We start from the raw sequence: 71,057 nt of genomic DNA, 5'->3' as shown, positions 1-71,057 counted from the left end.
ATTTGTATGATGTTCGTATGACAATGTTCTTTATTATGGAAAAAGGAAAGATTTATTTTTGTTACTGGTTTGTTTCATAATTCTTTTTAAATTGGTATTGTAATATCTCTATGCAAGAACTGTTGAGTGAATCATTTGTATTTAAGAATGTAATATGTGTATTAAATAGTAGAATGACACTGGCCAGTGGTCTCTCTTTTCTTGGCCAGTCCCTGTAAATATATTGGGGATTTCTTTTTTCATAGAAGAAAGGTTGCACCCTGTTGGAGTCATGTCTAACCGGGACATCAGGAGGGATCAGCCAATCGAGAAGAAGAAAATGTACTGTCATAGACGTCATAATGGCACAGATACAAAGATGAATCTTCTCTCTATGCTCACACCTTGGCGGCCATTTTGGTTCCTCTTCATAATCAAGTTCTCTCACCTGCTTACAGTGACAGGTTCATTATTTGACCAATCAACCATCAATATGGGAGTAGGCCTACATGCACTCTCATCAGTTAATTTCCTTTCACATTCAATGTGGAAACGTTGCAGTCGATTGTCTTGTTGAGGCAATGGAAATTAATTTTGTTCTACTTTCAACCCAAGACCCATGATGGATGAATTACAACGGTTAGTAACCAAGGTGATGACATACCTGCCATTTCTTCTCCTTTTGACTGTGACTAAATGATAAAAGGGTACTCAAATAACTAAATGGTTAATTAGGGTGCAATTAACATGCTAGTTAATGAGCCTGTGCAGTGTATTAATTCTGCTTATGTCTGGCAGGGAGCTACTCTATAAGGTTCTCATTTAATGTCCTTAATTGAAATGGGCACCCTCATCAAGCAGCCTCCATGTATCTGTCAGACTTAATGTGCCTCTGTGTGTAATTACAGACAATCACCACACACACCCCTCGTACCTGCTGCCCATTGCACCTACACGAGATCAATCTATCGGACAGGTTATGAAATTAGAAATAAGAGTAATTTTTCTCCCACCGTACCTTATATCCCATGAGTAGTTTTTAATATTGAGGGATACCCCGATCACGTCATAAGATTCCTAGTGATGAAATGGGAATGACAATGAGTGTGTTTATGTTTAAAAAGAGGGGAAAAGATGCGTACAGTCGCTGGTGAAAGTCTACACACCCCTTTCACATTCTGCTGCCTTAAAATGACATCGAAAAAGGGATTCAAATGTACATTTTCCCTACAGATCTGCACAACCTACTCCACATTTCCAAGGTGAAAGAAACTTATAGAACATTTTCCTAAATTAATACACATTAAAATAACATTTATATTTATTTAACTAGGAAAGTCAGTTAATAACAAATTGTTATTTACAATGACGGCCTACCCCGGCCAACCCCTCCCCTACCCCGGCCAACCCCTAATGATGCTGGGCCAATTGTGCGCTTCCCTTTGGGACTCCCAATCACAGCCATTTGTGATACAGCCTGGAATCGAACCAGGGTCTGTAGTGATGCCTCTAGCACTGAGATGCAGTGCCTTAGACTGCTGCGTCACTCGTCTCTGGTCTCGGATTGCATACGTCTTCATACTCCAGACGTAATACTTGGTGGAAGCACCTTTAGCAGCCATTACAGCTGTGGATCATTCTGAATAAGATTCTACCAACCTTGTACAACTCTTATGTCAACACACATGTATCCAAGAGGTGTTGAGTGTTCCTGAGGGGTCCAGTCTCAATCCGGACTTAAATTTGCTTGAAAATCTGAGACAAAATTTGAATATTGCTTCAATCAATGACTCCCAACCAAATGTAATGAGCTTGAGCAATTTTGACAAAAACAATGGATGTATGTTGCCATAAGAGTTGGGTAGAATCTTATTCAGAATGATTTCCCAGCTGTAATGGCTGCCTAAAAGACTTTCAACAAGAAGTAACTCTGGGCTGTGAAGACATACGTAATCAAGAGTGGGGCCTCCCGAGTGACGCAGTGGTAGAGGTATCACTACCGATCCGGGTTCGATCCCGGGCTGTGTCGCAGCTGACTGCACTGCACAATTGGCCCAGCATTGTCCAGGTTAGGGAGGGTTTGTCCGGCTGGGATGTCCTTGTTCCAGCGTGCTCTAGCGACTCCTCATGGTGGCCGGGGGCATGCACTCTGACTTCGGTCGCCAGCTGTACGGTGTTTCCTTTGACTGGTGCGGCTGGCTTCCGGGTTAAGCGATCAGTGTGTCAAGAAGCAGTGCGGTTCGGCTGGGTCGTGTTTCGGAGGAGGCATGGCTTTCGACCTTCGCCTCTCCCGAGTCCGTGCAGGAGTTGCAGCGATGGGACAAGACTAACTAACAATTGTATATCCCGAAATTGGGGAGAAAAAGGGCTAAAAAAAAATAATAATAATTTCTAAATAAAATCTGGAGTAGGTTGTGTAGATATCAAATCCCCAAAAATGTGAAGACGAGGTGCAAGGGGTGTGTAGACTTTCACTAGGCCCTGTAGATGTGTGAGATATCCCAAGATGTAACAAACATTCCCCGGGCTGGACAAGACAAGACAGTTTGTTCCAGTTGAGAATGCATCAATGTCATTTTCCCACCAACATACATATTCCCTCCCTGCCTCACAGAACAGTCAGATCCTCAATAACAAACACAGAAGCTCCAAATAAGTGTTTTTCACCCCCCAGTTTACCCTGCAGTCCTTCTGCAGTTCTCTAATGGTGTCTGGCAGCTTGGAGAAACAAGCTAATGCATTGAGGCGGATGGAGGTGGAATCCATCTTCAGCTTATTGAATTCGAAGCTGGGGATTCCTAATTGGCAGAAATGCATTATCTATATGTACACTACCGTTCAAAAGTTTGGGGTCACATAGAAATGTCCATGTTTTTGAAAGAAAAGCACATTTGTGTCCATTAAAACAACATCAAATTGATCAGAGATACAGTGTAGACATTGTTCATGTTGTAAATGACTATTGTAGCTGGAAACGGCAGATTTTTCTATGGAATATCTACATAGGCGTATAGAGGCCCATTATCAGCAACCATCACTCCTGTGTTCCAATGGCACGTTGTGTTAGTTAATCCAAGTTTATCATTTTAAAAGGCTAATTGATCATTAAAAAGCCTTTTGCAATTATGTTAGCAAAGCTGAAAACTGTTGTCCTGATTGATTAAAGAAGCAATAAAACTGGCCTTCTTTAGACTAGTTGAGTATCTGGAGCATCAGCATTTGTTGTTTCGAATACAGGCTCAAAATGGCCAGAAACAAAGAACTTTCTTCTGAAACTCATCAGTCTATTCTTGTTCTGAGAAATTAAGGCTATTCCACACGAGAAATTGCCAAGAAACTGAAGATCTCGTACAACGCTGTGTACAACTCCCTTCACAGAACAGCGCAAATTGGCCCTAACCAGAATAGAAAGAGGAGTGGGAGGCCCCGGTGCACAACTGAGCAAGAGGACAAGTACATTAGAGTGTCTAGTTTGAGAAACAGATGCCTCACAAGTCCTCAACTGGCAGCTTCATTAAATAGTACCCGCAAAACACCAGTCTCAAAGTCAACAGTGAAGAGGCAACTCAGGGATGCTGGCCTTCTAGGCAGAGTTGCATTGAAAAAGCCATATCTCAGACTGGCCAATAAAATAAAAAAATGAAGATGGGCAAAAGAACACAGAAAGACTGGAAAAAAGTGTTATGGACAGACAAATCTAACTTTGAGGTGTTCAGATCACACAGAAGACCATTCGTGAGATGCAGAAAAAAAATGAAAAGATGCTGGAGGAGTGCTTGACGCCATCTGTCAAGCATGGTGGAGGCAATGGGATGGTGGTAAAAGTGGGAGATTTGTACAGGGTAAAAGGGATCTTGAAGAAGGAAGGCATCATTCCATTTTGCAACGCCATGCCATACCCTGTGGATGGCACTTCATTAGAACCAATTTCTTCCTACAACTGGACAATGACCCAAAGCACAGCTCCAAACTATGCAATAACTATTTAGGGAAGAAGCAGTCAGCTGGTATTCTTTCTGTAATGGAGTGGCCAGCACAGTCACCGGATCTCAACCCTATTGAGCTGTTGTGGGAGCAGCTTGACCGTATGGTACGTAAGAAGTGCCCATCAAGCCAATCCAACTTGTGGGAGATGCTTCAGGAAGCATGGGTTGAAATCTTGATTTCTAGAATGCCAAAAGGTCTGCAGGGCTGTAATTGCTGCAAATGGAGGATTCTTTGACAAAAGCAAAGTTTGAAGGACACAATTATTATTTCAATTAAAAAAATCATTATTTATAAGATTGTCAACATCTTGACTATATCTCCTATTCATTTTGCAACTCATTTCATATATGTTTTCATGGAAAACAAGGACATTTCTAAGTGACCCTAAAATTGTGTAGCTACATTACATTGTGTCCCTAATGCTTTGGTGTTCTTGTAAAGAAGATGGCTGTAGCATAACATTAACATTGATGTCAGAGCTGTACATCAGGTAATGCCCACCTTTAACCCACAACACCAGACCAGGGACGTTATTCAGATTGGTCAATAGGCTACATTATGAATATTTCCTAGTTTGATCGATGTGAAGAGTCGATTGAAGAAGTGTTTAATTGATTAAGTGTTTTTCACATGGACCCAGGTGTGTGTTCTTCCTTTTCACTTGTCTCTCTGCCAGGCTGTATAAAATGTGACAGGGAAAAAAAGCTAGCTAGCTAGTGTTTACCTCTCCCAGTCGTTCCTTACCTGCGGGCATGTTGGCTCGTGTGTGACTCATCCTCTGTCTAGACCAGACTATTCAACACACCAACACCCCAGGACTGTATTGGAAATGTTGACATCGATTCAAAACCAGGCTGCCTAATCACAGTTCTCAGCCACTGAGAAAAGGCAGCTTAAACATCTACGTGACAAATGAAACTATTCTCTACATAGTGCACTACTTTGGGTGAAAAGGATGCCATTTGTGATGCAGATATAGAAGTCTGCAATGTGCATTGTGGGAAATTGTGAATGATCAGAATGAGTAGTGTGACCGTGCTAGAGACAAGCTACAGAAAGAGTCAAATAATACCCTACAAATCTACAAAGACATCCCTGGTAAAAACAGCAACAACTGCCCTGATACAAACCCTATTGGCTGTGCAACAGAACAATCATTGAGCGGTGCCAGGTGTCTGCAGGATGTTGGCAGCGCCAGCGGTTTAGGGGACATTATTGTCACATCTGGCAGTGTTGATCAGCCAACCAAGTGGGAGGTGGAGTTGAGATTTCCCCTCCCTGTAGCTCCTTCCAGGTTACAGCTTCATTGTGTCCTGACACTGGTGTCTGGTGTTCATTATGCTCTGACACTGGTGTCTGGTGTTCATTATGCTCTGACACTGGTGTCTGGTGTTCATTATGCTCTGACACTGGTGTCTGGTGTTCATTATGCTCTGACACTGGTGTCTGGTGTTCATTATGCTCTGACACTGGTGTCTGGTGTTCATTATGCTCTGACACTGGTGTCTGGTGTTCATTATGCTCTGACACTGGTGTCTGGTGTTCATTATGCTCTGACACTGGTGTAGGTGTTCATTATGCTCTGACACTGGTGTCTGGTGTTCATTATGCTCTGACACTGGTGTCTGGTGTTCATTATGCTCTGACACTGGTGTCTGGTGTTCATTATGCTCTGACACTGGTGTCTGGTGTTCATTATGATCTGACACTGGTGTCTGGTGTTCATTATGCTCTGACACTGGTGTCTGGTGTTCATTATGCTCTGACACTGGTGTCTGGTGTTCATTATGCTCTGACACTGGTGTCAAGATGATTCACTGGTGAAAAGTACCATTAGGCCTGTAGGGAACAATAAAGATAGCATTATTGAAAAGGATGATGTGCATGAGCTGTCTAATAAATGTATTGCATTAAAAACATGCAACAAACATACGTACAAGAATAAACTTCTTGGCATTCGCATTGTATTGAGTATCGATAGTCTATTCAGTGGTTGCTTTGCTAGAAGGGTGGATTTTGCCTGTCTGTGACCCCCGCTTAGGAAGTCTGTGAGACGGTCATCCTCCTCACCTCACCGCTTTGGATTTCATCACCGACTCCAATGGATTATTTTGTGCCCCGCTCGGGGCAATGGGAGCTCTTAGACATATCCAGTTATTGGGAATATGTCTGCGTGGCCCTCTGTAATTAAAGCCTAATCATCCCGGTGAATTCTGAGCGTGATCCTCATCAACGTTTGCTTAGTCTCCACCTGGCTCTCTGACGCCCCTCGCCAGCCCTCCTCATTCTGCTGCTTTAAACCTGCAATATGTCACTTTCTGGGCGATCTGACTAAATTCACATAGAAATGTGAGTTCTAGATCTATCATTCTCATTGACAGTAAGCCTAATAAGCGATGGGTCTGTTCTATCTGCACTAATTCTATGCTTCCCTTTCATAAAATTTGGTTTGACTTTTGGTTTTGTACACCAGGTTTAAACAGCTGAAAATACAATATTGTTGGTTATTGAACATTTATTTCACAGCGGTTTATCAATCAAATGTATTTATAAAGCCCTTTTTACAACAGCCGATGTCACAAAGTGCTGTACAGAAGCCCAGCCTAAAACCCCAAACAGCAAGCAATGCAGATGTAGAAGCACGTTGCCTAGGAAAAACTCCCTAGAAAGGCAGTAACCTAGGAATAAACCTAGAGAGGAACTAGGCTCTGAAGGGTAGCCAGTCCTCTTCTGGCTATGCCGGGTGGAGATTATAACAGTACATGGCCAAGATGTTCAAATGTTCATAGATGACCAGCAGGGTCAAATAATAATCACAGTAGTTGTAGAGGGTGCAACAGGTCAGCACCTAAGGAGTAAATGTCAGTTGGCTTTTCATAGCCGATCATTCAGACTTAGTGACAGCAGGTGCGGTAGAGAAAGAGCGTCAGAAACAGCAGGTCTGGGACAGGTAGCACAACCGGTGAACAGGTCAGGGTTCCATAGCCGCAGACAGAACAGTTGAAACTGGAGCAGCAGCACAACCAGGTGGACTGAGGACAGCAAGGAGTCATCGGGCCAGGTTGTCCTGAGGCATGGTCCTAGGGCTCAGGTCCTCGGGGAGGGAAGGGAGAGAGAATTAGAGGGAGCATACTTACAGTGCCTTGCGAAAGTATTCGGCCCCCTTGAACTTTGCGACCTTTTGCCACATTTCAGGCTTCAAACATAAAGATATAAAACTGTATTTTTTTGTGAAGAATCAACAACAAGTGGGACACAATCATGAAGTGGAACGACATTTAACTTTTTTAACAAATCAAAAACTGTCAAATTGGGCGTGCAAAATTATTCAGCCCCCTTACTTTCAGTGCAGCAAACTCTCTCCAGAAGTTCAGTGAGGATCTCTGAATGATCCAATGTTGACCTAAATGACTAATGATGATAAATACAATCCACCTGTGTGTAATCAAGTCTCCGTATAAATGCACCTGCACTGTGATAGTCTCAGAGGTCCGTTAAAAGCGCAGAGAGCATCATGAAGAACAAGGAACACACCAGGCAGGTCCGAGATACTGTTGTGAAGAAGTTTAAAGCCCGATTTGGATACAAAAAGATTTCCCAAGCTTTAAACATCCCAAGGAGCACTGTGCAAGCGATAATATTGAAATGGAAGGAGTATCAGACCACTGCAAATCTACCAAGACCTGGCCGTCCCTCTGAACTTTCAGCTCATACAAGGAGAAGACTGATCAGAGATGCAGCCAAGAGGCTGAGGTGGGTGACTCTGTCCATAGGACAACAAACAGTCATATATTGCACAAATCTGGCCTTTATGGAAGAGTGGCAAGAAGAAAGCCATTTCTTAAAGATATCCATAAAAAGTGTTGTTTAAAGTTTGCCACAAGCCACCTGGGAGACACACCAAACATGTGGAAGAAGGTGCTCTGGTCAGATGAAACCAAAATTGAACTTTTTGGCAACAATGCAAAACGTTATGTTTGGCGTAAAAGCAACACAGCTCATCACCCTGAACACACTATCCCCACTGTCAAACATGGTGGTGGCAGCATCATGGTTTGGGCCTGCTTTTCTTCAGCAGGGACAGGGAAGATGGTTAAAATTGATGGGAAGATGGATGGAGCCAAATACAGGACCATTCTGGAAGAAAACCTGATGGAGTCTGCAAAAGACCTGAGACTGGGACGGAGATTTGTCTTCCAACAAGACAATGATCCAAAACATAAAGCAAAATCTACAATGGAATGGTTCAACAATAAACATATCCAGGTGTTAGAATGGCCAAGTCAAAATCCAGACCTGAATCCAATCGAGAATCTGTGGAAAGAACTGAAAACTGCTGTTCACAAATGCTCTCCATCCAACCTCACTGAGCCCGAGCTGTTTTGCAAGGAGGAATGGGAAAAAATGTCGGTCTCTCGATGTGCAAAACTGATAGAGACATACCCCAAGCGACTTACAGCTGTAATTGCAGCAAAAGGTGGCGCTACAAAGTATTAACTTAAACTACATCACGCCACACGTACCTCTAGGGGTACCATCCCCCCCTGCTCAACTGACACAGTGGCGCACAGAACGCAAAAATATTCTTAGAAATATTTTACCTCCACACATTAACAAGTCCAATAGCTCAAATGAAAGATAAACACCTTGTTCATCTAGCCAGCAAGTCAGATTTCTAAAATGTTTTACGGCGAAAAAATAGCACATATTTATGTCAAACCACCACCAAAAGATAGGCTAATTTACATAGCCATATTTGTGGAACAATAGATGCAATCACAAAAGCAGGATTAAAAGAAAAATAATTCACTAACCTTTTGAAAATCTTCATCAGATGACAGGAATAGGACATGTTATACAGTACATTTGTTTTTTTTCAATAATATGCAATTTATATCCATAAATCACTGTTTACATTGAACGTCATGTTCAAAAAATGCTACTACAATGTCCGGAGAAATTATTTTAACTCTGCCAGATAACAGAAATACACATCATAAACGTTGACTAAATATACATGTTCTACATATAGTTAGAAAGATACACTTCTTCTTAATAAAACAGCTGTGTTACATTTATTTTTAACGTTACAGAATTCGTTCACTTGTCAATAATATGAGACGGCGCTCATAGATTAGCAATATGGCTCCGCTATTTCGGAGTCCACAGAAACACATAATAACCACATAAATATTCCCTTACCTTTGCCGTTGTTCGATCAGAAGTCGTGGAAGAAGTCATACTTACCAAAACCAGTGTTTGCCTTTCAAATGTGTGTCTTGGGGTTATCAAACGCGACTAATTTCGGCTGAAATGCACCCAAAATTCTATGGGTTGCGCATCAAAACTTCAAAATTACATATTATATGTCGACTAAACTGGTCAAACTAAGTTCAGAATCGAGCTAAAACATGTTATAAACATACATAAAAATCCTTAGCCCGAAAGGACAAGCCTATATCGTTTGGTGGATCTTGGAACGGAGAGAGAAAAACAGAGGCGCGCACGTATTATTGCGTGACCCGAGGGTTTCTTCCCGCCAAAGGGTGAGGGAGCGCGCGATCTTCACAATGAAGCGCCCCATTGAAAGAGGACATCGCGCTGAAGAGATAGGAACTGTTCTCAGATCTGTAGCTGGTTGGGAAGGGTGGGGGCGATGACGTCAAAGTTGGGCCAACTTTTCTGCTGACAGAAAGAGTTTGGAAGAATGGCTGCCCTGTGAGTTCTGCTTTACATAGAGACATAATTTGAACGGTTTTAGAAGCTTTAGAGTGTTTTCCATTCAATAATATTTATTATATGCATATATTAGCCATTTTTGACAGATTTTTTGTCAGTTTACTATGGGCACGCATTCCTCCAAAGGGGGCAGTATTCTGCCATAGCCTTAACAGGCTTTAGGAGGCTGAATAATTTTGCACGCCCAATTTTTCAGTTTTTGTTTGTTAAAAAAGTTTGAAATATCCAATAAATGTCGTTCCACTTTATGATTGTGTCCCACTTGTTGTTGATTCTTCACAAAAAAAAAACAGTTTTATATCTTTATGTTTGAAGCCTGAAATGTGGCAAAAGGTCGCAAAGTTCAAGGGGGCCGAATACTTTCGCAAGGCACTGTAAATTCACACAGGACACCGGATAAGACAGGAGAAATACTCCAGATATAACAGACTGACCCTAGCCCCCTGACACAAACTATTGGAGCATAGATACTGGAGGCTGAGACAGGAGGGCTAGGGAGACACTGGACGTGCAGTAGGATGTGGTAGCCGCCTGCATGTGCAGTAGGAGATGGTATCCAGTTGGATGTGCAGTATGAGATGGTATCCTGGATGTGCAGTAGGAGATGGTATCCAGCTGGATGTACAGCAGGAGATGGTAGCGACCTGGCTCTGCAGTAGGAGATTGTAGCCACCTGGATATGCAGTAGGAGATAGTAGCCAGATTAATGTGCAGTAGGAGATGTTAGCCAGCTGGATGTGCAGTAGGAGATGGTAGCCACCTGGATGTGCAGTAGGGGTTGGTATCCTGGATGTGCAGTAGGAGATGTTATCCTGGATGTGCAGTAGAAGATGGTAGCCATCTGGCTCTGCAGTAGGAGAATGTAGCCACATGGATGTGCAGTAGGAAATGGTAGCCGGCAGGATGTGCAGTAGGAGATGGTAGCCACCTGGCTCTGCAGTAGGAGATAGTAGCCAGCTGGATGTGCAGTAGGAAATGGTAGCCATATGAATGAGAAGTAGGAGATGGTAGCCACCTGGATGTGCAGTAGGAGAAGGTAGCCACCTGGATGTGCAGTAGGAGATGGTAGCCACCTGGATGTGCAGTAGGAGATGGTAGCCAGATGAATGTGCAGTAGGAGATGGTAGCCGGCTGACTCTGCAGTAGGAGATTGTAGTCAGATGAATGTGCAGTAGGAGGTGGTAGCCAGCTGGATGTGCAGTAGGAGGGTGGTAGCCAGCTGGATGTGCAGTGGGAGGTGGTAGCCAGCTGGATGTGCAGTAGGAGGTGGTAGCCAGCTGGATGTGCAGTAGGAGGTGGTAGCCAGCTGGATGTGCAGTAGGAGATGGTAGCCAGCTGGATGTGCAGTAGGAGGGTGGTAGCCAGCTGGATGTGCAGTAGGAGGTGGTAGCCAGCTGGATGTGCAGTAGGAGGTGGTAGCCAGCTGGATGTGCAGTAGGAGGTGGTAGCCAGCTGGATGTGCAGTAGAGGATGGTAGCCAGCTGAGTGTGCAGTAGGAGATGGTAGCCAGCTGAGTGTGCAGTAGGAGGTGGTAGTCAGATTGATGTGCAGTAGGAGATGATAGCCAGATGGATATGCAGTAGGTAGTAGCCAGATGGGTGTGCAGTAGGAGGTGGTAGCCAGCTGGGTGTGCAGTAGGAGGTGGTAGCCAGCTGGATGTGCAGTAGGAGGTGATAGCCAGATGAATGTGCAATATGAGGTGGTAGCCAGATGGATGTGCAGTAGGAGGTGGTAGCCAGATTAATGTGCAGTAGGAGATGGTAGCCAGATGGATGTGCAGTAGGAGGTGGTAGCCAGATGGATGTGCAGTAGGAGGTGGTAACCAGATGGATGTGCAGTAGGAGGTGGTAGCCAGATGGGTGTGCAGTAGGAGATGGTAGCCAGATGGGTGTGCAGTAGGAGGTGGTAGCCAGATGGGTGTGCAGTAGGAGGTGGTAGCCAGATGGATGTGCAGTAGGAGAGGGTAGCCAGATGGGTGTGCAGTAGGAGATGGTAGCCAGATGGATGTGCAGTAGGATGTGGTAGCCAGATGGGTGTGCAGTAGGAGATGGTAGCCAGATGGATGTGCAGTAGGAGATGGTAGCCAGATGGATGTGCAGTAGGAGATGGTAGCCAGATGGATGTGCAGTAGGAGATGGTAGCCAGATGGATGTGCAGTAGGTGGTAGCCAGATGGATGTGCAGTATGAGGTGGTAGCCAGATGGATGTGCAGTAGGAGGTGGTAGCCAGATGGGTGTGCAGTAGGAGATGGTAGCCAGATGGATGTGCAGTAGGTGGTAGCCAGATGGGTGTGCAGTAGGAGGTAGCCAGATGGGTGTGCAGTAGGAGTTGGTAGCCAGATGGATGTTCAGTAGGAGAGCTGGTGGGTTGGTGGATAAAGACAAGGCAGTGCTGCTGCACTGTGGGGCCGCCTGGCCTTCATGCATTATGTAGGACCCTGTCACCATCTCACCACCTCTGTCTCTGTCTCTCTGCAGTAAATATAGATCAGCGACTGTCTTTTTCTCCCACCACCTCTGTGTTGACTCTTTCCAAGGTGTAGCAGTCTATGGTTATTAGGCCTACCTCAAGAGCTAGGTGATTATGGTCATTTCTCCTCTGCATTCTTGTAGCGTTATTAGGTAAAGCATGCACACGTTTGTGTGTGAGTGTGTTCCAAATGCAGCGGATGTGGAAAATTTGACAACATTTTCTGGATTTAAGATTTCAAGCATCATCCAAACAATGAAGTTATTTTTTAAGGTAAACGTTTAATTTCCTGTAGGCTCCTCTTTTTACAATGAGTGGACTGTGTGCAATAGGCAAAGTCTATAACAGCACAGTTTAGAAGAGCAGACTGGCTTCATGCTGAAGGATACAGTATTGCTGAGTGTTGGAGTGAAGGCTAGAGGGAGTTCACACACGAACACAAACACGCCCTCCTGGAGGAGTTGCACAGTGGGGGGCTCGTCAGAGAAACACTCCAGTCTTCCACTCACTGACAGCTCAAGGTCAGTCACTGTTTGCTGAATGCGTGTGGGGGTGTATAGACTAAATGGTTTGATCAATAAAAATATATATATATTTTTTAAAGCTAATAAAGATGATTGTCATAAATTGGTTTGAAGTGTAAGTTTCCCTTAGGATTTGCAACAGCTGCCAAAGCCGAGGGTTAATTTCTTTTAAAACACAGCTAATTTTGTGTCTGCAATAAAGGGATGTTTTTTTATGGCTTGTGTAAGATGGAGAGGAATACCAGACAGATTAAGCAAATGAAATGGGCATCCTGAGCATTATAAAACGAACAGAAACTCAATAACACCAACACAGCATTTCCCACAATACAAGATCAGGGTTTTCTCTGTTAGAATAACAAAACATGCCTCCTTTCTCCCTCAACGTGATCACTAATCAGAGATTAAATAAGTGAAAGTACCTAGCCAATAATCACAATAACACTATATTGGGTATTGCTTTAGTGGAGACCTTAATCAAAAACCTATCCCTGTTTTTCAAAAGGGAACATGGAAGTATGTATTTCAACAGGACCCAGATTGTAGAAGCTTCCTATTGCTGATTTGCAGCTGGAGTGTGGCAGCAGATCTATACAGCATGCCCACAGACAGTGTTCTACTGCCCCCACCTGGGACTCCCTAAAAACACGCCCCTTCGATACAGCTACGACCGGAAGTGACTTCTTGTAGCAGATTAGGATGAAAAGTCCTAACCTTAACCTAATTCTCCTAACCTGCTGTGTACGTTCTCTTAATCTGCAATAGCACCCTCATAGATATCATCCTAACCAACCTGCCCTCCAAATACACCTCTGCTGTCTTCAACCAGGATCTCAGCGATCACTGCCACATTGCCTGCGTCCGTAACGGGTCTTCGGTCAAACGACCACTCCTCATCACTGTCAAACGCTCCATAAAGCACTTCAGCGAGCAGGCCTTTCGAATCGACCTGGCCCGGGTATCCTGTAAAGATATTGACCTCATTCCGTTGGTAGAGGATGCCTGGTTATTCTATAAAAGTGCTTTCCTCACCATCTTAAATGAGCATGCCCCATTCAAAAAATGTAGAACCAGGAACAGACTGCCCTTGACCAGCACAAAAACATCCTGTGGCGTACAGCATTAGCATCGAATAGCCACCGCGATATGCAACTTTTCAGGGAAGTTAGGAACCAATATACACAGGCAGTTAGGAAAGGAAAGGTTAGCTTTTTCAAACAGAAATTTGCATCCTGTAGCAAAAACTCCAAAAAGTTCTGGGACACTAAAGTCCATGGAGGATAAAAGCACCTCCTCCCAGCTGCCCACTGCACTGAAGCTAGGAAACACTGTCACCACCAAAAATCCACGATAATTGAGAATTTCAATAACAATTTTTCTACAGCTGGCCATGCTTTCCACCTGGCTACCCCTACCCCGGTCAACAGCCCTGCACCCCCCACAGCACCTTGCCCAAACCTCCCCCATTTCTCCTTCACCAAAATCCAGATAGCCAATGTTCATCTGGACCCCTACAAATCATCCGGGCTAGACAATCTGGACCCTTTCTTTCTAGAATTATCTGCCAAAATTGTTGCAACCCCTATTACTAGCCTGTTCAACCTCTCTTTCGTATCGTCTGAGATCCCCAAAGAGAGATCCCCTCTTCAAAAGGGGGAGACCCAAATTGCTACAGACCTATATCTATCATACCCTGCCTTTCTAAGGTCTTCGAAAGCCAAGTTAACAAACAGATCACCGACCATTTCGAATCCCACCGTACCTTCTCCACTATGCAATCTGGTTTCCGAGCTGGTCATGGGTGCACCTCAGCCACGCTCAAGGTCCTAAACGATATCAGAACCGCCATCGATAAGAGGCGCTGGTGATTCTCTGATCCACCTATAAGCAGATGACACCATTCTGTATACCCCTGGCCCTTCTTTGGACACTGTTAACTAACCTCCACACGAGCTTCAATGCCATACAACTCTCCTTCTGTGGCCTCCAACTGCTCTTAAATGCAAGTAAAACTAAATGCATGCTCTTCAACCGATCGCTGCCTACACCTGCCCGCCCGTCCAGCATCAATACTCTGGATGGTTCTGACTTAGAATATGTGGACAACTACAAATACCTAGCTGTCTAATTAGACTGTAAACTCTCCTTCCAGACTCACATTAAGCATCTCCAATCCAAAATTGAATCTAGAATCGGCTTCCTATTTTGCAACAAAGCATCCTTCACTCATGCTGCAAAACATACCCTCGTAAAACTGACTATCCCACCGATCCTTGACTTCGGCGAAATAATTTACAAAATAGCCTCCAACACTCTACTCAGCAATTGGATGCAGTCTGTCACAGTGCCATCCGTTTTGTCACCAAAGCCCAATATACTACCCACCACTGCGACCGGTATGCTCTCGTTGGCTGGCCCTCACTTCATATCCGTCGCCAAACCCACTGGCTCCAGGTCATCTATAAGTCTTTGATAGGTAAAGCCCCACCTTATCTCAGCTCACTGGTCACCATAGCCGCACCCACCCGTAGCACGCGCTCCAGCAGGTATATTTCACTGGTCACCTCCAAAGCCAATTCCTCGTTTGGTTGCCTTTCCTTCCCGTTCTCTGCTGCCACTGACTGGAATGAACTGCAAAATTCACTGAAGCTGGAGACTCATATCTCCCTCACTACCTTTAAGCACCAGCTGTCAGAGCAGCTCACAGATCACTGCACCTGTACATAGACCATCTGTAAATAGCCCATCCAACTACCTCATCCCCATACTGTTATTTATTTTGCTCCTTTGCACCGCAGTATCTCTACTTGCACATTCATCTTCTGCACATCTATCACCCCAGCTTTTAATTGCTATATTGTAATTATTTCGCCACTATGGCCTATTTATTGCCTTACCTCCATTATCCTACCTGATTTGCACACACTGCATATAGACTTTTTCTATTGTATTATTGACTGTATTTTTGTTTACTCCATGTGTAACTCTGTTGTTGTTTGTGTCGTACTGCTTTGCTTTATCTTGGCCAGGTCGCAGTTGTAAATGAGAACTTGTTCTCAACTGGCCTACCTGGTTAAATAAAAAAATATAAAGAAATAAAAAGAAGTGGTACGTTTTTAGGGAAATCTCGCACCCATCTGGGCTAAGAAGCTGGTTCCCCTTCCTTTGGAATCATATGGCAAAGCACAGTCTTTGGTTTCATTTAATAATTTCCAACAGCCTCACAAAAATATATCCCTCACAATGATATTAAAATATATCTAGCCCATGAGCAAATTGGTTTGGGAACATTTGGAATATACCTCTTGATTTATCACTAGTGACAATTATGTACAAAATAGTCTATTTAAGATTCTAGAATCAGTTCTACTGGCAATACAATACTGTTTTTAGCATACTGCTCATGCTTCCTAATATATAACAAAGATGTTCTAGTTTCTGTTTTATAAGACGTCTTTGATTGACAGCTGTTCATGTTCTCGACTAACACATGTTGCACATGCGCAATTTTATTTAGGCCTACATTTCGTACACTTCCGCCAATGTTCGTCATTGTCGGTATTCTTCGTGTGGATTTCGTCATTTTCCGTTCGAATTCGAGCCCTGTCGATAGAACTGATTTTCGTCGTCTCCCTCGTTCTCCGTGTTGTTGTTCATCTCGGTGACGCGACAGAGGTGTAGCCTGACGCGGTCTCTTACGTGTCGGTCTGAATAAAAGTGGAGCTCGGAGGACCCGGGAGTGACGAAGCGAGTCTGTGTCGGGTAAGCATCCGATGCGGAGAGGGGGATAGAAGAAAGCCCTGGTGTGTTGGAGAAATCGCTCCAAATCTAACAAAGAGATCATGGCGGCGGTGTTGCAGAGCCACACGATGTTGAGTCAGTCTACAAAGCTAGCCAGCCAGCTATGTGAGAATGGTACTGGAAAAATGGGAGTGAGGCTTGAGTCCTCGAGTAAAGATTGCAACCACAGTAATTAATAGCATCAGCATGTTGGCTAACAGACCTAGTTTGGCCATCTAGCTACATAGCCAGCTGGCAATCACAAAAAAAACATGTAGGTTCGAATGCCTAACTTGCTAAGCTAACTAGCGGTATATGATAGCCCAGCCCAATAATATTTGGCTTAGCTACAGACATTTCCCTCCCAAAGAACTAGCTAACGTTAGCTTGCAAGATAGTCCGTCTGCAAACACAGCGTGGTTGTCTTGGATAAGCATACTACATTAGCAAACTTAGATAAAGACAAATTAAAGTGTCATAGCTAGCCAACGTTAAATGAACCATATGCAAATGAATTGATTAAGCTAAAACTCTTGATTTTTACCGCATGGGACACATTTGTATATTTACGTTAGTTAGCTAGCAGCTATAGCTAGTTAGCCAGGTTGTCGATATTAGCTAGCTACCACATATTTAATATAACGAGCAACAATATGAACATGGATACATTTCGTACCATTTGGTTGAATTTTTCTTTTTTTGTCTTATATTAGTATAGCTAGGCAAGTGTCAGCTAGCTACTGTTTTCTTTGTAGCTAACAATGCTATATACTTTGCTAGCTAACTACTTGGAAAAGGGCGGCAATAACAGGGTATCGTGTTAGGAAATGATGTACTGCATATTATACTGTAAATTGAAAATACACTTAACTAGTGTTGTCATAAAATCATTACGTTCATGCAATGTTGGAACTTATTAGATAAACATTGAGCAACACATTTTTACCTTAGGAACGTTACTTATGATTTGGAATAGTATCTCCCATACTTTCAGATAGTCACACGTAATACTGCATGTCTGGTGTAGCCTACAATCACTTAAACAAACCTGGTCTGGTATGAATAGACAGAGGCACAAAGGCCACGACCTGAAACATCACAGTCAGCGCATACCATCACTTAATCAGTGCTCTCCAACCATGTTCCTGGGGAGCTACCATCCTGTAGGGTTTCACACCAACCTTCTTCCTGGAGAGCTACCGTTCTGTAGGGTTTCACACCACCCTTCCTGGAGAGCTACCATCCTGTAGGGTTTCACACCAACCTTCTTCCTGGAGAGCTACCATCCTGTAGGGTTTCACACCAACCTTCTTCCTGGAGAGCTACCATCCTGTAGGGTTTCACACCAACCTTCTTCCTGGGGAGCTACCATCCTGTAGGTTTTTAGCTCCAACTGTAATCCAATGCACCTGATTCTAATAGTTAGCTGGTTGATAAGCTGAATCAGGTTAGTTACAACTGGGGTTGGAGCGAAACCCTACAGGATGGGATCTCCAGGAACAGGATTGGCGTGAACCTACACAACTTTATCTCTCCAGAAACAGGGTTGGAGAGCCTTGAATTAAATCCACCCCCATACCAATATTTTACATTTTGTGGCTCAGGCTCTCCAGAGTTCTCCACCCGCCATTCCAGCCAACTAAATGACCATGGAAGCGGGAGCCGATACACAGCAGGGTGGTGACACAGCTGTTTCTGAGTCTGAGGCCCAGCAGATCACACTGGCCCAGGTACAGTATCCTCATCAACATTGCCAGACACTTGAATCAAATTCAAATCAAATCAAATCAAATTTATTTATATAGCCCTTCGTACATCAGCTGATATCTCAAAGTGCTGTACAGAAACCCAGCCTAAAACCCCAAACAGCAAGCAATGCAGGTGGAGAAGCACAGTGGCTAGGAAAAACTCCCTAGAAAGGCCAATACCTAGGAAGAAACCTAGAGAGGAACCAGGCTATGTGGGGTGGCCAGTCCTCTTCTGGCTGTGCCGGGTGGAGATTATAACAGAACATGGTCAAGATGTTCAATGTTCATAAATGACCAGCATGGTCGAATAATAATAAGGCAGAACAGTTGAAACTAGAGCAGCAGCACAGTCAGGTGGAAGTTGAAACTGGAGCAGCAGCATGGCCAGGTAGACTGGGGACAGCAAGGAGTCATCATGTCAGGTAGTCCTGGGGCATGGTCCTAGGGCTCAGGTCAGTTGAAACTGGAACAGCAGCATGGCCAGGTGGACTGGGGACAGCAAGGAGTCATCATGTCAGGTAGTCCTGGGGCATGGTCCTAGGGCTCAGGTCCTCCGAGAGAGAGAAAGAAAGAGAGAAGGAGAGAATTAGAGAACGCACACTTAGATTCACACAGGACACCGAATAGGACAGGAGAAGTACTCCAGATATAACAAACTGACCCCAGCCCCCCGACACATAAACTACTGCAGCATAAATACTGGAGGCTGAGACAAATTCAACTTTATTGATCCTCTGGTGGAAATTCTTTACGAGGCCCTACTTTTGGTGTACATGTATGAGTCTGTATGGTTGCGTTTACACTGGCAGCCCAATTCTGATGTTTTCCCCACCAATTTGTCTTGACCAATCACGTCATATCTTTTTAGAGCTGATATAATTGGTCAAAAGAAAGCTCAGAATTGGGCTGCCTGCGTAGATGCAGCCTATGCGTGTAGGGAGCCTCCATATGTGGGCTGCATTCAGCAGGGCACAACATTGTAGAATGTTCATAAATAAATATGTTTTGTAGAAGAGCAGAACTGTTCACTGACATGAAGAATAATCAATCACTTCTATTCATGGTCTTTGTAACCATTATGTGGATTTTGGGCTCCCGAGTGGCGCAGTGGTCTAAGGCATTGCATCTCAGTGCTAGAGGCGTCGCTACAGACCCAGATTCGATTCCAGGCTGTATCACAACCGGACATGATTGGGAGTACCATAGGGCGGCGCACAATTGGCCCAGCGTCGTCCGGGTTAGGGTTTGGCTGGGGTAGGCCGTCATTGTAAATAAGAATTTGTTCTTAATGACTTGCCTAGTTAAATAAAGGTTAAAATGATGGACCAGTTTCCCAGAAGCATCTTAAGGTTAAGTCCATCGTTAGAGCCATAGGATCCTGTTGTGCTCAAATGGACTTGGCCATAAGATGCTTTTGGGAAACCGGGCCCTGGAACGAGCATGTATAGCCCACACTCATAAGCCGTTTCTAAATCTGCGTCTCTGCTGCAGGTGTCTATGGCAGCAGGACAGGTCTCCTCCAGCGGCCCCACAGTCACCCTGGTGCAGCTACCCAACGGTCAGACGGTTCAGGTCCACGGGGTCATCCAGGCCGCCCAGCCCTCGGTCATCCAGTCGCCTCAAGTACAGACTGTTCAGGTGAGCCCCATTCCTCCCTCCATTACAGTAGTCTATTGTGATATACATAGTAAGGTACATGCAATAGGCCTTGGTAGTAGGCAGCAACAGGTCTATATTTGACCTGTACTGTTGGAGCTTTAAGAATTTCACTGTAACCTTCAATTACATGTGTGACCCTGTGCATGTGACTAATGAACTGATCTAATCTATAGCAGAGAATCTCTCAGATGGCAGCTATTTGAGGGTTGGTGTGGGTCACATACAGTAATATAACAGATCAATGGAACATTATTGGATGTTGTGTAGGTATTACTGCATTTCCAATAAACTGCAGGGTGTCAATGTGCTTTGGTGATGAAATTTCACTTAATGTTATATCCCTGTAAAATGAATTACTGGGAGTTTCTTATATATATATATATATATATATTAGTGTCTGACTCTCTATTTACATAGCTTATAGTTTATTTGCCGTTAGTCAGCAACTCCACACAAAATCATTTTCTCTGGGTGTGTGCCAGCTATGCTTTTTATTAGACTGTTATAAAACCCATTTTACCAAGACAAGTATGATTCTTCATGTTCTGAATGGTTCAGTTGGGTCTTTCTCATTAACATATCTAAAAGGTTGGATTTCATACCCTAATACATCTGATAATAAGCAGCAGTGCAAGTTTCCTGTGATGACTTTTGAGAATTTTACGTTTTTGTGGTCAAAGTTGTTTCCATGGGTCGCAAAAAAACTAAATTAGCATGAGACGAGCTGAAATAAATGTAAAAGGCTTTGGTTAAAATAAACACATTGGGGTATATGCTTATTGCTCTGACATTTCAGAGCTATGCTTGTTTTTGTGAGGTATCTTGGGGAAATGACAGGAATTTTGAATGAATATGAAAAGTGGATATCCATCTTACCTCTGATTCATGTCCTTTGGATTCTAGAAGAAAGATCAGTTCAACGGCAAAGTGATTTTCCAGATTTTTTGCCACTTTTTTTCTCTCTGGCCTCGATTGATTTAATCACCCTAATTCTGACCATCCTACAAGGGTCAAATCTTTCCAATGGATTATATTATTTTACCCATTGGTCAAAAAAAGTGTTTTTGATTGGACGCCCTATAAACTGCAACTCTTGTGTTTGACCCTGTCAGATTTCAACAGTTGCAGAGGATTCCCAGGACTCCCAGGAGTCGGTGGACAGTGTGACAGACTCTCAGAAGAGGAGGGAGATTCTGTCCAGACGTCCTTCCTACAGGTACCGCTCCTCCACAGGGCCACTGTCTCAGCCTCAGGGTGGCAGGAAAAAATCCCAATCTGGCAACATGACTGTCATGTTGACTCAGTGTTGCCAAATTGGGATTATAAAAAAAAAAATTAAATGCAGATTGGGTGCCATTTTGGATCTGATTGGGCTGTGAATGAAATCTGATGACACATTGTTGACTGAGAGTCCGAGACATTGATTGGGATTGTTTGTTATCCCTTGCAGGAAGATCCTGAACGACCTGTCGTCTGACGTGTCAGCGGTCCCGCCGATCGAGGAGGAGAAATCGGAGGACGACTCGACCCCAGCCATCACCACCGTTGCCATGCCCACATCATGCCCCATCTATCAGACGGCCAGCGGCCAGTACAGTACGTAACCCCTACCTATTCAATCCTCAGTTTTATCGCTCTGGGGGGGTCCTGTAGGTACAGATCTAGGATCAGCTTTCCCTCCACCAATCCCCTCTACATGGGAAAATGCTTAACTGACCCAAGATCAGCATCTAGAGACAACTTCACCCATACTCCAGTTTCATCATGGCCATATGTGAAGAGTGCCTGCTTGTTCTGGTTTGGACAAGCTTAGTTGGCTTTCTTACTTTATATTTGATGAGTAGTGTATGGTCAATGACTATGGTGGAAATAGGGTCATGTTCAGTAGGGAGAAATGTTTGAATGAAACGGGAAGGTTCTACCTGAACATGTCCAATAATGACAATGTTAATTTTCCGTTTCGCTATGGTTTGCCTTGCTGAACATGACCGAGCAGACCGTAGTAATGTTCCTAACCTGACGATCATCCATTAACCCCTCCCCCCTCTGCAGTTGCCATCACCCAGGGCGGCGCCATCCAACTGGCCAATAACGGTACAGATGGCATGCAGGGGATGCAGACCCTGACCATGACCAACGCGGCGGGCGCCCAGCAGGGCACCACCATCCTGCAGTATGCCCAGACCTCCGATGGACAGCAAATCCTGGTGCCCAGCAACCAGGTGGTAATGCAAGGTGAGAACCTCTTGGACCATGGGAGGCCCCAGCCTCAATCAAGTTTTAGTTCTTACTGGGTGCCCGTCAGTTGTTCTAAACAGAACCGTTTTCCTGCATATGCAGTCACACAACAACACAAACAGCTCCTGTATGCCCACAATTTCTTGACGTAAACACCAACACGTAATGCTACGATCCCTTCTGTTTCCCAGCTGCCTCTGGAGAAGTGCAGACCTACCAGATCCGTACGGCCAACTCCAGCAGCATGACTCCTGGGATGGTGATGGCCTCCTCTCCCGCCTTGTCTGGCCAGGAAGGCCCAGAGGTTGTCGTCACCCGTAAGAGGGAGGTCAGACTGATGAAGAACAGGTAGGTGGAGTAGAGGGTATAGATACTGTTAACTAGGGTTGTGTTAATCACTTTCATGAAGGCTGTTGGGTGAAATGGTAGACTACATCCTATAATGTAGGTGTACATTTAGCATGTTGTTGATATGGAACTCCTATTTCCTACACAATGAAGCTGAGGTAATGTTAAGTGAAAACATGACGATCGTGTTAAGATTTGCTGAGGTGGACATACTGTACTGACTGTCCATACGTGTGTGTGTGTGTGTGTGTGTGTGTGTGTGTGTGTGTGAGACAGGGAGGCGGCCCGGGAGTGTCGCCGGAAGAAGAAGGAGTACGTCAAGTGTCTGGAGAACCGTGTGGCCGTTCTGGAGAACCAAAACAAAACCCTCATCGAGGAACTGAAGTCACTTAAAGACTTGTACTGCCACAAATCAGAGTAGTGTCCCCCCTCCCCCATGTACAGAGACTCACCACAGAGCCATGCATCTGGCACCACCCTCCCCCATTTACAGAGACTCACCACAGAGCCATGCATCTGGCACCACCCTCCCCCATTTATCCTGTTCTTTTTAAAAAGCTCTACCAGTCTAGAAGACCTACAGAAAGAGAAAAAAGAACAAGAACACAATTTCTCCACTTTTTCACAAGTATCCCTTTAAAAGGATGACATGAGTACCCCTAAAAAGGATGACCTGAGTACCCCTAAAAAGGATGACCTCATGAGTACCCCTAAAAAGGATGGCCTCATGAGTACCCCTAAAAAGGATGGCCTCATGAGTACCCCTAAAAAGGATGGCCTCATGAGTACCCCTAAAAAGGATGGCCTCATAGGTACCCCTAAAAAGGATGGCCTCATAGGTACCCCTAAAAGGATGGCCTCATAAGTACCCCTTAAAAGGATGAGTACTTTCCATCATGAGTACCCCTAAAAGGATGAGGTGGAGCACACTGTTTCTCCACCAATAGAATGGAGCCCCTAGTGGAATCTTACAGTGGTAGGTATCGTGTCTATCCACGACACCACTGCTGCTAACTAACCAGTAGTCCCCAGTCTCAAGATGTCAGATACCAGGAAAACACCAGCCGTGGAGGACTAGGACCCCTCTGCCCACCATGAACTACCCTATACAACTATTGAGTTTGGACCGTCACCTGGCAACACACGTTGAAAATGATTTTGGAAAAATTGTCATCTTTTTGAGTGCTACACTATTCAGTATTTAGGCTGATGATTGCTTTAACTCTTCTGTTACTTACTAACACTTTATGTGGACTGTAGATCCCAACCACTGTCAGATGAAATGTATTATCTTTGAGCTTGAGTTGGGTTATCATGTATTGAATTTTTCTGCTTGCCAACTTTTGTTATTCAGCATTGCTAAGTCGGGTGTTTTGGGGTAGGAGATGGATTGTCTGCAACAACTAACAGGCATTAAAAGGTAACCTCAGCGAGATGACGTAGATGCAGAATGTAAACAGCATAGTGGGTCAATTTCCACAACTAAGAGTGTTGAAGCGTGAGGCTCAACTTCTCCGCTGTTTTGGTGCCGTGGCTACCACTACAACGTGAAGCGATACTGTGTGATGGCAAAGTGTTGCATCTCACTCATCTCAATATCTCCGGTGCTGCTCGGGGGGGGAAATTCATTTCGCTGAGTACCTTTTTAAAGAGTTGTGCTAATGTAAACTGAGCTACCACACAGCTGACAGGAGGAGTTGTGAAATATGACTGAAGGGTAGACTATGGGTGTTGTATAGTGTGCTTTTAGGCATTCATGTAATGTATACGATGTCTGAGGCAGTGTTGTGTGTTTGAGTCTCCTTGTTTGTTACTCCATGGCCTGAACAAGCATAAGGCATAATCATATTGGAGGATATCCTAACTTCCACTTAACTTAATCATGCATTGACATCAATGGGATTGTAGAGTGAAAGTTAGGATTAGCCCCACAATCTCACTTTTTCATCTGTTGTGCCTCAAACACTTCTGATAGAACAAGGGAAGAAGCATTTTCTATCATGTAGTTAGTTAAAAGGGATAGTTTGCTTGGATCTGCAGTGATGACGTAGACCTCGATTTTGGGATCCATCGCTGACATTTAGACTGACAACTCATCAACAAACGTGGGATTACACCAGGGGTGCGTTCAGCAGCTCACAACAATGTGGAACAGATAAAAATGTTCAGCTAGAACTGTTTTGTTGAACAGACATGCCTTTCTGACATGTAAAATAAGGATTCGTGTCAACTATATTTCTATCGGCAATGTTCCATAACATTTGCTTCCTGAACCCGGTCTTCTGTTTGATTGGATAACGGAATGCCATATTGTATTATTTTGTTTTTACGTAGCCATCTGTCATAAATAACATATGCATCTTATTTTTAAAACACTTGCCATTTCTGTTCATATTTTGTAAACGTTGTATTTCTTAATGTCAGCATTCACTTGTATGAAAAAAGCTAAACAATTATATTACAGATTCTACTATTTGTTTTTGGCAGCTGTTAATAAATGTGTTTCTGGTATTATTTTTCAGATGTCTTAATTTGTTTTCAAATCCATTTTTATCAAAAAGGGATGAATGAAATGAAGGCAATTTACAATCCCCCACAGTAGCTGGGTTGTAGCTCCATATTTTCTCCCTACTGGACACAACCCTGCATGAAACAAAACCATCCTCCATGAACCCATCTCACTGACTGTCCATTCATGAGTAGTAGCTCCCTGAACCATCAATGATTGACAGCACATTGATCCATCCACTGTGATTCACATCCCCCATCAGTCACTGGTTCCTACAGATCTCTCCTTGCTGGAAGCTTCACAGCCTTGTAGATGTGAATGTCTCTTTCCTTGTCATAGTGCACCTCGTGTACTGTGAAGCGCTGCTTCAGCATGCTCAGGAAGTTAGTGTCACGCTCGTAGCGGATCTTGCAGGCCAGTAGCACTACACTAATCTCTGAGCTGAGGTGCTCCATCGTTTGCAGTAATGATGGAAATGTGTCTTCCAGGTAAACAATGTCTGCTCCCAGCACTATGTCAAAGCCTCCTTTGGGATAGCGCTCCAATCCCTGGCCCCAGGTCAGTTCTGAGACCTCCACTGCTCCTAGCTGATCCGGGGGAATGTTCTCTTTCACATTGGCTGCAAGGAAGCCCAAGGCAGGCTCACGGTCTGTGATGGTCACTTTTTTGGCACCTTTGGACAGAAGGCTTGCACGGTTAGCACATGTAAAAATGTGACTAACAATTAGTAGTTCTAACAGTTGAGCCTGATCCACACTATAGGGCCAACCCAAACAGTTCTGGCTCTGATGGTTTATTTTCACATTGTCCTTTCCAGAATGGTTTCAGCTCAACTGTATAGTAGTCAGGTCAGGCCAGCCCACATCAGCTCAACTATATAGTAGTCAGGCCAGCCCACATCAGCTCAACTATATAGTAGTCAGGCCAGCCTACATCAGCTCAACTATATAGTAGTCAGGCCAGCCCACATCAGCTCAACTATATAGCAATCAGACCAGCCCACATCAGCTCAACTATATAGTAGTCAGGCCAGCCCACATCAGCTCAACTATATAGTAGTCAGGCCAGCCCACATCAGCTCAACTATATAGTAGTCAGGCCAGCCCACATCAGCTCAACTATATAGTAGTCAGGCCAGCCCACATCAGCTCAACTATATAGTAGTCAGGCCAGCCCACATCAGCTCAACTATATAGTAGTCAGGCCAGCCCACATCAGCTCAACTATATAGTAGTCAGGCCAGCCCACATCAGCGCAACTATATAGTAATCAGGCCAGCCCACATCAGCTCAACTATATAGTAGTCAGGCCAGCCCACATCAGCTCAACTATATAGTAGTCAGGCCAGCCCACATCAGCTCAACTATATAGCAATCAGGCCAACCCACTTCAGCTTGGTTTGGCCCTGTAGTGCAAGTCTCCCCTGTGAGTTCTTACCTAGAAGAGCTGCCACGATGCCCACCAGTCCAGTGCCTGCCCCCAGCTCGATGGCAACCTTCCCTGTCAGCTCGACCTGCCCCAGCTCCAGGTACATACACATCACTACCGCCTGACAGAGAAAGGAAAACATAGATGTAAGGAGAGAACAGTATCGTTAAATTGTGGCAGAATCAATCGTACCATAGTTGGCAACATCTTTGTCACACTCAAGAAGACGAACCGTAATTCAACAGATGATTGAATAGTTCATATTGGAATTAAAAAAAAGATTTAAAAAATGCTGCAAAGTATGTACAGTCGTACACCAACGATGGTCACTCACTGCATCCCAGACAACAGCAGCTACTCCGAGTTTATTCCAGTCCTGGGTTAGTCTGACATTGTGGTCAGCAAAATGGAACTCTGCAGACGAATTATGTAATTTTGAGAGCACGGGCAAATAATTCCCATCATATGGTACAAGCGCCATAGTCAAAAGACGACCATGGAAATGTAATATATGTAATTTTTAGTAAGCTTTAAATTCATACCTCGCTGAACGATTTCTTATGAGGAAGTGGACAAATCTATATTCTCGCGATAATAAAATCGTAGAGCTGACACTTGTCAAATGACAATGTTCACCAATCTCTGTCAAATAACAATTATTAATCTTGGTAAACAGCCAATGGTAATTGACGTGCGTCAAAATGGGCCGTTCTTGAGGGCGTTCCTTCCTAGTTGGCTTTGGCTGGAGTGGGAATCAGCTGTTAGCAGGCTAGCTAGTCGTCTCAAATCTGAGCATTATACATTTCTGTGTACGGTGAACGACCATACCTAGAACATTTGCTGAGACGAAGGAATTCGGAATATTCTCTGACTGTAATGCATCGCAAGAATAGCTAGATCAAGTGGACCGGCATAAATAGCCAGTTAGCTGACGCCTGGATTAGCGTTAGCCGGGTCTAGGGCTAGCTAGCAAACTACGTCTGGTTTATGAAGACCAGATTTATGTTTTTTAACGTATCAGCTGTCTAGCAGCTTCAGCTAGGCTTTTTAAAACCGAGTATAACGTGTTGCCATTAACGGTTAAACCGGTGTCCTAGCGTTGCCAGCCTTTGGATTAGTTTAGTGGTCAAGCCTGTATCTGGCCGACGTATCAATGCGCTACTCGCCATGCCTTTGCGCACACGCCCTGAAAAATATAGGGATTCAACTGTTCAGTTTGAATTGTGTGTTGTAGATATGAACCCCGATATGTGGCTGCTACTCATGTATTTAAAATTGAATGTGTCATTTTGAGACCAGACATCACTGACAGTGGTTCTGTCTGATGTTATAGACGAGTGGACGGTTCTTTCAGATATCTGGGGTGTAGTCAGTAGTAGGACTTTAGCAAATTGTTTAATCATGGGGGCTACAGTGTCATGCTGCATGTCCCCCGGCGGGAGTCCAAAACTTGCAAGGAGAGCAGTCGAGCTCGACGACTACCCAATAACCACCACTGGCGACGACGTAAGCGAGGACACGGGCACCTATCTGCAGCACATCAGCGATAGAGAGGTCCCGGATGGTAGGTGTACTTTTCGGATAAGCTGGAGTGGAGGGTATACGTCATGGTCACGCCTCTCTGAACAGCCAAGACATGCATGAAAGGGGAAAGGAAGATATTGTTTGCTGTTAACGCACACATCACACCAGTTTATGACCTGTTGCACTATTGATTGTTCAGTCATATTGGTTCAGCTATTCCAAGATATCCTGCAGAGTATCTAGCATTGATTTTGCTTCAGCTATAGCCTGCAGAGTATCTAGCATTGATTTTGCTTCAGCTATAGCCTGCAGAGTATCTAGCATTGCTTTTGCTTCAGCTATAGCCTGCAGAGTATCTAGCATTGCTTTTGCTTCAGCTATAGCCAGGTAGTTTAGTGGTTAGAGCGTTGGGCCAGTAACCAAATGGTTGCTGGATCGAATCCCCGAGCTGACAAGGTAAAAATCTGTCATATGGCCCCCCCCCCCCCCCCCCCCCCCCCCCTTTTGCTTCAGCTATAGCCTGCAGAGTATCTAGCATTGCTTTTGCTTCAGCTATAGCCTGCAGAGTATCTAGCATTGCTTTTGCTTCAGCTATAGCCTGCAGAGTATCTAGCATTGCTTTTGCTTCAGCTATAGCCAGGTAGTTTAGTGGTTAACCCCCCCCCCCCGCACCTCTCTGATTCAGATGGGCTGAGTGAAATGCGGAAGACACATTTCAGTTGAATACATACAGTTGGAAAAAAGACTAGGTATCCCCCTTTCCCAGAGTATAGTGAGTGTCATGTCAAGTCACAAGGTGCACCCCCAGGAGTAATGATCTGTAATCAGTCAGTAGTATACTGTATCTCACTCTGTTTTCAGATACACATGTTGCATATAGTTGGGATACGTGTGCATTTCTTGTGGTGTTGGTGATAAAATAGGTGTGTATTTCTTGTGGTGTTGGTGATAAAATAGGTGTGTATTTCTTGTGGTGTTGGTGATAAAATAGGTGTGTATTTCTTGTGGTGTTGGTGATAAAATAGGTGTGTATTTCTTGTGGTGTTGGTGATAAAATAGGTGTGCATTTCTTGTTTCTTCCAGAATTGGCGCAGGAGTCCAACCCATCCGATAATGCCAGAGCCAGCACAATCTTCCTCAACAAGTCTCAGACTGATGGTAAGTGTGTAGCGGTATTGTTAAATGGGTAAATAAAATCATTTTAGTTCTGGTGCCAGGCAGGCAGGTATTAACCCTGCTGAAAGGCAAATAATAGGATAGATGGTTCTGCTACCAGAAACGCACATCAGCAGAAGAGACTGTCTAGACTGAAGACTGTTGGTCAGATGGCAAGTAGAAAGGATAAGACACCCTATAAAACACATGTCACTGCACAGCGGTGACCCAACCAAAAATACCACCTACAATAATAATGGCAGAGCAATTTAAAAGGCAACTTCATAGAAACAATTGACAAGAAAGAACCCACTCATAACCCTTAGAGAATTTGCAATATTCGGTATTACCTCCCAGTGAGGGGGGGGGGGGGTGTTCTACTCTTCTCGGCCAAATGTCAATAGTTCCACACCAAATCAATACAGTTCAAACAACAACCTCCCTTTAACTACAATGTCAACCCAAACATGTCTGGCAGGTCAGTAGTAGTCCAGCGCCACTGAACATCAAAGGGACTGCATTGGGGAGAAGAGGAGTGCTGCAGTGTAGAGCACAGAGAGGAGGGGGTCTTGGCTGTTGCACAGATTGTCCGTCGGATACACCTGATGGTTGGTTTGTTTGTCAAAGCTTCGCAACAATGTTGCTACCACTCCATGTGATCAGTGACAGGAGCGCTCCCAAAAGATACACCCCCCACTTAGAGAGCTCACACCGGCGTTCCACCCCCCACCTAGAGAGCTCACACCGGCGTTCCACCCCCCACCTAGAGAGCTCACACCGGCGTTCCACCCCCCACCTAGAGAGCCCACGCCGGCGTTCCACCCCCCACCTAGAGAGCCCACACCGGCGTTCCACCCCCCACCTAGAGCGCCCACACCGGCGTTCCACCCCCCACCTAGAGCGCCCACACCGGCGTTCCACCCCCCACCTAGAGAGCCCACACCGGCGTTCCACCCCCCACCTAGAGAGCTCACACCGGTGTTCCACCCCCCACCTAGAGAGCTCACACTGGCGTTCCACCCCCCACCTAGAGAGCCCACACCGGTGTTCCACTTCAACACTTTACAAAGTAAAGCTGAAAAATGAACAAGACTTCTGCAGAGTTGCACACAGTGTCAAACTGCCGCGCCAACCGAGAGCTCTCCACAGAGCGCCGGAAGAGCTATCTTTATCTCCCCCTTCCTGACTGTTGATGCGCTCTTAAAGTGGCAGTGCACAGTAAAGGCTCCGTGCAGCATGTTGCCACAAGTGGCATGAGGATCTTCTACTTCTCATGGCTGTATCCTCTGGTTATCATGGAATGGTGCAGATAGAAATGTCATGAATAGAGTTGACATGATTTCTTAATCTACATGTCAGATGGGCACGCTTGTTCTACGTAATATATTTCTTTATCTGAACGTCCCACAACGTTGTGCCATGCAGATCACGTCCCAGATCTGGTCTGGACAACAGGAGAGTCTAATGGTCACAGTCAGATAGTTATTCAACACGTTCAGGGAACTACCTGACCTAAGATTTGTCTGACTTGTTTCCCCTCCAGTGCGGGAGAAAAGGAGAAGTAACTACTTGAGTAATCATCACGTGAGTAAATCTGTCCAGTCGAGTGTTACTATGGCTACCCATGGACATCCACTGATACTAATGCAGAGATGTCAGGAAGTGATGCTATGTTTTTCCCTGTTCCATGGACTAACAACTACTCCCTTTTCCTAGACGTCTCCTGGGTTATCTAAAAAGTACAGCTCCTGCTCCACAATATTCCTTGACGATAGCACGGTCAGCCTGCCCAACCTGAAGAGTACAGTCAAATGGTGAGACCTCCTTACCTCCACACACACGGCAGAGCAGAAAAGAGGCGGTCATTGTAAGGACTCACTGTCTTGTCTCTCTCTGTTCCAGTGTCACGTTGGCGATATACTATCACATAAAAAACAGGTAGGTTCTATCGGTCGTTCATCTCATGAGGAAAACGGTGAGGAAAATGATATAGAGACGTGGTGAGGTAAATGGAGGGGTTTTGTGGTGATGATTTGTCATGACATGGTATCATGGTAATGAAGGTGTGTTGATTTGTCATGACATGGTATCATGGTAATGAAGGTGTGTTGATTTGTCATGACATGGTATCATGGTAATGAAGGTGTGTTGATTTGTGTGACATGGTAACATGGTAATGAAGGTGTGGTGACATAGTAACATATTATGGGAGTGGACTTTCTCTGTGTGTGTGTGGGCTTGTAGCAGTAGTTTTCAGTCTTTTTCTTTTCCCTCAGGGATTCAAACCGTTCTCTGGACATTTTCGATGAGAAGATCCATCCATTAACGGTGAGTAGGTGGAAGAAGATACTGTACGTCTGTGTGTGTGTGAACACCAAACCTCCTGTCAGACTGACTGGCCAGGCCTCCTCTTCCTCAGAGAGAGAAGGTTCCAGAAGACTACTACAGCGTGGACCCTGAACACAAGCTCATCTACCGTTTTGTCCGCACGCTCTTCAGCTCGGCCCAGCTGACTGCTGAGTGTGCCATCGTCACCCTGGTACGTATGCCACCAGTCTGTTGCCCTACCAGTCTGTTGCCCTATCACAGGGAGTTTCACTTTGGACATGTTTAGTAGTTAAATGTTGTGGCGTGTTGAGAGCTGACGTGAGTAAAAGAGATGCTTGTTCTGCATAATAATCTATTGTCTCCTGCTGAACACCTGGCCCTGGTAACGGTGTTACTGTGTGTCCAGCAGTGTCCTGCTGACTGTCTCATTTACTGTGTCCATTCTTCCCCAAGGTGTACCTGGAGCGTCTGCTGACCTACGCTGAGATGGACATCTGTCCCTGCAACTGGAAGCGTATCGTACTGGGAGCCATCCTGCTGGCGTCCAAGGTGTGGGACGACCAGGCCGTGTGGAACGTAGACTACTGCCAGATCCTCAAGGACATCACCGTGGAGGACATGTCAGTGTCCCTCTGTCCTGTCCACTCACCTGTCCCCCTGACTGCTCACCTTCACAAGTCACCCCAACCTTTAGGCATTAGATCTGAGGGTTGGATAGGTGTAAGCAAGAGGGACAACTACCATCATCCTTACAGCTCTCCAATCCTCTCATATCTAAGTGCTTAGGGCAGGGTTATTCAACTCTGACCCCACGAGGTCTCGGAGCCTGCTGATATTCTGTTCTATCTGATCATTAATTGCACCCATCTGGTGTCCCAGGTGTCTCAGTCCCTGATTTAGAGAGAATCATCTAAAAAAGCAGTGTGAAGTGGCTTGGAGGTCCAGTTGAATTTGAGGGGTGTCAGGGTTGTTTTAGGATTCAGGCTGTGGGTCTCCTGAGCCCCTGGAGTGGCATAAGGCCCCCCCTTCTTACCACTGGGCTTCGTGTGGCACATCCTTGTTCAAAGGACTATATTAATACAATATAATAGATTGATGCCGCTGACAAAGGTCTCCATAGAAGTGTGCAGGAATTTATTGTTTTGGCTCACCCAAGAGTGAACTGTGAATAAAAATATATATCTCAATATTATGAGGCGCATTGTTAAATTGGAATGTTGCCATGTGGGTCAAAACTCATCTTATGTAAATCAATAAAATTAGATTTTGATTTTGACTTGCTGGCCAGGTACATCTCAAAAGTCTTCCCTCGATTCCTTGCGTTCTCAGTCCTCTCCCCGAGAACTCACTTCCCTCTGACGTTTTGAAAAGGAGGCTGGGAGAGTATGGAGGATAAGACTGCTGAGATTTACGCTCTACCCCTCTCTCTACCTGTACCCCTCTCTCTCTCTACCTGTACCCCTCTCTCTCTCTACCTGTACCCCTCTCTCTCTACCTGTACCCCTCTCTCTCTACCTGTACCCCTCTCTCTCTCTACCTGTACCCCTCTCTCTCTCTACCTGTACCCCTCTCTCTCTCTACCTGTACCCCTCTCTCTCTCTACCTGTACCCCTCTCTCTCTCTACCTGTACCCCTCTCTCTCTCTACCTGTACCCCTCTCTCTCTCTACCTGTACCCCTCTCTCTCTCTACCTGTACCCCTCTCTCTCTCTACCTGTACCCCTCTCTCTCTCTACCTGTACCCCTCTCTCTCTCTACCTGTACCCCTCTCTCTCTCTACCTGTACCCCTCTCTCTCTCTACCTGTACCCCTCTCTCTCTCTACCTGTACCCCTCTCTCTCTCTACCTGTACCTCCCTCTCTCTACCTGTACCCCTCTCTCTACCTCTCTCTACCTCTCTCTCTACCTCTCACAGGAATGAGATGGAGAGGCACTTCCTGGAGCTGCTTCAGTTCAACATCAACGTGCCGGCCAGCGTCTACGCCAAGTACTACTTTGACCTGCGCTCCCTGGCCGACGACAACAACCTCAACTTCCCCCTGGAGCCACTTGACAACCAGCGAGCCACTAAACTGGAGGTAAGGAGAGCTTCTAGAACAGCAGGAATGAAAACACTGCTACTTGGCAAGAGGAGTTTAATGGTTGTCCTGGTTGACTTGGTCCTGTTCAGAAACAACCCCAGCCCCTACTCCCCTACTATCATGTAGTTACTAAGTGTTGTGTTCCCAGGCTATTTCCAGACTGTGTGAGGACAGATACAAGGATCTGGGCAAGGTGACCATAAGGAGGTCCCTCAGCGCAGACAATCTGGTGGGTGTCCGAACCACCCACGCCGTGCTGTCCTAAAGCTGGACCTGATACACACACACACACAGGACAGGCTGAGGATGCACCGAAGGTCTTCCTAAACTAGACACTCACTGGCACCATCGACACACACAGCTGGTCCCAGATCTGTATGGTGGCAGCTCCACCACTGATACTTACTCATACACTCCAGATCTGCAAGAAGGGTTGGAGTGACTGACACCACACACTGACCATGGTGACGAAGCCTCTAACTACCCTGTGGTGTAGTTTGGCGCACGGACAGACAGATGGTGACGTAGGACGGTTTTCTTTGCTTACTGTGTAGGCCCTTTAGCTGGGAAATGTATCGGTTTTTAATTTAACATATTTTCAGTTGCTGTTTATTTCAAATAAACCGTAATAAACTATCAAATCTGTGTATGGTGTCCATTTCTAGATAAGGTGTTATGGTGTCAGTTCTGGGTTTACTTTAGCCTGTCTGGGGTGTCAGCTGGGTGGGGTTGGCAGTTCTGGGTTTACTTTAGCCTGTCTGGAGTGTCAGCTGGGTGGGGTTGGCAGTTCTGCAGCTGTTCTATTGGTTTCATGTGTCAGGTTCAGCTCAATCAAGCCCTGTATTTGAAATGACTTCAAATAAATTGGTCTGATTTATATTTTCCCATCGGTTTTTCATAGATCTGACAGGACTAGACTGGAGAAGCGTAGGCTCCATAAGCGGTCTGATGGGTGTTTAGAATCAGACCAACCCACAACAGAACATACTCCAGATTCACACGTTTATTATTCTCTACCTGGGTTACAGGCTACATGCCAGAATTGGACAAGGCAATAAAAATAAATAAAGAGAATTGCATGTACACTGATCCATTCAGTTGATTTATTAGGTATTTAAGACAAAGGCCATTCGATAAATGGGATGCTACAGGTAGATTATGGTTAACACATTTGCAGAGAAAAAAACAAGATTGTCATTTCACAATGTGCTGCTGTAATTACTAGAACCCACCACATGGAGGTAGAAGAGGCTACAACAGTGGTCTCTAAAGTGGCAAGTTGCACCTTTTAAAGAGGCACTTCAGTCTCAATAGGTGGTCCAGGTAAGTAATCACAGCACAAGTGGTGGTGGGAGGGGGGGCTGTATTGCTCCTCAAGCAAGGGGGAGAACGATAATTATGGATTCCAATCAGACCAACTCAGTTAACACTATTTTCCTCATTCTCACCCTTTGTATACTTGATCTCAATTTAACAGGGGAAGTAAAACATTGAGTGGTGACACCTCTCAATTCATCTGGACTTTTTTAAAACTGACTTCATATTAAAATCTGCACATAAATGGGTAGTGAAATTCCTTCATCCTAACAAGGCGTTACCGTGTCCATAAAAATTTAAAGAGTGAAATGTCCTTTTTAGGAAGGCCACTTTAAATAAAATGACAAATAGCAATTCTCCATCTTTATTACGTATAGAAGAATACCATGCCACTTATCTCCAGGTTAATGACATGACTGATTGGATTCCTAACCATTACGTTTCAGGTTATGAACACCTTTTAAAAAGTTCCAACTTCAGGGGAAATCTGCAATGAGTCTAGAATGAGAACTAGGAAATAATACAAAATACTCATATTGCCACAATTTGTTTAAACATGTCCTTATGTGAAGACAATAGTTTACATAATTTACAATCTGTTCAATAAGTTAATTTAACATCCATCTAGTTTCCGTCAGCCACTGTGGAGCACCATGAGTCTGACAAACATCCATCCAGTCACTCTCTGTGGAGCACCATGTGTCTGACAAACATCCATCCAGTCACTCTCTGTGGAGCACCATGAGTCTGACAAGCATCCATCCAGTCACTCTCTGTGGAGCACCATGAGTCTGACAAGCATCCATCCAGTCACTCTCTGTGGAGTACCATGAGTCTGACAAGCGTCCATCCAGTCTGGTCACACAGATGGGTGCGACAGGGACTTGTGCTCAGACTGCGAGGGGAGCAGCCCGGTGCGTGTCGTGAGGGATGTGCTGGCCTCGCTGTATACTGACGCGCTGGACGGTTTGTTGCCCCAGCAGGGACATGAACAACAGCACCTCCCCAGGAACCTCCTCCACGACTCCAGAGTCTTCCCCGACCACACCCACACCCCCGAGGTGATCCCCACCACCAGGCTCATAAAGTACTTCAGCATGAAGATGGCGTGGTCTGGCCCTAGGCTTAGCCTCTCTCTCTCAGCCTGGCAGGAGCAGGAAAGACCCCTGTCCCACTGCGGCCTGAGGTGCTGCTCGTACACCAGACAGGCCACCACCACCGCGGCAGGGACCGTGTAGAGGACGGTAAAGAGGCCCAGCCTTAACATCAGCTTCTCCAGCTTGTCCGTCTTGGTCCCCCCCTGCTTGATGACGCTGCGGATGCGGAACAACGACACAAACCCCGCTAGGAGGAAGAGGGAGCCTGTGAAGAGGTAGACCACCAGGGGAGCAAGCACGAAGCCCCGCAGGCTCTCCACACTCTGGTTGCCCACGTAGCATATCCCTGCCACAGGGTCTCCGTCAGCAGCGCTCAGGGCCAGCACGGCGATGGTCTTGACGCTGGGCACCAGCCAGGCGGCCAGGTGGAAGTACTGCGAGTACCCGGCGATGGCCTCGTTGCCCCACTTCATACCCGCCGCCAGGAACCAGGTGAGCGAGAGCACCACCCACCAGATTGCGCCGGCCATTCCAAAGAAGTAGACCAGCAGGAACACCAAGGTGCACAGGCCGGCAGGGCCCGAAGCGTCGTACAGCACGTGCCCGCCGTCCTCGGAGCACGCCACGCGCTCGTGGCCCGCCGCCAGCCGCACCATGTATCCCAGGGAGATGAAGAGGTAGCAGGCAGCCAGGTAGACGATAGGCAGCTCGGGGTAGGAGAAGCGTTCGCGGTCAATCAGGAACGTGACCACCGTAGTTAAGGTTGAGACGAAGCAGAGGACCGACCACAGGCCGATCCAGAGGGAGGTGAAGGCGTGTTCGTCCGGGGTGAAGTAGGGCTGACGGCAGGGCTGGGCGCAGTTCTCCACGGGGCCTGTGTGGACGCCGCGGCCGTACAGTGAGCGGGCCTCATGCTTGACGGACACCAGGGGGTGGCGACAGCGGCAGCCGCGTTGTTCACAGTCCTGGTGGTGGTGACTGTGGTGGGGTTTGGGCAGGAGATGCGGCCTGCGGCGGGCTGGGTTGCGGTAGGGGGCCTTGGGGGTAGGCTTCGGGGGGAAGGCCGGGCCTGGGGACAGAGTAGTGGCGTCACTGCTGTTCCGGTCCATACAGAGGAGGTCAGCATCACCCAGCTCTGGCAACCCCTCGCAGCTCATCCTCTCGGGCCATTCAAACCCATACTGGCTCATCAGGGGGGAGCAGCCGCGCTTGGCCCGCTCGCACACGGAGCGGCACGGGGGCAGAGGCTTGCGATAGTCCGGGATGCAGATTGGGGTGTACATGCTGCAGAGGAAGAAGAGCAGGTCAGGGGAACAGTGGATGCGCACCAGCGGCCAGAACTGGTGCACCTCCAGCCCCACCTCGTCCTGAGTGTCGTGGTTAAACTGGTTGGGCGTGTAGGTCAGGTTGTAGCCGATGCCTTTGCACATGGGGACCGTGATGGGTTCACACACGATGGCCTTGGAGGCAGCGCGCACCGGTAGTGCGCGCATCAGCAGGAGCAGGCACAGAACGCTGATGTAAATTGGGCAGATGTACGTCATGGTCGCCATGGAAGCTCCTCCAACACTGTGGATTCCCACAAAAAAGATACTTGAGGTTATTGGGCAGGAAATGCGCTCTGACCGTTTGAAACATTGTATTACTGTTTCTATGTTCTATCAATAATACACCCAATGCACTTTGGGTGTGAGTCTTATTCACTCACACGTAAAGGCTAAGAAATACAGTGATGAAACAAGTTGATCAAATGTATAACTCACCAAGTCGATCACACGGGAAAATGTAAGCTACCTCATCAATATGCAATGCCAATCAAAGAGAGAAGCGCCATCTGATAAATATTGCCAACACTAAATTCACTCCCAATGTACCTTTAGGAAACGCGCCTCCGGTGCAATCAAATAAAGTCCATTTCGACTCGACAATGCAAACGGAATTTCAGACAGCAACGCCTAATCCTTGCGCCACACTTTTTCTTTAAACAATATTTAGTGAAACAGCCTCCTGTTCTCAGAAAAAAAAATCTACACTCCACGACTGTCTTCCCTCGTGCGTCTTCTTGCTCCGGCTCCTAACCATACCGAATAACAACACCTTGGCCGCTTACTATGGACAGCCACGCCCACATGGCTGCGTCCTCTCCAATAGGAATCTGCTTACACCCTGAACGACTCAATCAGTACATTCTTTACCCATAACCTACTTATCACATAAAGTAATATCATTCCTTATTTTTATAGGCCTACAATCTAGGTAACATCACCAGTAAAGTTAGACAGTGTTTAAAGTAGTGTTGTGACCAACTCAATCCATTCATTCCTTTGACCATAACCTTATCAGACAACTGTATACATTCTATATGACCTCACACCTACAATGTTTTATCAAGAGTAGTGTTTGATTAGTGTTTGATTACTAGTTAAGTCAATTTCAATTGACCCCCCCCCCCCCCCCCCCCCCTTGCCCTCAGAACAGCCTCAGTTATTCAGGGCATGGACTCTACAAGGTGTCTAAAGTGTTCCACAGGGATGCTGGCCCATGTTGACTCCAATGCTTCTCACAGTTGACTGGAAGTCCTTTGGCACACATAGGAAATTGTTGAGCGTGAAAAATCCAGCAGCGTTGCAGTTCTTGACACAAACCTGGCACCTACTACCATACCCTGTTCAAAGGCACTTCAATGTTTTGTATACTCAGTGTATGTGGACTGCAGTGTGCTAGTTCAACTCTGCACATAATCAGACATATATTTTTGTCCTAAACTACAGACAGAATATCAAACAGGTAGGTCTACTTGAACACTTGGGCTATGCTCCTATAATTAATCTGTGTGTTTGTCCTGTGTGGGCTATGCTCCTATAATTAATCTGTGTGTTTGTCCTGTGTGGGCTATGCTCCTATAATTAATCTATGTGTTTGTCCTGTGTGGGCTATGCTCCTATAATTAATCTGTGTGTTTGTCCTGTGTGGGCTATGCTCCTATAATTAATCTGTGTGTTTGTCCTGTGTGGGCTATGCTCCTATAATTAATCTATGTGTTTGTCCTGTGTGGGCTATGCTCCTATAATTAATCTATGTGTTTGTCCTGTGTGGGCTATGCTCCTATAATTAATCTGTGTGTTTGTCCTGTGTGGGCTATGCTCCTATAATTAATCTGTGTGTTTGTCCTGTGTGGGCTATGCTCCTATAATTAATTTGTGTGTTTGTCCTGTGTGGGCTATGCTCCTATAATTCATCTGTGTGTTTGTCCTGTGTGGGCTATGCTCCTATAATTAATCTGTGTGTTTGTCCTGTGTGGGCTATGCTCCTATAATTAATCTGTGTGTTTGTCCTGTGTGGGCTATACTCCTATAATTAATCTGTGTGTTTGTCCTGTGTGGGCTATGCTCCTATAATTAATCTGTGTGTTTGTCCTGTGTGGGCTATGCTCCTATAATTCATCTGTGTGTTTGTCCTGTGTGGGCTATGCTCCTATAATTAATCTGTGTGTTTGTCCTGTGTGGGCTATGCTCCTATAATTCATCTGTGTGTTTGTCCTGTGTGGGCTATGCTCCTATAATTAATCTGTGTGTTTGTCCTGAATGGTTGATGCCTCTATAGGTGCTTGGATCTGTCCTGGCATGGTTCTCCCTTCCATTGATTTGGTCTCAGTGCATAGTTACCTAGATTGCCAAACTAAACATATGGGTGTTCTGAGGTTATTCTGATCAGAACTGAAGATAAAGTCCTCTACAAATAAAATGACAAATCAATTCTAAATGAAAAACTGTTGGTTACATGTCCTATGTCAGGTTGAGTCACACTGTGTTGAGTTGAGAGTTACTGTTGGTTACATGTCCTATGTCAGGTTGAGTCACACTGTGTTGAGTTGAGAGTTACTGTTGGTTACATGTCCTATGTCAGGTTGAGTCACACTGTGTTGAGTTGAGAGTTACTGTTGGTTACATGTCCTATGTCAGGTTGAGTCACACTGTGTTGAGTTGAGAGTTACTGTTGGGTGCAGAAGTCTGGAGCCCAGTGAGGGATGGATAGAATCTACTCTGTTACGTGCATGTGAATGTAGGTGTGTTGACATGCTTGCTTGTACGTGCATTTGTATGCACCAGAGGAGGCTGGTGGGAGGAACTAAAGGAGGAAAGGCTCATTGTAATGGCTGGAAAGGAGTGAATGGAACGGAGTTAAACACATGAAACATCAGGCTCATTGTAATGGCTGGAAAGGAGTGAATGGAACTGAGTTAAACACATGAAACATCTGGTTCATTGTAATGGCTGGAAAGGAGTGAATGGAACGGAGTTAAACACATGAAACATCAGGCTCATTGTAATGGCTGGAAAGGAGTGAATGGAACTGAGTTAAACACATGAAACATCTGGAAACCCCACGTTTGACTCCGTTCCATCAATTCCAATCCAGCCGTTACAATGAGCGCGTCCTCCTATAGCTCCTCCCACCAGTCTCCTCTGGTATACACGTATGTGTGTCTATCTGTGAAAGGACGACCCTATGGGCTGCGCTGGTTCGTCGCTGTCTCTCTGTGTCTCCTGCTGCCCTCATTGTCCAAGGCTCTTTTGTTTTCTGTTTCTGATGGCATCTCTCAGGCCTCTTGTCATTAGGAGACTAGATGAGCGCCTGATTGCTCTGCGGGCCACTGGACAATCACAAAGAGAGCTTTGCAGCTCGCTACAGTTGAGCCATTGTGGACATGGCCCCTGGACTAATTGGCATTGACAATTAAGCATGTTGGAATACAAGGTCCGTTTCTCAGCAGAGGAAGGAGGGAAAATGGGCTGAGTCAGATAGTTCAGTACATGCAGTACAGTATACACACAAGCAGACACAAAACACACACACACACACACAGAGGCAACACACACACACACACACAGGCAAAACACACACACACAAAACACGCACACATACATATTCAAAACACACACACACATACACACACAAGCACAAACAGAGGCAAAACACACACACACATACATGCAAAACACACACACACACAAAACACACACACATACACATTCAAAAAACACACACACAAACACACACACACACACACACACACACACACACACACACACACACACACACACACACACACACACACACACACACACACACACACACACACACACACACACACACACACACACACACACACACACAGAGGCATTGTGGAAAACTGAAAAAGGACAAACCAATGAACCGTTCACTGAGGGAAAACGCAGCGCACACACATATCATACAGGACAGTACACACTCACTTGCATTGTTGAAAAATCTATGTACTGTTCACTGAGCTGAAATCCCACAACAGGCCACAGTGAAGACTGGAGTGCTGTGAGCAGTAGTAAAACCAGTATTTATCTCAACCTGCAGTAAGGCAGGCCTGTAGGATCAAAGTGTGGTAGCTGTCTGACATCATGACGTGACAGCTCTAGGTGATTGAGGGACAGTCTCAGTGTTCACAGGGAACGGAACTACAGTAAACATGAGTATGGATTCAGTTGAAACATTCACACACAGCCATCCATTGTGTTCAAGTCTGCTTGGAACATGGTGATATCATTTAGCAAAGAGGTTCAAAGGTGGAACTTGAGATCTAACAAGTGAGCAACAATGCCCTCATGCCATTCTGACTGATTTATGGGTATCGTACAGTGTATAGCCCATGGTGGCGACCCAAATGATTCCCTATATAGTGCACTAGTTTTGACCAGGGCCCAATAGGGCTCTGATCAAAAGTAGTTCACTGTGAAGGGAGTAGGGTGCTATTTGGGATGCAGGCAAGTCTACTCTGCAGCCAATGCCAGCGTTGGTGTGATTAGTGGACTATTTATTTATGTCTCTAGGGTGTGTCTGACACAAGTACTGTATGCTATTACTCATTGAACAAATCCACATCCTGGACATCAGCTGATATGATACAATAGAATAGGACTTTGTTAGTCTTCTACTTCTTGTCTCCGGGGCTCAGCGGCAGGAGACGGTACCTCAGAAAGCCCCAGGGCTCAGCGGCAGGAGACGGTACCTCAGAAAGCCCAAGGGCTCAGCGGCAGGAGATGGTACCTCAGAAATCCCCAGGAGACGGTACCTCAGAAAGCCCCAGGGCTCAGCGGCAGGAGACGGTACCTCAGAAAGCCCCAGGAGACGGTACCTCTGAAAGCCCCAGGAGACGGTACCTCAGAAAGCCCCAGGAGACGGTACCTCAGAAAGCTCCAGGAGACGGTACCTCAGAAAGCCCCAGGAGACGGTACCTCAGAAAGTCCCAGGAGACGGTACCTCAGAAAGCCCCAGGGCACAGATGCAGGAGACGGTACCTCAGAAAGCCCCAGGACACAGCGGCAGGAGACGGTACCTCAGAAAGCCCCAGGAGACGGTACCTCAGAAAGCCCCAGGGCTCAGCAGCAGGAGACGGTACCTCAGAAAGCCCCAGGAGACGGTACCTCTGAAAGCCCCAGGAGACGGTACCTCTGAAAGCCCCAGGAGACGGTACCTCAGAATGCCCCAGGAGACGGTACCTCAGAAAGCCCCAGGAGACGGTACCTCAGAAAGCTCCAGGAGACGGTACATCAGAAAGCCCCAGGAGACAGTACCTCAGAAAGCTCCAGGAGACGGTACCTCAGAAAGCCCCAGGAGACGGTACCTCAGAAAGCCCCAGGAGACGGTACCTCAGAAAGCCCCAGGAGACGGTACCTCAGAAAGCAGAAACCTTATGGTTGACATTTTACCTTCAACTTGTTATTGCCCGGTCCGGGACTCTCTGAAAAGGTCCTAGCAGTCCCTTCCCATGGAGCATACTGTGTAAGATGCAGCTCTCTCTCTCTCTCCCTCACTATCTCTCTCTTTCACACACACACACACACACACACACACACACACACACACACACACACACACACCACACACACACACACACACACACACACACACACACACACACACACACACACACACACACACACACACATACACACACACACACACATACACACACACATACACACACACACACACACACACACACATACACACACACACACAGGCCCTGGGGACTGAGCCCTCAGTAGTCCAGTCTTTCTGAACCAGAGGCCCTGGGGACTGAGCCCTCAGTAGTCCAGTCTTTCTAAACCAGAGGCCCTGGGGACTGAGCCCTCAGTAGTCCAGTCTTTCTAAACCAGAGGCCCTGGGGACTGAGCCCTCAGTAGTCCAGTCTTTCTAAACCAGAGGCCCTGGGGACTGAGCCCTCAGTAGTCCAGTCTTTCTAAACCAGAGGCCCTGGGGACTGAGCCCTCAGTAGTCCAGTCTTTCTAAACCAGAGGCCCTAGGGACTGAGCCCTCAGTAGTCCAGTCTTTCTAAACCAGAGGCCCTGGGGACTGAGCCCTCAGTAGTCCAGTGTTTCTAAACCAGAGGCCCTGGGGACTGAGCCCTCAGTAGTCCAGTGTTTCTAAACCAGAGGCCCTGGGGACTGAGCCCTCAGTAGTCCAGTCTTTCTAAACCAGAGGCCCTGGGGACTGAGCCCTCAGTAGTCCAGTGTTTCTAAACCAGAGGCCCAGGGGACTGAGCCCTCAGTAGTCCAGTCTTTCTGAACCAGAGGCCCTGGGGACTGAGCCCTCAGTAGTCCAGTGTTTCTGAACCAGAGGCCCTGGGGACTGAGCCCTCAGTAGTCCAGTGTTTCTGAACCAGAGGCCCTGGGGACTGAGCCCTCAGTAGTCCAGTCTTTCTAAACCAGAGGCCCTGGGGACTGAGCCCTCAGTAGTCCAGTGTTTCTGTGGGAAGAGCAGCAGTGTGTACACGCCTCACTGACTGCCACAATACCAGGGTCACTGAAATACGGAAATAAAAGTATCTAATGAAGTTTCTCGAAGTTGACGCTTCGATGCAACTGTGCTCTAACTGAAGAACAGGAGGAACGGTTTGGCAGGGAGAGGGAGGGGAAAGATGGGGGGGGGGGACTTCCCAGAGTAACGAGAGAAGAGAGGGCAAGCTTTGATGTTGGAGCAACGCTGTAGTGTAAACTTTTGATTTAAACATCCCCCGTATCCCATAACAACTCGCTCCCTCCCATCCTCCCCCCTCCTCCTTCCATACATTACCTTCAGTACCACTTCCTCCATCCTCCCCCCTCCTCCTTCCATACATTACCTTCAGTACCACTTCCTCCATCCTCCCCCCTCCTCCTTCCATACCTTACCTTCAGTACCACTTCCTCCATCCTCCCCCCTCCTCCTTCTATACATTACCTTCAGTACCACTTCCTCCATCCTCCCCCCTCCTCCTTCCATACATTACCTTCAGTACCACTTCCTCCATCCTCCCCCCTCCTCCTTCCATACATTACCTTCAGTACCACTTCCTCCATCCTCCCCCATCCTCCTTTCATACATTACCTTCAGTACCACTTCCTCTATCCTCCCCCTCCTCCTTCTATACATTACCTTCAGTACCACTTCCTCCATCCTCCCCCCTCCTCCTTCCATACATTACCTTCAGTACCACTTCCTCCATCCTCCCCCCTCCTCCTTCCATACCTTACCTTCAGTACCACTTCCTCCCTCCTCCCCCCTCCTCCTTCCATACATTACCTTCAGTACCACTTCCTCCATTCCCATTCCCCTCCAATCCAACCTTAGTCTAAGCATTGTTTGTTGGAGAGCCAGACCCCTTCAAGTGGTTTCTCCTTTCTTCTTCTCTCTTCTCTTTTATCGAGCCTCCATGAATAAGAAGCCTTTGAATTCATCTTTGATGAGGCCTTAAAACCCGGCATCCCGTTATTTATGGAAAAGCTTCCACATCACATGCATGTTTGTATGTGTACAGGGACATCCATTAGACGTTAGGCATCGGGAACATTAAACGATAGTGTTGTACAAATGGTTTGATCAGCTGCATGGATTCACCACTGAAATGTTTGCTTTTGATAACATCTGGAAAGGCTTATATTGCTTTGAACATGAACATACATGCACACTCATATGAACAGATACACACACACACATACAAACGCTGTGTTTTTGGTGTTGCAAATGGGTGTTTCTAATTTGAGATGCTTCTAATGATGTGATTAGATGTAGTGTTTGACAGAGAGGCGAATGGTCATCTGTTTCCCAAAGCTTCAGCTTGAGTAGAGAACAGCAACAACCCCTACAGCCTCTCTCATCTCAGTAAGGGGACTCACCTGGCCTGCCTGATGCTGGGATCAGAGGAGGAGGAGGAGGACAGGGGGAGAGGAGAAGGACAGGGGAGGAGGTGAGGAGGAGGAGAGGACAGGGGGAGGGGAGGAGGACAGGAGGAGAGGACAGGGGGAGGAGGAGGAGGAGGACAGGAGGAGGAGGAGGAGAGGAGGACAGGGAGAGGAGGAGGAGGAGGACAGGAGGAGGACAGGGGGAGGAGAGGAGGAGGACAGGGGGAGGAGAGGAGGAGGACAGGGGAGGAGGTGAGAGAGGAGGGGAGGACAGGGTGAGAGGAGAAGGGTACAGGGGAGGAGGACAGGGGGAGGAGGACATGAGGAGATGAGAGGAGGAGGAGGAGAGACAGGGGAGGGGAGGAGGACAGAGGAGAGGACAGGGGGAGGAGAGAGGATGAGAGGAAGAAGGACAGGGGAGGAGGTGAGGAGAGGGGGAGAGGAACGGGGAGAGGAGAAGGGACAGGGGGAGGAGACAGGGGGAGGAGGACAGTGGAGAAGGAGGAGAAAGGAGGAGTAAGGAGGACAGGGGGAGGAGAGTGAGGATAGACAAGGGGGAGGGGGAGAGGTAGGAGAGTAGGACAGGGGAGGGGAGGATTAGGAGGAGGATGTAGGAGGGGAAGAGGATGAGAGGGGAGGAGAGTGAGGAGGACAGGGGGAGGTGAGGAGGAGGAGAGGACAGGGGAGGGGAGGAGACAGGCGGAGAGGACAGGGGGAGGAGGAGGAGAGGACAGGAGGAGGAGGAGGAGAGTGACAGGGAGAGGAGGAGGAGGAGGACAGGAGGAGGACAGGGGGGAGAGAGGAGGACAGGGGAGGAGAGGAGGAGGACAGGGGAGGAGGTGAGGAGAGGAGGAGAGGACAGGGGAGAGGAGAAGGACAGGGGAGGAGCAGGGGGAGGAGACAGGAGAGAGGAGAGGAGGAGGAGGAGAGGACAGGGGAGGGAGGAGGACAGGAGGAGGGACAGGGGGAGGAGGAGAGGAGGAGAGGAGAAGGACAGGGGAGGAGGTGAGGAGAGGGGGAGAGGACAGGGGAGAGGAGAAGGACAGGGGAGGAGGACAGGGGGAGGAGGACAGGAGGACAGGAGGAGAGGAGGAGAAGGAGGAGAAGGAGGACAGGGGAGGAGAGGAGGACAGGGGGAGGGGGGAGGAGGAGAGGAGGACAGGGAGGGGAGGAGGAGGAGGAGGAGGAGGAGAGAGGAGGAGTGGAGGAGGAGGAGGAGGAGGAGGAGAGGAGGAGAGGGGAGGAGAGGAGGAGGACAGGGGGAGGAGGAGAGGAGAGGGGAGGAGGAGGAGGAGGAGGACAGGAGGAGGACAGGGGGAGGAGATGAGGAGGACAGGGGGAGGAGGAGAGGAGGAGGACAGGGGGAGCGGAGAGGAGGAGGACAGGGGAGGAGGAGAGGAGGAGGAGAGGAGGAGGACAGGGGGAGGAGAAGAGAGGAGGACAGGGGGAGGAGGACAGGAGGAGACAGGGGAGGAGAGGAGGAGGACAGGGGGAGGAGGAGAGGAGGAGACAGGGGGAGGAGAGGAGGAGGACAGGGAAGGAGAGGAGGAGGACAGGGGAAGGAGAGGAGGAGGAGGAGAGGAGGAGAGGAGAAGGACAGGGGGAGTGAGGAGAGGGGGAGAGGACAGGGGAGAGGAGAAGGACAGGGGAGGAGGACAGGGGGAGGAGGACAGGAGGAGAAGGAGGAGAAGGAGGAGAGGAGGACAGGGGAGGGGGAGAGAGGAGAGAGGACAGGGAGGGGAGAGGAGGAGGAGGAGGAGGAGGAGGAGAGGAGGAGGAGGAGAGGAGGAGGAGGAGGAGAGGAGGACGGGGAGGAGAGGAGGAGGACAGGGAGAGGAGAGAGGACAGGGAGAGGAGGAGGAGGAGGAGGACAGGAGGAGGACAGGGGGAGGAGATGAGGAGGACAGGGGAGGAGGAGAGGAGGAGGAGGGGGAGGCGGAGAGGAGGAGGACAGGGGAGGAGGACAGGAGGAGGAGAGGAGGAGGACAGGGGGAGGAGAAGAGGAGGAGGACAGGGGAGGAGGACAGGAGGAGGACAGGGGAGAGAGGAGGAGGACAGGGGGAGGAGAGAGGAGGAGGACAGGGGGAGGAGAGGAGGAGGACAGGGGAAGGAGAGGAGGAGGACAGGGGGAGGAGGTGAGGAGGAGGCCAGGGGGAGGAGAGGAGGAGGAGAGGAGAGGACAGGGGAGGAGAGGAGGAGAGGAGGAGACAGGGGGGGAGGAGGAGGAGAGGAGGAGGACAGGGGGAGGAGAGGAGGAGGAAGAGGAGGGAGGACAGGTGGAGGAGAGGAGGAGGACAGGGGGAGGAGAGGAGAGGAGAGGAGGAGGACAGGTGGAGGCGAGGAGGAGGACAGGGAGGAGAGGAGGAGGAGAGGAGAGGACAGGGAGGCGAGGAGGAGGACAGGGGGGGACAGGTGGAGGCCCTCTTTGTTTTGTTGTTGTACTAATTTGACATTTTACAGATTCCTGTGTCATCAAGTTCCTCAAGTGTGGTAATTAAGAGCAGCAGGTCACTCCTGAATGAGGCCTAAATGCAAACATGGCCACTGCCAATCAGCTGCAGGCAGGGGGTGGAGGGCTGTGGTAGACACACAGGGACTCTCCCTCTCTCTTTCCCTGGGGAATTGTTATGGGAGAGAGAGAGGTTTTAACTTCAGTTCATGGAACATGGGACCAACACGCTAAATGCTGCGTTAATATTTTAGTTCAGTATAAAAAAGAAAATAGGAAATACAGACACGACACACTACGAATATTGAGCTCTCTGGAAATGGTTTATGCTCATGGAAAAACAATCGGATAGACCGTCATAGCCTTTCATTGTATATCATTGTATATGAATTTACTGTAATTGGCTTTTGAAATATAAGAGAAACGACTAAATGGGAAAATGTAAATGAAACTTTCTCCAAAGTCACATATGTTTTGATGGAGAACTGCATTACGCATTGGTCTTATCCTCATACCTGCCATATGTTTTGATGGAGAACTGCATTACGCATTGGTCTTATCCTCATACCTGCCATATGTTTTGATGGAGAACTGCATTACGCATTGGTCTTATCCTCATACCTGCCATATGTTTTGATGGAGAACTGCATTACGCATTGGTCTTATCCTCATACCTGCCATATGTTTTGATGGAGAACTGCATTACGCATTGGTCTTATCCTCATACCTGCCATATGTTTTGATGGAGAACTGCATTACGCATTGGTCTTATCCTCATACCTGCCATATGTTTTGATGGAGAACTGCATTACGCATTGGTCTTATCCTCATACCTGCCATATGTTTTGATGGAGAACATGCATTACGCATTGGTTCTTTATCCTCATACCTGCCATATGTTTTGATGAGAACTGCATTACGGCATTGTGGTCTTATCCTCATACCTGACCATTATGTTTTGATGGAGAAACTGCTTAGCATTGGTCTTATCATGTTTCTGGAGACTGCATGATGTTTTGAGGGAGAACTGCATTATCTCATTGGTCTTATCATCTAACTGCATATGTTTTGATGGAGAAATGTCATTGACGCAGTTTGAGTCCTTATCCTCATACCTGCCATATGTTTTGATGGAGAACTGCATTAACGCCTATGGGTCTTATCCTACATTACCTTGCCATATGTTTGATGGAGAACTGCCATACGCATTGGTCTTATCCTCATACCTGCCATATGTTTTGATGGAGAACTGCATTACGCATTTGGTTCTTATCTCATACCTGCCCATATGTTTGATGGATAACTGCATTACGCATTGGTCTTTTATCCTCATAACTGCCCATATGTTTTGATGGAGAACTGCATTACGCATTGGTCTTATCCTCATACCTGCCATATGTTTTGATGGAGAACTGCATTACGCATTGGTCTTATCCTCATACTGCCATATGTTTGATGGAGAACTGCATTACGCATTGGTCTTATCCTCATACCTGCCATATGTTTTGATGGAGAACTGCATTACGCATTGGTCTTATCCTCATACCTGCCATATGTTTTGATGGAGAACTGCATTACGCATTGGTCTTATCCTCATACCTGCCATATGTTTTGATGGAGAACTGCATTACGCATTGGTCTTATCCTCATACCTGCCATATGTTTTGATGGAGAACTGCATTACGCATTGGTCTTATCCTCATACCTGCCATATGTTTTGATGGAGAACTGCATTACGCATGGTCTTATCCTCATACCTGCCATATGTTTTGATGGAGAACTGCATTACGCATTGGTCTTATCCTCATACCTGCCATATGTTTTGATGGAGAACTGCATTACGCATTGGTCTTATCCTCATACCTGCCATATGTTTTGATGGAGAACTGCATTACGCATTGGTCTTATCCTCATACCTGCCATATGTTTTGATGGAGAACTGCATTACGCATTGGTCTTATCCTCATACCTGCCATATGTTTTGATGGAGAACTGCATTACGCATTGGTCTTATCCTCATACCTGCCATATGTTTTGATGGAGAACTGCATTACGCATTGGTCTTATCCTCATACCTGCCATATGTTTTGATGGAGAACTGCATTACGCATTGGTCTTATCCTCATACCTGCCATATGTTTTGATGGAGAACTGCATTACGCATTGGTCTTATCCTCATACCTGCCATATGTTTTGATGGAGAACTGCATTACGCATTGGTCTTATCCTCATACCTGCCATATGTTTTGATGGAGAACTGCATTACGCATTGGTCTTATCCTCATACCTGCCATATGTTTGATGGAGAACTGCATTACGCATTGGTCTTATCCTCATACCTGCCATATGTTTTGATGGAGAACTGCATTACGCATTGGTCTTATCCTCATACCTGCCATATGTTTTGATGGAGAACTGCATTACGCATTGGTCTTATCCTCATACCTGCCATATGTTTTGATGGAGAACTGCATTACGCATTGGTCTTATCCTCATACCTGCCATATGTTTTGATGGAGAACTGCATTACGCATTGGTCTTATCCTCATACCTGCCATATGTTTTGATGGAGAACTGCATTACGCATTGGTCTTATCCTCATACCTGCCATATGTTTTGATGGAGAACTGCATTACGCATTGGTCTTATCCTCATACCTGCCATATGTTTTGATGGAGAACTGCATTACGCATTGGTCTTATCCTCATACCTGCCATATGTTTTGATGGAGAACTGCATTACGCATTGGTCTTATCCTCATACCTGCCATATGTTTTGATGGAGAACTGCATTACGCATTGGTCTTATCCTCATACCTGCCATATGTTTTGATGGAGAACTGCATTACGCATTGGTCTTATCCTCATACCTGCCATATGTTTTGATGGAGAACTGCATTACGCATTGGTCTTATCCTCATACCTGCCATATGTTTTGATGGAGAACTGCATTACGCATTGGTCTTATCCTCATACCTGCCATATGTTTTGATGGAGAACTGCATTACGCATTGGTCTTATCCTCATACCTGCCATATGTTTTGATGGAGAACTGCATTACGCATTGGTCTTATCCTCATACCTGCCATATGTTTTGATGGAGAACTGCATTACGCATTGGTCTTATCCTCATACCTGCCATATGTTTTGATGGAGAACTGCATTACGCATTGGTCTTATCCTCATACCTGCCATATGTTTTGATGGAGAACTGCATTACGCATTGGTCTTATCCTCATACCTGCCATATGTTTTGATGGAGAACTGCATTACGCATTGGTCTTATCCTCATACCTGCCATATGTTTTGATGGAGAACTGCATTACGCATTGGTCTTATCCTCATACCTGCCATATGTTTTGATGGAGAACTGCATTACGCATTGGTCTTATCCTCATACCTGCCATATGTTTTGATGGAGAACTGCATTACGCATTGGTCTTATCCTCATACCTGCCATATGTTTTGATGGAGAACTGCATTACGCATTGGTCTTATCCTCATACCTGCCATATGTTTTGATGGAGAACTGCATTACGCATTGGTCTTATCCTCATACCTGCCATATGTTTTGATGGAGAACTGCATTACGCATTGGTCTTATCCTCATACCTGCCATATGTTTTGATGGAGAACTGCATTACGCATTGGTCTTATCCTCATACCTGCCATATGTTTTGATGGAGAACTGCATTACGCATTGGTCTTATCCTCATACCTGCCATATGTTTTGATGGAGAACTGCATTACGCATTGGTCTTATCCTCATACCTGCCATATGTTTTGATGGAGAACTGCATTACGCATTGGTCTTATCCTCATACCTGCCATATGTTTTGATGGAGAACTGCATTACGCATTGGTCTTATCCTCATACCTGCCATATGTTTTGATGGAGAACTGCATTACGCATTGGTCTTATCCTCATACCTGCCATATGTTTTGATGGAGAACTGCATTACGCATTGGTCTTATCCTCATACCTGCCATATGTTTTGATGGAGAACTGCATTACGCATTGGTCTTATCCTCATACCTGCCATATGTTTTGATGGAGAACTGCATTACGCATTGGTCTTATCCTCATACCTGCCATATGTTTTGATGGAGAACTGCATTACGCATTGGTCTTATCCTCATACCTGCCATATGTTTTGATGGAGAACTGCATACGCATTGGTCTTATCCTCATACCTGCCATATGTTTTGATGGAGAACTGCATTACGCATTGGTCTTATCCTCATACCTGCCATATGTTTTGATGGAGAACTGCATTACGCATTGGTCTTATCCTCATACCTGCCATATGTTTTGATGGAGAACTGCATTACGCATTGGTCTTATCCTCATACCTGCCATATGTTTTGATGGAGAACTGCATTACGCATTGGTCTTATCCTCATACTGCCATATGTTTGATGGAGAACTGCATTACGCATTGGTCTTATCCTCATACCTGCCATATGTTTTGATGGAGAACTGCATTACGCATTGGTCTTATCCTCATACCTGCCATATGTTTTGATGGAGAACTGCATTACGCATTGGTCTTATCCTCATACCTGCCATATGTTTTGATGGAGAACTGCATTACGCATTGGTCTTATCCTCATACCTGCCATATGTTTTGATGGAGAACTGCATTACGCATTGGTCTTATCCTCATACCTGCCATATGTTTTGATGGAGAACTGCATTACGCATTGGTCTTATCCTCATACCTGCCATATGTTTTGATGGAGAACTGCATTACGCATTGGTCTTATCCTCATTACCTGCCATATGTTTTGATGGAGAACTGCATTACGCATTGGTCTTATCCTCCTTCTCTCTCTTCAGACACACAGGCAGGTAGCAAGAGACATTTTAACATACCAATTAGGATCTGGCTAAAAAATACTTGAATTACTTGAAAAAAAAGAATACTTGAATTACTTGACACATTGGAAAGAATTAACAAAAAAACAGAGCAAACTAGAATGCTATTTGGCCCTAAACAGAGAGTACACAGTAGCAGAATACCTGACCACTGTGACTGACCCAAACTTAAGGAAAGCTTTGACTATGTACAGACTTAGTGAGCATAGCCTTGCTATTGAGAAAGACCGCTGTAGGCAGACCTGGCTCTCAAGAGAAGACAGGCTATGTGCTCACTGCCCACAAAATGAGGTGGAAACTGAGCTGCACTTCCTAACCTCCTGCCCAATGTATGACCATATTAGAGACACATATTTCCCTCAGATTACACAGATCCACAAAGAATTCAAAAACAAATCCAATTTTGATAAACTCCCAGCAGCAATATTTGCATCACAGCAGCAATATTTGTGACCTGTTGCCACAAGAAAAGGTCAACCAGTGAAGAACAAACACCATTGTAAATACAACCCATATTTATGCTTATTTATTTTCCCTTGTGTTCTTTAACCATTTGTACATCATTCCAACACTGTATATATACATAATATGACATTTGTAATGTCTTTATTGTTTTGAAACTTCTGTATGTGTAATGTTTACTGTTAATTTGTATTGTTTATTTCACTTTTGTATATTATCTACCTCACTTGCTTTGGCAATGTTAACACATGTTTCCCATGCCAATACAGCCCCTTGAATTGAATTGAATTGAGAGAGAGGATGGCATTTTTCAACAGTGATTGTTTTTTTTCTGTGGGCTCACTGGCCACCAGGAGAAACACAAGCCCCCCTGGTTTCTGCTTGAGAAGACCAACACACAACTAAACAGTAGCAATACAAGAATCATCTCCCCTCCCCTGCCACTCTCATTGTCTTGGTGTGTTTAAGAAAAGCTGTCTCTAATGAGGGGCTAATAGGTGGGATTCAGCCCCAATTCAGTTCCTCTCCGGGGTATTGTTGGTATTGTAACGGCTGCCTGGGCTCCAGCTGTAGAGTCTGCGGGGGACATACGTGTGAATGGGGATGACATGCAAATCTATTGGGCTAAAACAAGGTTCTTTTGTATTGACTGTCAATGACAATCAAGAGGTTGAGAGGGGTGTTGGTAGGGTGGGTAGTGGACACTGAGGTTGGTAGGGGTGTTGGTGGGTAGTGGACACTGAGGTTGGTAGGGGTGTTGGTGGGGTGGGTAGTGGACACTGAGGTTGCGAGGGGTGTTGGTGGGGTGGGTAGTGGACACTGAGGTTGAGAGGGGTGTTGGTGGGGTGGGTAGTGGACACTGAGGTTGAGAGGGGTGTTGGTAGGGTGGGTAGTGTACACTGAGGTTGGTAGGGGTGTTGGTAGGGTGGGTAGTGTACACTGAGGTTGGTAGGGGTGTTGGTGGGGTGGGTAGTGGACACTGAGGTTGGTAGGGGTGTTGGTGGGGAGTGGACACTGAGGTTGGTAGGGGTGTTGGTGGGGTGGGTAGTGGACACTGAGGTTGGTAGGGGTGTTGGTGGGGTGGGTAGTGGACACTGAGGTTGGTAGGGGTGTTGGTGGGGTGGGGTAGTGGACACTGAGGTTGCGAGGGGTGTTGGTGGGGTGGGTAGTGGACACTGAGGTTGAGAGGGGTGTTGGTGGGGTGGGTAGTGGACACTGAGGTTGAGAGGGGTGTTGGTAGGGTGGGTAGTGTACACTGAGGTTGGTAGGGGTGTTGGTAGGGTGGGTAGTGGACACTGAGGTTGGTAGGGGTGTTGGTGGGGTGGGTAGTGGACACTGAGGTTGAGAGGGGTGTTGGTGGGGTGGGTAGTGGACACTGAGGTTGGTAGGGGTGTTGGTGGGGTGGGTAGTGGACACTGAGGTTGGTAGGGGGTGTTGGTGGGGTGGGTAGTGGACACTGAGGTTGAGAGGGGTGTTGGTAGGGTGGGTAGTGTACACTGAGGTTGGTAGGGGTGTTGGTAGGGTGGGTAGTGGACACTGAGGTCAAGAGGGGTGTTGGTAGGGTGGGTAGTGTACACTGAGGTTGAGAGGGGTGTTGGTAGGGTGGGTAGTGGACACTGAGGTTGAGAGGGGTGTTGGTAGGTTGGGTAGTGGACACTGAGGTTGAGAGGGGTGTTGGTAGGGTGGGTAGTTGACACTGAGGTTGAGAGGGGTGTTGGTAGGGTGGGTAGTGGACACTGAGGTTGAGAGGGGTGTTGGTAGGGTGGGTAGTGGACACTGAGGTTGAGAGGGGTGTTGGTAGGGTGGGTAGTGGACACTGAGGTTGAGAGGGGTGTTTGGTAGTGTGGGTAGTGGACACTGAGGTTGAGAGGGGTGTTGGTAGGGTGGGTAGTGGACACTGAGGTTGAGAGGGGTGTTGGTAGGGTGGGTAGTGGACACTGAGGTTGAGAGGGGTGTTGGTAGGGTGGGTAGTGGACACTGAGGTTGAGAGGGGTGTTGGTAGGGTGGGTAGTGGACACTGAGGTTGAGAGGGGTGTGGTTAGGGTGGGTAGTGGACACTGAGGTTGAGAGGGGTGTTGGTAGGGTGGGTAGTGGACACTGAGGTTGAGAGGGTTTGGTAGGGTGGGTAGTGGACACTGAGGTTGAGAGGGGTGTTGGTAGGGTGGGTAGTGGACACTGAGGTTGAGAGGGGTGTTGGTAGGGTGGTAGTGGACACTGAGGTTGAGAGGGGTGTTGGTAGGGTGGGTAGTGTACACTGAGGTTGAGAGGGGTGTTGGTAGGGTGGGTAGTGGACACTGAGGTTGAGAGGGGTGTTGGTAGGGTGGGTAGTGGACACTGAGGTTGAGAGGGGTGTTGGTAGGGTGGGTAGTGTACACTGAGGTTGAGAGGGGTGTTGGTAGGGTGGGTAGTGGACACTGAGGTTTAGAGGGGTGTTGGTAGGGTGGGTAGTGGACACTGAGGTTGAGAGGGGTGTTGGTAGGGTGGGTAGTGTACACTGAGGTTGAGAGGGGTGTTGGTAGGGTGGGGTAGTGTACACTGAGGTTGAGAGGGGTGTTGGTAGGGTGGGTAGTGGACACTGAGGTTGAGAGGGGTGTTGGTAGGGTGGGTAGTGTACACTGAGGTTGAGAGGGGTGTTGGTAGGGTGGGTAGTGGACACTGAGGTTGAGAGGGGGTGTTGGTAGGGTGGGTAGTGTACACTGAGGTTGAGAGGGGTGTTGGTAGGGTGGGTAGTGGACACTGAGGTTGAGAGGGGTGTGGGTAGTGTACACTGTCTCTCTCTTTCTGCTCCCCCTGGTCTTTCATTCTGCCCACCTCCACTGTCTACATTAGTGTTGTTTGTAGGCTGGCTAGTCTTTCATTCTGCCCACCTCCACTGTCTACATTAGTGTTGTTTGTAGGCTGGCTAGTCTTTCATTCTGCCCACCTCCACTGTCTACATTAGTGTTGTTTGTAGGCTGGCTAGTCTTTCATTCTGCCCACCTCTACTGTCTACATTAGTGTTGTTTGTAGGCTGGCTAGTCTTTCATTCTGCCCACCTCCACTGTCTACATTAGTGTTGTTTGTAGGCTGGCTAGTCTTTCATTCTGCCCACCTCCACTGTCTACATTAGTGTTGTTTGTAGGCTGGCTAGTCTTTCATTCTGCCCACCTCCACTGTCTACATTAGTGTTGTTTGTAGGCTGGCTAGTCTTTCATTCTGCCCACCTCCACTGTCTACATTAGTGATTGTAGGCTGGCTAGTCTTTCATTCTGCCCACCTCCACTGTCTACATTAGTGTTGTTTGTAGGCTGGCTAGTCTTTCATCTGTCCAGTGTTTTTATGTTCTGTGCTCTTCAGCACAAAGGCTCCTCTACCTCACCTCTGGGTTGGTTTTGATGAGTACACCAATTGTAAAGGGGTCTCCATAGAAACAGGTGCAGGAACCTCCTCTGTTCCTGACTGAAGATGCACACACACACACACACGCACGCACGCATGTACACACTAACACACACACACACACATGCATGAGTTACAAGACAATGCAAGCCGACCACACACACACACACACACACACACACGAGTAACAGACAATACAAGCCAACCACACACACACATGAGTAACAGACAATACAAGCCAACCACACACACATGAGTAACAGACAATACAAGACAACCACACACACATGAGTAACAGACAATACAATCCAACCACACACATGAGTAACAGACAATACAATCCAACCACACACACATGAGTAACAGACAATGCAAGACAACCACACACACACACACATGAGTAACAGACAATACAAGCCAACCACACACACACACGAGTAACAGACAATACAAGCCAACCACACACACACACATGAGTAACAGACAATACAAGCCAACCACACACACATGAGTAACAGACAATACAAGACAACCACACACACATGAGTAACAGACAATACAATCCAACCACACACACATGAGTAACAGACAATACAAGACAACCACACACACATGAGTAACAGACAATACAAGACAACCACACACACATGAGTAACAGACAATACAATCCAACCACCCACACATGAGTAACAGACAATACAATCCAACCACACACACATGAGTAACAGACAATGCAAGACAACCAACCACACACACATGAGTAACAGACAATACAATCCAACCACACACACATGAGTAACAGACAAATCAAGACAACCACACACACATGAGTAACAGACAAATCAAGACAACCACACACACATGAGTAACAGACAATACAAGACAACCACACACACATGAGTAACAGACAAATCAAGACAACCACACACACATGAGTAACAGACAAATCAAGACAACCACAAGCTCCTTGGGATTTGTAAGGATGTGCTGGATGTTTATTGTATCAGAGTAACACATTTGTTAATGTGGTAAAAGAGTATACGGTATCTAGTAGTAAGTCAATTAACACACAGAAATATTTAAGAGGGCCAGTTTGCAGTTACGTTGTACTTTGCATAACTAAATACTGTAATAGTTACATATACACACATATTGTCACATGTCGTCCTTTCTCCTGCTTTTTAAATCGTCTAGTTTCAGCTGTCAATGCCCTGTGATGGCTATGGATCTGACTATGAACAAACAGCTCCACCGTGTGGTAGTAAGGTGGATACACAGCACACGGGTCAATAATCTACCACTCCAAAACTGTCAGTTGTTGGCTATTCAGAATGTTCCGAAAGAACTGCTCCCAGAGGCGGTCCTGTAGTCAGCTGCTACTCTTGTTCCAACCCAGTAATAATTCGTCATATTCAACTAATCAACTTTAAACACTTGTTTAGTTGAATCATATCTGTTAGTGCAGTTCACTTTTTTTTATGAAGAAAGACTAACTAGTGTTTGTTCAATTCGTTGTCTATCAGGTTTTATTCAGCTCGTTTCATCAAACTGTGAATCACTGAGTCACTTTCTCAATGAATCTTCCCTCGCTTTTTTGTGTCCTCTCTCCTCGCACCCTTCTCAAGACGTATCGGAGAAAGTCTGAACAGGGGGAGGCCCTTCTCGGATACGCTCGAGCAGGAGGCAGGGAGCTGGAATGCGAGGAATTGAGGTACAATGAGTTGAGTCTGACTGTTATTTGACTATGCTGCCCATTTCCAGTTTTATTCTGCCGCTAGTTGAATCATTCATTTATAGTTTTCTTCGACAGCTCGTTGAATCATCCATGTATAGTTTATCTTCACCACTAGATGGCAGGCTAACCCTTCTCCTTTATTCCCCATCAGTGTCGACACCTCCAGTAGCAGACAGTCAGACAGACAGACACAGTCTTATATTTATTTTATAACAAATTATCTACAAAATATATATTTTAAACATGCTACTATTCAATAGCATGATCTGATATAAGTAAAGTGTAACAAATACAGTACACTGCAACAAAAATAAGGGCTCTTTGCAGTTCTATATAGAACCTTTTTGAGAGCCATACATGAAGCGGGATATTGAACCCTTCCGCTTTATACAAGCTTTTGGCACAACTCATTATATCAGGAAATACACGGCACATAGACTCGATCTGGGCTCTATGTAAATAGAGCCAGTGCTTGATAAAGCGCCATCGAGATCTTACGGTCTTTCAAACAACCGTCACTAGAGGGCGCTCCACTCCATCTAAAAAATAATAAGATGACGAAATGCAGACACCACAAGCTATGAACGTTCAGTTGTCGAGAAATTATTTATGCTCATGGAAAAACAATCGGATAGACCGTCATAGCCTTTCATTGTATATCATTGTATATGAATTGACTGTAATTGGCTTTTGAAATATAAGAGAAACGACTAAATGGGAAAATGTAAATGAAACTTTCTCCAAAGTCACATATGTTTTGATGGAGAACTGCATTACGCATTGGTCTTATCCTCATACCTGCCATATGTTTTGATGGAGAACTGCATTACGCATTGGTCTTATCCTCATACCTGCCATATGTTTTGATGGAGAACTGCATTACGCATTGGTCTTATCCTCATACCTGCCATATGTTTTGATGGAGAACTGCATTACGCATTGGTCTTATCCTCATACCTGCCATATGTTTTGATGGAGAACTGCATTACGCATTGGTCTTATCCTCATACCTGCCATATGTTTTGATGGAGAACTGCATTACGCATTGGTCTTATCCTCATACCTGCCATATGTTTTGATGGAGAACTGCATTACGCATTGGTCTTATCCTCATACCTGCCTGTGTGTCTGAAGAGAGAGAACGAGTACATGATATAAGAGGAGAGAGAGAGAGAGAGCGAGAGAGAGAGAGAGAGAGCGAGCGAGAGAAGCCTACCTAGGCTAGGTATGTAACATTGAGGAGCAGAGCGCAGCAGCACTTATGCAGCGATGCGCACGTTGCAGCCGTTAACATTCCTCGTGTGTTCCAGTTCACAAATGTAGTCAAACAAACACTGCCTACCAATCATCATCTGGCCACCCACAACAATCGGATATTACTTTCCTTCTTCTCTTTGTTTGTGACCATTTGAGTGGTCAACCCCGCGGTCTAAAAGTGGAGCCCCGAGGATCTCGGATCGGCGCGCTCCTACAGGGGCTCGGAGGCGCGCCCGGGGCTTCCAGATTTTTGCCCGGTTTCGTCGCAGCGGAGACCGATGCCTCGAATCGCCGAGACCGGAGAGGGTCTCAACGGTCTAGAACGCCAGCGACGAGGGGTCGTCTGGCGCCACAGAACACCTTCCTAGACACAATTGCAAACCGTTTTGATGGGACCCGTAAGTAGCCACTCCACTGGCGCCTTTCTGCCAGGTGACGCGCATACACACAAAACGCTATGCGCGTCAAGTCTAGGAAATGTTTTCAAACACATTTTATTGTAAAAAAAAAAATACGAATATGCAACCCTTATGTAGCAATATATTATAAGAACGTGTCTCAAGGACCTGAGGTGTCCTGATGCGTTGATGTTTATCTAGGACAGGGCTCTCATAGTTACATGAGTTACATGAGTTCTCATAGTTACATGAGTTACATGAGTTCTCATAGTTACATGAGTTCTCATAGTTACATGAGTTACATGAGTTCTCATAGTTACATGAGTTACATAGTTAGACGTTTTCCGATGTTCCTTTGACATGACTGTAGTTTTACAGGGCCATGTATTACATCCCAGGAGGCAAGCTCCTCTTAACCCTCATATACATGTCTAAAAACTAATCAGGGCCATGTATTACATCCCAGGAGGCAAGCTCCTCTTAACCCTCATATACATGTCTAAAAACTAATCAGGGCCATGTATTACATCCCAGGAGGCAAGCTCCTCTTAACCCTCATATACATGTCTAAAAACTAATCAGATACATGACTAGCTGAACCAGGGGTGAATTGAAGATAGATTACCTGGGATGTGCATATAGGCTAAATGAACTCCAACATACATTAAGACAGATGCAGTCTCCCAGGTAGCCCTGTCTTGCAGTCAGATGACCAAATCGCCCTCTAGTGGCCTCATGGGTGGAATATTATTCATTATTTTTATAATTAATCAATAAATGTTAGGTTTTTTTAACGCCTAAAATACTGTGTTTTTGTGTTAAACGGTTTGATATATTTCAGTGTTGTGTGATTTATATAAAGTGTAATATTGGGATACAAACTCTAAATGTAATACATTTCAACTCTATATCTGACATGATACAGGTAGATACTGTTGTTAAGCCCATAACCATGTGTGTGAGGTAGATACTGTTGTTAAACCCATAACCATGTGTGTGAGGTAGATACTGTTGTTAAGCCCATAACCATGTGTGTGAGGTGGATACTGTTGTTAAACCCATAACCATGTGTGTGAGGTGGATACTGTTGTTAAGCCCATAACCATGTGTGTGAGGTGGATACTGTTGTTAAACCCATAACCATGTGTGTGAGGTGGATACTGTTGTTAAACCCATAACCATGTGTGTGAGGTGGATACTGTTGTTAAGCCCATAACCATGTGTGTGAGGTAGATACTGTTGTTAAGCCCATAACCATGTGTGTGAGGTGGATACTGTTGTTAAACCCATAACCATGTGTGTGAGGTGGATACTGTTGTTAAACCCATAACCATGTGTGTGAGGTGGATACTGTTGTTAAACCCATAACCATGTGTGTGAGGTGGATACTGTTGTTAAGCCCATAACCATGTGTGTGAGGTGGATACTGTTGTTAAGCCCATAACCATGTGTGTGAGGTGGATACTGTTGTTAAGCCCATAACCATGTGTGTGAGGTGGATACTGTTGTTACAAAGTAGATTTGTTTAAGATGACCAAGAAACGGTCTGTGTGACCCTGGTTTAGTCCACTGCAGTAAATTAATTAGTAAAGTCGTGTGTACTGGATTTCCCCATGGCTTTCAAACGCCATAATATTACAGTGTGTGTGTGTGTGTGTGGTGTGTGTGTGTGTGTGTGTGTGGTGTGTGTGTACCCCTCCCTTGCAGTCTCTTATATGACGGCATGGTAACATCACCATCAACTCCATATTGCAGCCTAACACAGATTGATTTCCCATAACTCCTTTGTGTCAAAGTGGGGCCTTTGGTCTATGGGTGATTAGTGTGTGACAGGTGAGGGGGTGGTGTAGGTAGGTAGGTGTTGACCTAATATGACAGTCTCAGGACGGTTACAAAGCCCAGTGTAATGGCAGCACTGAGACAGCTTTCCACAACACTGCACATGCTGGGGAAGGGTTGACGTTGTACTTGCTGTTCCTCACATGTGCAGCCGGGAGGCTGTGTTTGTGTTTGTCTCAGAGAGCTAAAACAGAATAAGAGAGGGAGAAAGAGTAAGACAGAGAGACTCAGAGACCTGTCAGTGTGGTGCTAGGACAACAATCTGTCCCTCAACATCTGTAAGACCAAGGAGCTGATCGTAGACTACAAGAGAAATAGGGGAGAGCACGCCCCCATCCACATTGACAAAAGCTGGAGCGGGTCGAGAGCTTCAAGTTCCTTGGCGTCTACATCACTAAGGACGTAACATGGTCCACTCACACCCACACAGTCGTGAAGAGGGCACAGCTCCTCTTCCCCCTCAGGAGGATGAAAACATTTGACATGGGCCTTCGGATCCTCAAAAAGTTATACAGCTGCACCACCGAGAGCATCTTGATTGGCTGCATCACCGCTTGGTATGGCAAATGCACCGCAAAGCACTACAGAGGTTTGTGTGGACAGCCCAGTACATCACTGGGGCTGAGCTCCCTGCCACCCAGGACCTCTATACATTCTTTATGTCATCTCGCTCTCATGCTTCCAACTGCTGGATGAGGTGTATTGTAATATCAAGCATAATAATCTCTTCCATTGACTTCAAATCAGGAGCCACGTGCCTCAGTGTACCAGGGCTTCTGAATGGCTGTCTATAAGCACAGCACAGTCTCTTCCTCTCCTCTCTTCCTGTGATACCTTACTGTTGGTGGCTCCTGGATTGACAGATCTCTAGGTCTTGGTGTTCAAGTCCAAGGCAAATGAGATGGATACCACAGAAATAATCTGTGATAATCCATTCATGTGCAGAGATAGGAATGGATTATAGCAGATTATTTTGTAGCGTCCTGTCCATCTCATTGAGTATGGACATTACTAGGATCACATGTTGTCATGGTTACTAAGGTGGGGTAGTCATTGAGTATGGATGAGATCAGATGGGAACCACAGCTGTGCAGCAACTTTAGATATTACTAGGATCACCTCTTTTCATTGTAGCTGAGGTGGGGTAGTCATTGTTTTTATCCCCATCAGAGATTAAAAGCATTACATTTTGGCCATTTCTTTCTCTCCCTCCCTCCCTCCCTCCCTCCCTCCCTCCCTCCCTCCCTCCCTCCCTCCCTCCCTCCCTCCCTCCCTCCCTCCCTCCCTCCCTCCCTCCCTCCCTCCCTCCCTCTCTATATTATACACATTCTTCACAGTGAGTGCCCCAGTCCTACAGATCCTATTTCTGTAAAGGACTCAACATCTCCTGCAGAGTGAATTGTTCTCCTGTAGAGCCCCTAAAGCCTACTAATCAAACAACTAAATTACCCATAGAAATATTCAAGAGGCCGTATCTCCGTCAAGCGCCAGGCAGCGCCACTCCAATCCCCCTACCACCCTTGACTCAAACAGGAACTGCATTTATATGTAATTGATGTCTTGACTTCATTCATGCATGAATTAACACAGTTCTGTTTGTTGCCTTTGGCCCCTGATGCCCTTAATTTAAGCCAAGCTATGTGATTTGTTAGGTTTGCTCTTTCGTTCCCATACTCAGCCAGAGACCCGGCTTGGAGCAAAAACACAGCCTCATCGCCCTTCACAAAGACTCACAGAGTCTGGCATGTAATCCAGAGAAACATATGATTCAACTTTTATGCAAAGTTCAAAGGAGGTCTCTTTGATGTTCTTTATCCCAGATAGCATTTGAAACTCGTCCCGTCTGTCTGTCTGTCTGTCTTTCTTTCTTTCTTTCGCTCTCTCTCTCTCTCTCTCTCTCTCTCTCTCTCTCTGTCTCCCTCTCTCTCTCTCTCTCTCTCTCTCTCTCTCTCTGTCTCTCTCTCTCTCTCTGTCTCCCTCTCTCTCTCTCTCTCTCTCTCTCTCTCTCTCTCTCTCTGTCTCTCTCTCTCTCTACTCTCTCTCTCTCTCTCTCTCTCTCTCTCTCTCTCTCTCTCTCTCTCTCTCTCTCTCTCTCTCTCTCTCTCTCTCAGACAGTAACTTTGTCCTGGGTAACGCCCAGGTGCAGTCGCTCTACCCCATCGTCTACTGCTCGGACGGCTTCTGCGAGCTGACCGGCTTCGCCCGCGGTGAGCTGATGCAAAAGAGCTGCAGGTGTCACTTCCTGTATGGCTCGGACACCAGCGAGAGCCTAAACACTCAGATCCAAAAGGCTCTGGACGAGCGGCAGGAATTTAAGACTGAGTGCATCCTGTACAAGAAGGGGGGTAAGGAAGGGAACCATCTTGGTTCTAGTTGACAGAGATTAGTCAGTGGTCTGGTAAGACTTTCTCCACAGGTCCCTCAAGGGGTTTCTATGGCTTTTTCTCAAATGCATCTATTCCCCTTCATCAAAGTCATTAGTCTAGTTTTCACTTGCTCAGTTGTTTCAGATAATTGCAGATGAAGGAGAGGACAGATGATCAAGGCCATTGAGACAGAGCCTATATGTTTTACTCCTCTCTGACCTATGGTTGTCTGTGTGTCTGTCTGTATCTCAGGAGAGCAGTTCTGGTGTCTGCTGGACATAGTGCCCATCAAGAATGAGAAGGGAGAGGTAGTGCTGTTCCTGGTCTCCCACAAGGACATCACAGCGACCAGGAAGGACCAGCAGGACCAGGGGGACCATGGACAAGACTCAGACACTGGTGAGGGAGAGAGGGGATGGAGGGAGAGGGATTGACAGTTACCTGATGAACAATGAATACGCTAATTACAGTACATCAAAAGGATCTTGTCTCCCTCCACCCCCACCCCTCGGCCTTGTCTCTCCCTCCACCCCCACCCCTCGGCCTGCCGGTCCCCAGACGAGGAGACAGGTCTGGAGGTGCACCAGATCACCCGCCCCCCAGGCTTTGACCACAACCGCCGGCGTAGTCGGGCCGTACTCTACCAGTTGTCTGGCCACTTGCAGAAACAGGACAAGAGCAAGCTCAAGATCAACAACGTGAGTACACTGTAACACATGGAGGGACAGTTACAGAAAACATCTTTGCAGTTAGCTACTGGAATTATATAGAGCTGTAAAGAGCGATGCATTATGGGGGGTCTGTTAGAGCGCTGTGTCGCACGACACGTCCCCATATCACCCAGTTAGCAACATGTTTGTCCAATACATCTCACATCATCCTATCACTCTTATGTTCTCCAATACAGCCCATATCTCATCCTATCACTCTTATGTTCTCCAATACTGCCCATATCTCATCCTATCACTCTTATGTTCTCCAATACAGCCCATATCTCATCCTATCACTCTTATGTTCTCCAATACAGCCCATATCTCATCCTATCACTCTTATGTTCTCCAATACATCCCATATCTCATCCTATCACTCTTATGTTCTCCAATACATCTCACATCATCCTATCACTCTTATGTTCTCCAATACAGCCCATATCTCATCCTATCACTCTTATGTTCTCCAATACAGCCCATATCTCATCCTATCACTCTTATGTTCTCCAATACTGCCCATATCTCATCCTATCATCACTCTTATGTTCTCCAATACTGCCCATATCTCATCCTATCACTCTTATGTTCTCCAATACAGCCCATATCTCATCCTATCACTCTTATGTTCTCCAATACTGCCCATATCTCACCCTATCACTCTTATGTTCTCCAATACAGCCCATATCTCATCCTATCACTCTTATGTTCTCCAATACAGCCCATATCTCATCCTATCACTCTTATGTTCTCCAATACATCCCATATCTCATCCTATCACTCTTATGTTCTCCAATACATCTCACATCATCCTATCACCCTATCACTCTTATGTTCTCCAATACAGCCCATATCTCATCCTATCACTCTTATGTTCTCCATATCTCATCCCATCACTCTTATGTTCTCCAATACAGCCCATATCTCATCCTATCACTCTTATGTTCTCCAATACAGCCCATATCTCATCCTATCACTCTTATGTTCTCCAATACAGCCCATATCTCATCCTATCACTCTTATGTTCTCCAATACAGCCCATATCTCATCCTATCACTCTTATGTTCTCCAATACATCCCATATCTCATCCTATCACTCTTATGTTCTCCAATACATCTCACATCATCCCATCACTCTTATGTTCTCCACTACAGCCCATATCTCATCCTATCACTCTTATGTTCTCCAATACATCTCACATCATCCCATCACTCTTATGTTCTCCACTACAGCCCATATCTCATCCCATCACTCTTATGTTCTCCAATACAGCCCATATCTCATCCTATCATCACTCTTATGTTCTCCAATACTGCCCATATCTCATCCTATCACTCTTATGTTCTCCAATACTGCCCATATCTCATCCTATCACTCTTATGTTCTCCAATACAGCCCATATCTCATCCTATCACTCTTATGTTCTCCAATACTGCCCATATCTCACCCTATCACTCTTATGTTCTCCAATACAGCCCATATCTCATCCTATCACTCTTATGTTCTCCAATACAGCCCATATCTCATCCTATCACTCTTATGTTCTCCAATACATCCCATATCTCATCCTATCACTCTTATGTTCTCCAATACATCTCACATCATCCTATCACCCCTATCACTCTTATGTTCTCCAATACAGCCCATATCTCATCCTATCACTCTTATGTTCTCCATATCTCATCCCATCACTCTTATGTTCTCCAATACAGCCCATATCTCATCCTATCACTCTTATGTTCTCCAATACAGCCCATATCTCATCCTATCACTCTTATGTTCTCCAATACAGCCCATATCTCATCCTATCACTCTTATGTTCTCCAATACAGCCATATCTCATCCTATCACTCTTATGTTCTCCAATACATCCCATATCTCATCCTATCACTCTTATGTTCTCCAATACATCTCACATCATCCCCATCACTCTTATGTTCTCCACTACAGCCCATATCTCATCCTATCACTCTTATGTTCTCCAATACATCTCACATCATCCCATCACTCTTATGTTCTCCACTACAGCCCATATCTCATCCCATCACTCTTATGTTCTCCAATACAGCCCATATCTCATCCTATCATCACTCTTATGTTCTCCAATACTGCCCATATCTCATCCTATCACTCTTATGTTCTCCAATACTGCCCATATCTCATCCCATCACTCTTATGTTCTCCAATACAGCCCATATCTCATCCTAATCACTCTTATGTTCTCCAATACTGCCATATCTCATCCTATTACTCTTATGTTTCCAATACAGCCCATATCTCATCCTATCACTCTTATGTTCTCCAATACTGCCCATATCTCATCCTATCACTCTATGTCTCCAATACTTGCCCATGATCTCATCCCATCACTCTTATGTTCTCCCAATACATCTCACTATCATCCCATCACTCTTATGTTCTCCAATACTGCCCATATCTCATCCTAATCACTCTTATGTTCTCCAATACTGCCCATATCTCATTCCTATCACTCTTATGTTCTCCACTACAGCCCATATCTCATCCTATCACTCTTATGTTCTCCAATCACAGCCCATATCTCATCCTATCACTCTTAGTTCTCCAATACTGCCCATATCTCATCCTATCATCCCTCTTATGTTCTCCAATACTGCCCATATCTCATCCTATCACTCTTATGTTCTCCAATACTGCCCATATCTCATCCTATCACTCTTATGTTCTCTAATACTGCCCATATCTCATCCTATCATCACTCTTATGTTCTCCAATACTGCCCATATCTCATCCTATCACTCTTATGTTCTCCAATACTGCCCATATCTCATCCTATCACTCTTATGTTCTCCAATACAGCCATATCTCATCCTATCACTCTTATGTTCTCCAATACTGCCCATATCTCATCCTATCACTCTTATGTTCTCCATACTGCCCATATCTCATCCCATCACTCTTATGTTCTCCAATACTGCCCATATCTCATCCTATCACTCTTATGTTCTCCAATACAGCCCATATCTCATCCCATCACTCTTATGTTCTCCAATACAGCCCATATCTCATCCTATCATCACTCTTATGTTCTCCAATACTGCCCATATCTCATCCTATCACTCTTATGTTCTCCAATACTGGCCCATATCTCATCCCATCACTCTTATGTTCTCCAATACAGCCCATATCTCATCCTATCACTCTTATGTTCTCCAATACTGCCCATATCTCATCCTATTACTCTTATGTTCTCCCAATACAGCCCATATCTCATCCTATCACTCTTATGTTCTCCAATACTGCCCATATCTCATCCTATCACTCTTATGTTCTCCAATACTGCCCATATCATCATCCCATCATCTTTATGTTCTCCAATACATCTCACATCATCCCATCACTCTTATGTTCTCCAATACCTGCCCATATCTATCCTATCACTCTTATGTTCTCCAATACTGCCCATATCTCATCCTATCACTCTTATGTTCTCCACTACAGCCCATATCTCATCCTATCACTCTTATGTTCTCAATACAGCCCATATCTCATCCTATCACTCTTATGTTCTCCAAACTGCCCATATCTCATCCTATCATCCCTCTTATGTTCTCCAATACTGCCCATATCTCATCCTATCACTCTTATGTTCTCCAATACGTGCCCATATCTCATCCTATCACTCTTATGTTCTCTAATACTGCCCATATCTCATCCTATCATCACTCTTATGTTCTCCCAATACTGCCCATATCTCATCCTATCACTCTTATGTTCTCCAATACTGCCCATATCTCATCCTATCACTCTTATGTTCTCCAATACAGCCCATATCTCATCCTATCACTCTGTATGTTTCTCCAATACTCCCATATCTCACCCTATCACTCTTATGTTCTCCAATACAGCCCATATCTCATCCTATCACTCTTATGTTCTCCAATACAGGCCCAATCTCATCCTATCACTCTTATGTTCTCCAATACATCCCATATCTCATCCTATCACTCTTATGTTCTCCAATACATCTCACATCATCCTATCACCCTATCACTCTTATGTTCTCCAATACAGCCCATATCTCATCCTATCACTCTTATGTTCTCCATATTCTCATCCCATCACTCTTATGTTCTCCAATACAGCCCATATCTCATCCTATCACTCTTATGTTCTCCAATACAGCCCATATCTCATCCTATCACTCTTATGTTCTCCAATACAGCCCATATCTCATCCTATCACTCTTATGTTCTCCAATACAGCCCATATCTCATCCTATCACTCTTATGTTCTCCAATACATCCCATATCTCATCCTATCACTCTTATGTTCTCCAATACATCTCACATCATCCCATCACTCTTATGTTCTCCACTACAGCCCATATCTCATCCCATCACTCTTATGTTCTCCAATACATCTCACATCATCCCATCACTCTTATGTTCTCCACTACAGCCCATATCTCATCCCATCACTCTTATGTTCTCCAATACAGCCCATATCTCATCCTATCATCACTCTTATGTTCTCCAATACTTCCCATATCTCATCCTATCACTTCTTATGTTCTCCAATACTGCCCATATCTCATCCCATCACTCTTATGTTCTCCAATACAGCCCATATCTCATCCTATCACTCTTATGTTCTCCAATACTGCCCATATCTCATCCTATTACTCTTATGTTCTCCAATACAGCCCATATCTCATCCTATCACTCTTATGTCTCCCAATACTGCCCATATCTCATCCTATCACTCTTATGTTCTCCAATACTGCCCATATCTCATCCCATCACTCTTATGTTCTCCAATACATCTCACATCATCCCATCACTCTTATGTTCTCCAATACTGCCCATATCTCATCCTATCACTCTTATGTTCTCCAATACTGCCCATATCTCATCCTATCACTCTTATGTTCTCCAATACAGCCCATATCTCATCCTATCACTCTTATGTTCTCCAATACAGCCCATATCTCATCCTATCACTCTTATGTTCTCCAATACTGCCCATATCTCATCCTATCATCCTCTTATGTTCTCCAATACTGCCCATATCTCATCCTATCACTCTTATGTTCTCCAATACTGCCCATATCTCATCCTATCACTCTTATGTTCTCTAATACTGCCCATATCTCATCCTATCATCACTCTTATGTTCTCCAATACTGCCCATATCTCATCCTATCACTCTTATGTTCTCCAATACTGCCCATATCTCATCCTATCACTCTTATGTTCTCCAATACAGCCCATATCTCATCCTATCACTCTTATGTTCTCCAATACTGCCCATATCTCATCCTATCACTCTTATGTTCTCCAATACTGCCCATATCTCATCCCATCACTCTTATGTTCTCCAATACTGCCCATATCTCATCCTATCACTCTTATGTTCTCCAATACAGCCCATATCTCATCCCATCACTCTTATGTTCTCCAATACTGCCCATATCTCATCCTATCATCACTCTTATGTTCTCCAATACTGCCCATATCTCATCCTATCACTCTTATGTTCTCCAATACTGCCCATATCTCATCCCATCACTCTTATGTTCTCCAATACAGCCCATATCTCATCCTATCACTCTTATGTTCTCCAATACTGCCCATATCTCATCCTATCACTCTTATGTTCTCCAATACAGCCCATATCTCATCCTATCACTCTTATGTTCTCCAATACTGCCCATATCTCATCCTATCACTCTTATGTTCTCCAATACTGCCCATATCTCATCCATCACTCTTATGTTCTCCAATACATATCACATCATCCCATCACTCTTATGTTCTCCAATACTGCCCATATCTCATCCTATCACTCTTATGTTCTCCAATACTGCCCATATCTCATCCTATCACTCTTATGTTCTCCAATACAGCCCATATCTCATCCTATCACTCTTATGTTCTCCAATACAGCCCATATCTCATCCTATCACTCTTATGTTCTCCAATACTGCCCATATCTCATCCTATCACCCTCTTATGTTCTCCAATACTGCCCATATCTCATCCTATCACTCTTATGTTCTCCAATACTGCCCATATCTCATCCTATCACTCTTATGTTCTCCAATACTGCCCATATCTCATCCTATCATCACTCTTATGTTCTCCAATACTGCCCATATCTCATCCTATCACTCTTATGTTCTCCAATACTGCCCATATCTCATCCTATCACTCTTATGTTCTCAATACAGCCCATATCTCATCCTATCACTCTTATGTTCTCCAATACTGCCCATATCTCATCCTATCACTCTTATGTTCTCCAATACTGCCCATATCTCATCCTATCACTCTTATGTTCTCCAATACTGCCCATATCTCATCCTATCACTCTTATGTTCTCCAATACTGCCCATATCTCATCCTATCACTCTTATGTTCTCCAATACTGCCCATATCTCATCCTATCACTCTTATGTTCTCCAATACTGCCCATATCTCATCCTATCACTCTTATGTTC

General features: G+C 45.9%; 5 protein-coding genes across 8 annotated transcripts; 3 read left to right on the top strand and 2 right to left on the bottom strand.

Moving 5' to 3' along the window:
• Nucleotides 1–16,254: 16,254 nt before the first annotated feature.
• LOC116365370 (cyclic AMP-responsive element-binding protein 1-like) lies at nt 16,255–24,985 on the top strand. 3 transcript variants are annotated; one of them, XM_031818023.1, is made up of 8 exons: nt 16,255–16,460; nt 18,083–18,208; nt 19,718–19,864; nt 20,998–21,101; nt 21,336–21,481; nt 21,938–22,120; nt 22,315–22,471; nt 22,748–24,985. In XM_031818023.1, the coding sequence occupies exons 2-8, from the start codon at nt 18,122–18,124 to the stop codon at nt 22,890–22,892; spliced, it is 969 nt and encodes a 322-aa protein (XP_031673883.1). In that variant the 5' UTR covers nt 16,255–16,460; nt 18,083–18,121; the 3' UTR covers nt 22,893–24,985. The 3 variants fall into 3 exon arrangements, with proteins under 3 accessions (XP_031673883.1, XP_031673885.1, XP_031673884.1); XM_031818025.1 differs by having other exon boundaries at nt 16,279–16,604; XM_031818024.1 differs by having other exon boundaries at nt 16,279–16,613.
• LOC109885171 (protein N-lysine methyltransferase METTL21A) lies at nt 24,864–26,993 on the bottom strand. The gene is made up of 3 exons (XM_020477033.2): nt 26,743–26,993; nt 26,418–26,529; nt 24,864–25,653 (listed from the first exon to the last, which is right to left on the bottom strand). Exons 1-3 carry the CDS (start codon nt 26,887–26,889, stop codon nt 25,253–25,255), a joined length of 660 nt encoding a protein of 219 aa, XP_020332622.2. The 5' UTR covers nt 26,890–26,993; the 3' UTR covers nt 24,864–25,252.
• Nucleotides 26,994–27,098: 105 nt separating this feature from the next.
• LOC109885169 (cyclin-Y-like protein 1) lies at nt 27,099–34,140 on the top strand. Its single transcript, XM_031818022.1, has 10 exons — nt 27,099–27,972; nt 29,016–29,090; nt 30,631–30,671; nt 30,804–30,901; nt 30,990–31,025; nt 31,364–31,415; nt 31,507–31,626; nt 31,869–32,035; nt 33,330–33,492; nt 33,644–34,140. Exons 1-10 carry the CDS (start codon nt 27,810–27,812, stop codon nt 33,758–33,760), a joined length of 1,032 nt encoding a protein of 343 aa, XP_031673882.1. The 5' UTR covers nt 27,099–27,809; the 3' UTR covers nt 33,761–34,140.
• A 444-nt stretch (nt 34,141–34,584) lies between these two features.
• Nucleotides 34,585–38,001, bottom strand: LOC116365369 (frizzled-5-like). Of its 2 annotated transcripts, none has more exons than XM_031818020.1 (2): nt 37,673–38,001; nt 34,585–37,478 (listed from the first exon to the last, which is right to left on the bottom strand). In XM_031818020.1, exon 2 carries the CDS (start codon nt 37,460–37,462, stop codon nt 35,672–35,674), a length of 1,791 nt encoding a protein of 596 aa, XP_031673880.1. In that variant the 5' UTR covers nt 37,463–37,478; nt 37,673–38,001; the 3' UTR covers nt 34,585–35,671. The 2 variants fall into 2 exon arrangements, with proteins under 2 accessions (XP_031673880.1, XP_031673881.1); XM_031818021.1 differs by having other exon boundaries at nt 37,784–38,001.
• Nucleotides 38,002–42,423: 4,422 nt separating this feature from the next.
• On the top strand, nt 42,424–64,629 carry LOC116365371 (potassium voltage-gated channel subfamily H member 3-like). The gene is made up of 5 exons (XM_031818026.1): nt 42,424–42,613; nt 59,319–59,663; nt 63,614–63,847; nt 64,121–64,267; nt 64,427–64,629. The coding sequence occupies exons 1-5, from the start codon at nt 42,424–42,426 to the stop codon at nt 64,579–64,581; spliced, it is 1,071 nt and encodes a 356-aa protein (XP_031673886.1). The 3' UTR covers nt 64,582–64,629.
• Nucleotides 64,630–71,057: the final 6,428 nt, after the last annotated feature.

This window comes from Oncorhynchus kisutch, unplaced genomic scaffold (assembly GCF_002021735.2).
Source record: "Oncorhynchus kisutch isolate 150728-3 unplaced genomic scaffold, Okis_V2 scaffold1231, whole genome shotgun sequence".
In the NCBI taxonomy this organism is placed as follows: domain Eukaryota; kingdom Metazoa; phylum Chordata; class Actinopteri; order Salmoniformes; family Salmonidae; genus Oncorhynchus; species Oncorhynchus kisutch.
The sequence above is the reverse complement of the archived record's forward strand: the minus strand, read 5'-3'. Positions and strand labels throughout refer to the sequence as shown.

Excerpts from the sequence above, each read along its gene's own strand:
- LOC116365370 (XM_031818023.1), top strand. The coding sequence starts at position 18,122 with ATGACCATGGAAGCGGGAGCCGATACACAGCAGGGTGGTGACACAGCT. Across the intron at positions 21,102-21,335 it reads TCCAGACGTCCTTCCTACAG|GAAGATCCTGAACGACCTGT; the intron begins GTACCGCTCCTC and ends TATCCCTTGCAG. Across the intron at positions 21,482-21,937 it reads GACGGCCAGCGGCCAGTACA|TTGCCATCACCCAGGGCGGC; the intron begins GTACGTAACCCC and ends CCCCCTCTGCAG.
- LOC109885171 (XM_020477033.2), bottom strand. The coding sequence starts at position 26,889 with ATGGCGCTTGTACCATATGATGGGAATTATTTGCCCGTGCTCTCAAAA. Across the intron at positions 26,530-26,742 it reads CTGCTGTTGTCTGGGATGCA|GCGGTAGTGATGTGTATGTA; the intron begins GTGAGTGACCAT and ends TTTCTCTGTCAG. Across the intron at positions 25,654-26,417 it reads CATCGTGGCAGCTCTTCTAG|GTGCCAAAAAAGTGACCATC; the intron begins GTAAGAACTCAC and ends TTCTGTCCAAAG.
- LOC109885169 (XM_031818022.1), top strand. The coding sequence starts at position 27,810 with ATGGGGGCTACAGTGTCATGCTGCATGTCCCCCGGCGGGAGTCCAAAA. Across the intron at positions 30,672-30,803 it reads ACTACTTGAGTAATCATCAC|ACGTCTCCTGGGTTATCTAA; the intron begins GTGAGTAAATCT and ends CCCTTTTCCTAG. Across the intron at positions 31,026-31,363 it reads TACTATCACATAAAAAACAG|GGATTCAAACCGTTCTCTGG; the intron begins GTAGGTTCTATC and ends CTTTTCCCTCAG.
- LOC116365369 (XM_031818020.1), bottom strand. The coding sequence starts at position 37,462 with ATGGCGACCATGACGTACATCTGCCCAATTTACATCAGCGTTCTGTGC.
- LOC116365371 (XM_031818026.1), top strand. The coding sequence starts at position 42,424 with ATGCCCCAGGAGACGGTACCTCAGAAAGCCCCAGGAGACGGTACCTCA. Across the intron at positions 42,614-59,318 it reads TCAGAAAGCCCCAGGAGACG|TTCACAAATGTAGTCAAACA; the intron begins GTACCTCAGAAA and ends CGTGTGTTCCAG. Across the intron at positions 63,848-64,120 it reads CATCCTGTACAAGAAGGGGG|GAGAGCAGTTCTGGTGTCTG; the intron begins GTAAGGAAGGGA and ends TCTGTATCTCAG.